Raw genomic sequence first — 64,434 nt, forward strand, 5'->3', positions numbered from 1 at the left:
GAAAATCCGGTTACTGAACCACCCGTCCACCCCGATCGCCTCCTTCCTCAGGCTTTTCTGTTATTTATAGCAATACTTTCAGTGTTGAACTATGGCAGTAAACCCTGTCCGCTGAACTATTACAAAGGGAGGTCAAGTGTGTTGGTACCAGACGCTGAAGCACGTGACAAAGCGTGGCTGTTTGACGCCCTGGGAACATACGATAATAATAATAATTAGCTGTATGTATATTAGCTTGTATTAATGATGATTCAGAATGTAAAGTTCTCCACATGTCTCTATGAGAGGAACTCTTTCTAAAGCTTGAAATGAGATTAAGCTGCAGCAGAGGAACAGTCTGAGGATCACGAGGACGCTGACCTCTCAGAAATGTTTAACCTCAGAGTGCAGCTTTGTTTCCCCTGATAGGGCCTGTGCTTCCTGCAGCAGGAACTTATATGAGCTAACGTAGAGGGAAAAATGTTTTGGAGCGAGTGTCACATGGAAATTCATCTGTATTTTACCTGGCACTCTTCAGCTTTTCCTCTAAATACTGAAGCTCTACGCTCGATCGTTTTAAAGTCAGAGGACTTCTCTGAATTTATAATATGTATTTTAAAGCTTTGACCAAAGGTTCAGCCTGAGAAAAATAAGAAATCATCTGTCATGGTGGGGACAAGAAAGTGGAAGCTGAGCATCAACGTCTGATTTAAATATGAGCAGGTTCCTGTTTCAGTGCCAAGTGCACAATAAATTCTATAGCAGGCCGTTAGTGAAGCAAAGAAGGAAAACATCTGTGTGCGTTTTCTACACACGTTTGTAACTGGACAAATAACGGTGGATGTATGTGAGAATACTTTATGTTCAGTGATGCGCATGGACTGACTGTGTGTAGTAATGAAACAAACCCTGCAGTGTGAACGCGCAGCAGAGCCGACACACACACACAGAGCAGCAGCAAAGTTATGCAATCTGTTGTTGCATCATCATTGTGAGACGAACCATGTGTTTTTCACCCTGCAGCACCCCGACATCAGATGCTGGAGCTGACCAATGGAGAGCCCACACTCACACAGCCCGCGTCACATGATCTCTGTCTGCAGCTGAAACAAATCCCTCACGCAGCAGCAGGACACAATGTCCTGAGAGCCCAGAGGAAGCCCAGCTGCAGACCTCACGCCTCCTCAGTCCGGTTGTTTCTTTAGTTTTAAGTTTACCCAGCGGCAGCTTCAGCCGGTCCTCCTGTGTACAGAGCTGCAGCCAGTGTTCATTTTCACTGTTCCTCGATTAATCGATGAATTATTTGGTCGATAAAATATCTGAAAACAGTAAAGAGTGGCTGTTATAATTCCCTTCAGCTCGCGGTGACGTCTTCAGATGTCTCGTTTTGTCCGACCAACCGTCCAAAACTCAAAGATACTCACTTTAACATAATGTACGTCAAAGAAAGTCTTCCAATCCTCACATATGAGACACAGTAAATGTTTGACAAACAATGACCGAAAACGATCTTTCGATTACAACTTAATTTCCTGTTGATCGATTAACTGACTAATCGATGCAGCTGTAGCAGGTAAACGACATACGTCCGAATCTGGGTCGAAGAATTTACCGGAAACCTGCTGTAAGAAATTCACACATACTTATCACGGTCCAGATCAGAGCCGCAGCCTGTCCTGTTCTCTGACTTTAGACTTTTAACGTTATATATCCAGGTGTTGGGAAGTGAAACTGCGTATGTTTTACAGTAGTCTGACGCCTTTAGTGTCTCAGCTGTGTGACGTGGGATAAATGTCCTGAATCTGCTGGTGTGGAGTCGCTGCTGCTCATCAGGATACATTAGCTGCTACTAGCATAACAAACCACAGTCTCACGCCTAACTGCATTGTAGGGAACGTAGGCGGCAGGTTTGCACCAGGAATAAAAACAGGATGTCTCTGGTTCAGCTGTTGTGGCTGACGCTGATGACAGTCACACGCCGGAGGGGGAAGCTTCTTCAGCCTGTTTTTATCAGCATGTGGGAACATTTCAGATTTAGAGTGAAAGAGTTTCCTGACTGAGGTGTAAAGTAGTTTGTGGATAAATAGAATAAACGCTGCCGAACATGAAGCAGCGGCTGGAAGTGAAGAAAGCGATGAGGAGGCCGTAACCTTCTTCACGTCAACACGTCGTCATATTCTCCACGGGGATTAAGCGTCGACTGCGGCTCTTTTAAAGACCTCGCTGTGTCGTCTTCTTCTTCTGTGGTGGTTTAATCAGCCGATGAGCTCGTGTTCTCACAGCAGAGTTTAGTTTCACCATTTAAAACACTTAAAATTTAAACTGAGTTTGGTTGGAAACTCGACTGACGAGTCTGATCGTTAATCAGACCTGAGAGCTAACAAGCCGCTGCGTCCTCCAGTCCTGGAAAAATAACTCTTTAAGTACAATTTTGCTGTACTTTACTTGAGTATTTCTTTGAGAGTATTTTGTACTTTTTACCCCACTACATTTATCCAACAGCTTGTAGTAGTAGTTGTCATAGATTAACCTACCCAACACTAATAAACTACTAACACATTAACACATCAGTAATAAAGATAAAGTGATATATAATAATACATCAGTCTGCATAATAAGTACTTTGGAAGTAAATTTGTTGAAAGTACTTCTGTATTTTTGCTTTGAATGCAGGATATGCATGTACTGGAGTATTTTCACGTTGCTGTATTACTTAAGCAAAAGCCTATTTTATTTGCTATTTCTTTATATTTATTATTATGTTTTGTTAATTTGCCATCAGCCTTTCTTATTTTTTATATTTTATATTTAAAATATTGTTTATCGATTATGTTGTTTAGTTGATGATAACTGATTGTGTGAAGTCAGGTCTGTGTAACACACGTGTGAGAGTGCATTTTAGTGCTGCTGTCGCTCTACAGGAGCCTGGCGAGGCACTGAGATGATCACTGTTCATTAAAGTATGTTTTTATTCATGCTTTCAGCTCCCAGTTAATCTGACTTACCTTTGGGCAGAGGCACAGGGACGCTGGGCTGCTCCTGCCGACCCCTCTGGATTCGTAACGTGGCCCACTATAAAGAAAGTTATTTTCAGATGACCCCTGACACGATGTCTGCGGCTGCACATTTCATAACTGAACAAACAAATTAAGTAAGGAGTGGAGCGGGCGACAGCAGGCAGGTTCTCCCGAGGACAAACTAAAACCAACAAACTAAACTCCAGCAGGGAGAAGAGTGAAAAAAAGACGCTCGTTACCTGCAGGATTTTGACCAGGATCTGGATGTAGACCCCGGTGACGCCCAGAGAGAGGCCGAACATGGCGGGCAGCATGATGAGGAACACCACCACAAACACCCACACCTGGAACACACCGACAGCCACACACCACAGGTCCTCCATCACCGACAGCTGAGGAAGCCTGAGGTCAAATCATCATCTGCAAACAGAAACACCAGAGTGGCTGTACGGATGTCACGTGTCTGCGCAGCACTTTGGTCCACACTGAAATATCTCAACCACTTCTGGACAGACTGGAATGAAAGTTCGTTCAGATCTTCATTCTCTGAGTTTTTCATCTAGCGCCACCATCAGGTCAAATACCCGCAGAGCTGATGATGTTCCCATCAGCCTCAGCTGCACGCTGTGTTTCGCTGAAGCGACCGTCAGAAAGTTAGAAAAAGTGACTATTTTGTTTCTTCATTTGATTAATTTTCCAAACAAAAATGCTAAAACTTCAGCTGGTTTTCTCTGTTTTATATTAAACATAAACTGAATAAGGACAATAAAGGACAATGAGTTACAAGTACAATACAGAAGTACAATATTTCCCTCTGAGATGTAGTGGAGTTGAAGTATAAAGATGCATAAACTGGAAATACTCAAATAAAGTACCTTTAAACTGGACTCAGTGGTGGAATTTAACAGTTTTAGTGTCCTCTAGTCCAACTTTAAAGTTACTTTATTCTTCTACACTAGATTTTAAGAGGGAAATATTGTACTTTAATTTGTAGATTCGTCTTACAAAACATCCTATTATCTTATAAAATATGCATACATCTTTACAGTATATTATATCTTTGTAAAGAGAATAAAAAGTAGTTAAAAGCACAGCTAAAAACATTAAAATGATGGTTAATACATCAATAATAACAATCCAATCTTATATAAAACAAATAGGCTATAATAATTTAACATTTTACAATGAGTAAATTTACTTGTTTATATATTTTTAGTATAAAGATGCATAAACCGGAAATACTCAAATAAAGTACCTTTAAAGGACACTCAGGGTGGAATTTAACACATACTTTTAATCAAGCCCACTCTTGTCCAATTCTTCTGCACTAGATTTTAAGAGGGAAGTTTAATTTGTAGATTCATCTTACAAAACAAACGATTATCGTATTAACTATTTTAATGCAGTATATTACATCTTTATAAATAAATAAAAAGTAAAGTTTTATCTATAATGCTTCTGTACTTTTACTTTGATGTTGAATGCAGGACTTGTAATAAAGTATCTTTAAAAGTTTTTCTACTATAATTTCAGTAAAGTATCTAAATAGTTACTTAGGTTTTATTTAAGTACACGAATAAGTACTTCATTCCAGTAATAGCGGGTGTTTCCCATAGACTAACTAGCTGAACGATAGGAAGCTGCAGTTAGTCAAAGTATTTAGAGTTATATAAACTAAAGTACACTAAAAAACAAACAACAGATACACAAACAACAGCAACATGTAAACATGTAGCCTATATTTGCGTTTAATAAGTACCTGGGAGGAGTCGGAGAGGGAGTCGCAGCCGCAGACGTCCTGCAGTAACAAAGAAAGTCTCGCACCGTGAAGTCGGAGCTCACTGGGCCGTTTTAGACGCGCCCCCTCCGGGAGCCTCCTGCTGCCGGACTGCGCTGGAAAAACGCACAATTTAACTGCGCCTATGTTGCGCTTCAGTCACGCTCCTGGTTTCATGTTTGTAGTCAACAAGCAGCATGGCGGAGGCGACTGTCCGTATGTCCGGGATTGTTTTAGCTTCTCTGATGTTCCAGCATGTTAACAGCGATTCAGACGTGGTGAGAAATACATTCATTGATATTTCAGTAAAGTCGGTTTGTTTACAGTGGACCGCGGTGGGCGGGAACGTTAGCTTAAATGCTTCCGGTTGAGGAGTTAGCAAACAGAGCAGAAGTGTCCCAGTGTTATTAACACACTTTTAAGTTAATTAGTTCTTGTTTAGTAGTTTAAATGCTAACGTTTTAGCCTGGGGTTTGGAGCATTAAAGAAATGTTTGTCGTTTAAGTGAAGCTAAAACTCCCACCTCGCTATTTCTGCAACTTTTCTTTAAGCTAAGAGTTCCTGTCCAGTCCTGACAAGCCAGACTCCGTTTAAAAATGTTTCTAATTTAACGTGACACCTATTATGGACAAGTATACACACCTTTTGAAATGTGACTGAATGCATTTTAGACGTTTTTCGGGTCTGCTGATTAATTCGGCATATGTATAATCCAACAAACAAGTTTTTATTTAATTAAATATGGGCCTGGATGGATGGATGGATATTTCTCACTGCACATTCATTTTTATTCTCCAGTTTAAATGAATTCAATAAATTTTAAGGGCTGCAACTATCTTATATCCCTGTTATTGATCAATTTGCCAAATATTTATTTGTTAATTTTTTTTAGTCTACATTAGTTTAACCTTAAAATGTCTTCTTTTGTTTAACCAAAAGTCCAAATATACAGTTTACACAACAATTGACAAAGAACAGCTGCAAATTCTGCTGTTTCAGTTTTTACTTGAAAAGTCTAAGAAGCAATTTTCAGAATAGTTGCTGATTGTTTTTCTGTTGTTTGACTCATTTATTAAAACGGTTCATTTTTAGCTTGTGTTTTGTTTTAAAGCCTGTTTGTGTTGTTTAATCCCTTTTTGTTTCTTTCAGATCTTGTTTTATTGTCTTACGTAACACACAGGTGCTTTACATACAAACTTTCCTTGCAGATCGCATGTACAGAAGGTCAACCTGTACATTTACCATTTATTTATTTATTTATTTATTTAGAAGGGACAGTGCAAATTAATGAACATATTTGCTTTTTCAGCAATGTAAATATGCCAGAATAAGCCTATAAAGGATATTTTCCATCTGTAGTCAAATAGCTCCAAGACACAACTATTATTTATTTCTGTCATGTTAAATAAATTAGAGTCAGTCTGACAGCCAAGTTAATATCCCAGTTTTATTTGTGTGTTGTCGCTCTGCAGGAAGGCCTCATCCTCGGAGAGAGCAGGTTTGATGAGCAGGTCACCATCAGCGACTCTCAGGCGGACCACATTCACATTGAGGAGATCTACAGTAGGTTCACGCCGGCCTCGTGCAGCGTTGCGTCCTCCCTGCCACACACGATAACACGTCTCCGTTTCTTTAACAGATGTCCAGAAGCACATCGCCTGCCGCAGACTGAACGAGTGAGTGCAGGAGCTTTTTATATTTTATAGAAGTCTACAGCAGCTGTTAATGGTGCAGATGTTTGTCCTGACCTCTGTGTCTGCAGCTTCTACAACAGCGCAGGAGAGGTGGACATGAACGCCATAAAGAGCATCCTGGCAGACAATAAGCAGGTAAGTCACAAACATCTGGCAGGTAAAACACCTGCAGAGCCAAGCTGTGGCGTTTAAAGACGTTTGTGTTTGACACCTGGAGGAGAGCGTGATTGGCTGGTACCGACAGCGCAGGAACACGGATCAGCAGATGACGTTCAGAGAGAAGGTCATCCACGAGAAGCTGAAGGTGTCTCTGTCCAACCCTCACATGATCTTCCTGCTGCTGACGCCCAGCAAGGTAACGACCGCAGGCTCCACCCACAGGATGGAGTACGCCGCCTTCATCTCCCGCAGCAGGTGAGCGCTCTCAGGTGTTGGCGTTAACGCCGTGTCTGTCTTCAGCCACTCATGTGATGTCTTAACTAAATCGTAGTTAACGTTTTGGAGTGGCCTTTTATTGTGGCCAGCCTAAGGCCTTTTATTGTGGCCAGCCTAAGGCACACCTGTGCAATCCACATGCTGTCGGATCAGCATCTTGATACGCCACACCTGTGAGGTGGATGGATTAACTCTGCAAAGGAGAAGTGCTCACTAACACAGATTTTGACAGATTTGTGAACAATATTTGAGAGAAACAGGCCTTTTGTGTACGTAGAGAAAGTCTTAGGTCTTTGAGTTCAGCTCATGATGAATGGGGGCAAAAACTAAAGTGTTGCGTTTATAATTTTGTTCAGTTTAAAGCTAATTGTTAGTTGCAGCCTTAATGTAAACTAACTTGTAGTTACTGAACCTCTAGTGTCGACTTTACGCCCTGACCTAGGATAGTATGTACAGCTGGTGCAGCCCAGTACAGGACTTTAAGTATTTGTACACTGTGGTATTACTACTTGTACTCAGGTAAAATATCTGAGTCCTCTTCTGTCTGAAAGCTCTTAGTATCTGTGTTTTAGCCTCCAGCAGACGTCGTGTTTGTGTTTTCTGCTCTGATGATGCTGATGATGATGATAACGTGTGTCCTGTTTGGTGAAGGCGGATCATGAACGTCCCTGTACTCGTCAACAACCTGGGTTTACTGGAGCAGCTGGCGTACTGGAAGGTGTCTGCGCCGTGCTCAGCAGAGGGTTATAACTCCACCATGAAGAAACACGGGTACGACGCTGCACGCGGCGACGGGGGTCACGTCAGGTCGCGTCTCTGCTCATGTGACTGAAGCTTTGTGTCTTGTTCCAGGTCCAGGTTCTTCTCCTCCAATGGGCTGCTGAGAGAAGTGAACGACGTGAACACGATGAACGAGTCTCTGCAGGCGGAGCTGCAGGTGAGCAGCAGCAGCAGCCGCAGCAGGTGAAGTGTTTTAACTTCCTGCCGCTTCAAACTCTCAGTCTTTGTGTTTCCTGTCGGACAGAAAGCGTGCAGCGATGTGGAGGAGAGCGAGCGTCTGGTCGAGGCTCTGCAGGCCGACGTGGCGGCGCTCAGGGGGAGGCTGAGCGAGAGGAAGCAGAGCGGCAAGGGAAAAGGTGAGCCGCTGAACACATCCATGATGTCGGGAATTGATCCTGTGACGCGCTCCGACATTATCAGTAGAGCTGAAACCATCAGTCACGTAATCGATTAGTTGATGATCAGCAAATGTTTATGCAATTGTTTCAAAACTCGTTTTAATCTTTTCAATTATTTTCATGCAGAAATAGTTAAAATGTGCCAAATATTCTCACATCACAGCCTCTCAACTGTGACGATTTCCTGCTTTTCTGTCTTTCACATGAAAGTAAACTGAATATTTTTGGTTTTTGAGCTGCTGATTGGACGAAAATGAGACGTCTAAAGGACATTTTACAGACTAATTGTTGTTAATATTTGCGGCAGTATTGCAAAAGTCTTGCCCGCTATTGGGCCTCAGGTGTCTAGTTTGTTTGCTAACCAGTATACACAAACGATACACGTATTTTGTTTTCTCTTTGGAAGGAGCTAGGCTAGCAGTTTCCCCCTGCTTTCAGTCTTTGTGCTAAGCTAAAGGCAGGCAGGTATGTACAAAGTGTTTTCCAACAACAGGCTGTCGCTGTCAGTAAGTGAGATGTCTGTCCAGGTCATACTTATATAAGGAGGGTTAAAATCAAGGAATAGTGTCCAATTAACCTTCCTAGTTTGAAGCTGAATGGAGTTGAACACATCGTAGACCTCCATCTGTAGTGGATGCACCGAGATGAGAGTGGTGATCAGTAGTTAGGGGCTGTGCTGACTGATCAAAGTTCACCAGTGTCACCTTGACCGAACGGGGAGTTGCAGATATCTGGGACAGAAAGTTCTTATCTTAAGTCTTAGATGGGAAGAATCTAAGATTGGTTTTTCCCAGTTTGGTATTACAGAAGTAAACAAACTAACTTTAGTAATCCTATCTTATCTCAGGTTAGGAAATCCTAAATTCTCAATCCAACATCACTTCATCATCAACTTTTATATATACTATGCTTTTTTATTATATTATGTTACCCATCAACAAGATATCAAGATTCTGAAACATGTAATTGAAAAAGGAAAGTAAATTATGATTATTATAATTAAGGCTTCAGGCTAACGTTACCGTGTTTTTCATAGTTTTCTTGTCTTCACTGATCTCCTCCTATCATCAACATGCATTAGCAGACGTTACATATACAGAACATTGTTATTCACAGAGACGTTAGATTGTTTTGTCATCAGCTCATCGTAAAGATCTGCTATAAACCTTTAAATTAATAACTTCCACCTGTTGACATTTAGCTGATTTTATATTTCCATGTGGACTGAAGAAGTAGAAACACCACCTGGTGGAGAGGTGAAAGTTAGGACGGCTCAACAGTTACTCTAAAGTCAGGAGAGTTTATTTAAGATGTTGGGAAGTTGTGTAAAACACTTGTCTTAAGTTAGGACAGGAATCAGGTCCTAACCCTTATCAATATTCTGACCAGCTGAGAGAGGATCTGTAGTCAGGACGTGTCTGTAAAACGACCCCAGATGTGCAGAGTCGGGTCTTTAGAACAGCAGAGTCCAGGTTCAGGTCTGTTTCCTGTCTGTCAGCAGCTGCAGACGAGGATCCACCCGAGCAGAGGAACAACCTGCTGCTGCACGAGGCCGTCAGGGCCCTGTTCGCCCGCTCGCCTCTCTTCCACTCTCAGACTCTGACCCTCGAGGCCTTTCCTGTTCCCGACGACTGCTGCGGCGCCGACGGGCGGGAGGAAGACGTCTCCACAACGACGAACGCTCAGGAAACTCTCTCCCTGCTGCACCCCGGCAGGACGAACTCCCGGAAGAGACCGAGAGAGATGCTGGGGTCGGAGAGGAAACGCAGGAAGAGCAAGTCCTGAAGTGAAAACGAGATGCTGCTCAGGAACTGATCTGCTTCGGATTCTGGGACCAAACTACCCTTTAATCGGTGCTGCTTCTTCTTCTCGTTCACATTCGAGGGTCGTTTCTGTTTTTTTACAGCCGATTCAGCTGCTCACTGAAGCATCTACTGCACAGATTCCTGCAAGTCATTTCAACACCAACACACGTGGGAAAAGGTTTAAAACTACAGAAATTAGCCTTTAAGCTGATTTTAATGTCACTAATCTCAGTTTATCTGCAGTTATGATGACCAACAGTTTCTGTCACAAAGCATGTAACCCTGTTTTCTGACAGTTATTGAAATGTTTAAAGGTGCTGATAAAGAGATTTCTTTATGTTAAAAACTACTTTGCAGTTATTTATGAATAGAAATGCAGTTTTGATTGAACACTCCTGTTGTTATTTCCCTCTCCTGGTTTCCTCCCGGGGTCACAAACACTTCCCTCCATGGTTTATAACAAATGTTCATCTCTCCACGACCCGGCTCTGGTACGTTACAGTGTCTTTAAGCCCCGGTGTGACGTGTCAGCTTTTTAAAGTGAACAGGAGTTTTAGAAGTGAAATATACAGGATGTGTTTTTGTTTCACAGCTGGGATTGTTATTTTCGACACATCCCACTTTATAACCATCAGTGACAGAATATTTAATGTATTTTTCAGAATTAAAATCTCAAATATTTATTTCTTACTACAAATAAGAACAAAACTCAGGCAGCGACCAGCAGACGTGGAACTAAATGAAGAGCAGAGAGCGAGAACGAGGTCTGTTCTGCAGGTGTTTGATCATAAAGCAAAGTGTTGGGACACGTGTTGACCTGACGATGGCGCCGGAGGATCACCACAGTTCATCCTGTAAACAGTTTCACTCGGAGCGAACGTCTACTTTAAAAAATAATCCCTATAATAATGTGAACTGTGTTCTGAGTCATCAGTAACGAGCTGCAACGATTGGCTGATTAGTCAAATACTTTGATAACTGATCAGTTTCGGTTATTTTTAAGCAGAAATGACAGACGGATTCTGAAAAGAGATGAAGCTGCTGTTGGGAATTTTTGCAAGAAAACCAACTTCAATGATTGGTCAGTTATTAAAATTTACTTATTGGTAACTGACTTATAGTTTAAGCTGTTTGTCAGTTTAATTCTTTTTTAGAAGTTCTAGTGAAGAGAAGTATAAAGTGTATATTTTGACATCTGTAGTACCTCATGTTAGTACTCAAGTACATCAGTGTGACTTCATCTGAACAGATCCACAGAACAAACGGACACACGGCTCAGAGCGACTCCAGCCTTTAATAAACAAAACGATTACAGATTCAACACGAGAGAGAACACACAGACTAATCCAGATCTTTGATACCACAGATGTTGGGATCCCTCATGAACTGTGGATGTTTGTGGGTCACAGACATGAAACCTGGAGGGAGAAAGATGTAGATCGATTAGTAACAAACAAACATGAAGGAGTTATCTGCGTTTCCTCAGAGATGAAGATGAACTGAATCTTTGGGTTTTGATCTGTTGGTCGTTTCAAAATGTTTGAAGACGGCTCTGAGACACTGAGGGGTATTTTTTATTGTGCTCGCTGGTGTTTTTATAGGCTGAGAGAACAACTGAAATAATCTGCAGTAGCAGACTGTGGATTTGGATTTAAACATTTTGCAGAAACTTTCAAGTTAAAATGTATCCCTCGTTGACCAAAGTGCTTCCCAAGCTCAGAATACACAAACAAAAATACAAAAACAAAGACAGGATTAAAAGGTCAAAACTCGAATTGAAAGCCAATGAACAGAGATGGGTCTTAAGCAAGGACTCCAACATTTCAGCAGTCTGGAAATATTCCAGAGATCAGGAGCAGCCACTGAACAGCCAACCAGGAACATCGAAGAGCATCTGATTGGATGACCTCAGCGCTTTGACACGAGTGTGTACATGTAAAAGTTCTGATCCGACCATATTTTAATATCTCAGGCAGTTCAAGGCTGAACTGGGGTTTTGTCACTGGATATGTAAAAGGAGACACTGAGGATGAAACATCACTCTAATGGAAACGTACCCATTGAATGAGCTTTCTTTATAGCTTTTGAGACTTCTCTTTGTTTCCTTCCACACAAGCCTGTAAAACAAAGAGAGACGACGTGAAACGACCCGCAAAACAGGAAACGCCGCTGACGCAGCTCTTCGGCGTGCAGCTGCTCACCTGTGATGTGTCGGCCGTAGATTCTGCCCGTGTGCGGTGAGATGAACTGAGACAGCAGCTGAGAGGCAGAAAACACATTAGTGATGCTACATGTGAACTCTTTGGGCTCGAGGTGACGTTTGAAGCTTCAGGATGTGTTCGACAGATCCACACTGCTCCTGTTCTCATGGAAAACTGAATCACGGTCTTAGAAAACACTGAAATCTCACCTGAACTGGTTTCTTGTGTCCATGTAAACACGCTGATCAGGTGTGAACAGGTAAATCTGCAGCAGTGAGCTTCAGCTTAAAGTTTAATTTACCTTTTCACCACATCTTCTACACTCAGCCTTTTAAATCCAAAATGAAAGATGCCTTAATATTTAAATGTTTAGATTGTAAAAGTGACTCAAAATGATTTTACTACTTATCTTACTAGTTTTCTCTGTTATTTGTCCGTACCCATGTGTTTGTATTTTTATATGCGGCTGCCTGTCTTGGCCAGGTCACCGTTGCAAAAGAGGTTCTTAACATGTTCCTCTCTGCAGAAGCCTGATTATAAAAAGTATCTATGAAATCATCTTTTACATGTGCAGGAATTATAACAAGTTGATTTTACCTTGATTTAATGATGTGTTTTAATATTGTTTTTATTTTTCTTGTAGTATTTCCATTGTATTGCTTGACAGGTGTTAAATTTTAACCACTGGTACCAGATAAAACATAAAAACTTTGCCTGCAGACAAAATAATCTTCCAGGACAACACAAGATTATCCAGGATATTTGACTTTTTCCTCACATTTTCCAGGTGTTTTCCATGACTGGAAATTTGGTCAACCGTTTTCCAGGTTTTCCAGGAGGCCGTGCAGGTGTGTCTGACTCACCTGGATGTTCTTGTAGTCCACGGTGACCTTGCACAGAGTGCATCCTTTCTGCGGTTCTTTGAACGGGTTCTCCATTTTAACAAGCTGAAAGATGAAGATTAACATCACACCACAGTTACATGTTTATCTTTTTAATACCGAAACATCATCACTATGTTTGCTGACAGAAAACCCACCGTGTCTTCTTTCTGCAGGACTACATTTGAAGCCGCAGTCAGACTCCTCAAACCTGCAGGAGCAGATCACATTTTAATAAAGTTAGATTATTAAATATGACCAGACGTTAACGCGGGTCTGCAGCCTTACTTGTGTTTCCATGAGGTGATAAAACAGGTTTTAGTCTCTGAAAGCCTCTCAATGCGAGCATTTTGACCTGACACACGACCGGATGTTGTCAAGCGGGAACCCTCCGGGGCGTCGCTTGGTTTTCTAACTACTCGTTCCGACCACTTTTAAAGCTGTTTGTTAATTTGAGGTAAATTACATGTATTATTTATTTATTTATTTATTGGATCATTTGAAATTAATGTACAATGTGTGATTTGTTTGTCGTCGTAGATTTTAGGTTTCCGGCACGAATGCATTTAATAGTTCCGATCTAAAATGTTTGGTCGGAAGAGATTAAACGTTACCCTCTTCAAAGATCTAACAACACAAGATAGAAAGCACCCCGACATATGTGAAGAAGAAGCGTTAGCTCATCTCACATTAACAACTGATTATGTTTGTAGCATCAGATTTGGTCTCATCCCGTTTGTTAACAGAACCAGGTTCTGTGTAAATATTCACCGTTTTAACACATAGTAACGCGGCACAACGAAGATAAATTATAAGTTGGCAGAAAAGTACGCCGATTAAGCAAAGTGTGGTATCTGGTAATTATCGGCGTTATTTGGGGGTAACTCACAACAAGTTTCCTTACCGAAAATAATAAAAGTAAAGAATGAATTCAGATTTTGAACCGCTTAGCTCCGCTAGCTAGTTAGCCGGTAAACCGACGGCAGAAATGCTGGCGGGATTTCTCTCTTGCTCTGAATGCTGTGGAAGCATTTTTAAATGTGCTGCTCGCTGAGCTGTTGAACCTTCCTGCGAACAGAAGCTGCTTTTGTTAAACTATTTAAATTGCGACATAATTGTGTAGTTTTTTTTAACGGGAAATTGTAATTTAGATGTAACGTTATTATTCGTAGTGGTTGATTAACTTCAGCTCGCGCGGGGAACACATAAGGAGTCCAACTGACAGCAGTAAGCTAGCTTCACTTTACCAGGTTTAACGCTTATGAGGCGTTTTATCTCAACGCTAACTCGTTCAGTGATGTTGTAACGTGTCTGCAGCTGCACCTGTGCGTGCAGGTGTTTGTTTGTTAGTGTTTGTTTACCGGCTGCTGCTCCTCTGTGTGACCTGCAGCATCAGGGAGGAGGAGGAGGAGGAGGAGCAGCTGATCCTGGACAGGGATGTTCGCCGGAAACCAAGAGATCAGTGTGAAAAGAGTTTACTCGAGGAAGAGGTCGAGGGACGTCCTGAAGACTCACCTGACACCTGCCCGGAAGAGAGGAGAGGTTACCTGTTCACAGCAATGTCCCCAGACCTGGAGGCTCAACAGCATCATGGCTGATGGACAAGCTGTGGAGGTGAGTGACTTTACAAACTCTTACAAACTCGACTGACTCAAACTCTGATTAATCGTGTTTATTTAAGCAGAAGTCAGAAACATTATCTGGTTCCAGCCTCTTAATTGTGAATATTTGCTAGTTTTATTTTGCATTTTGGATTGTTGGTTCAGATAAAACACATTTTTTACAAGAGAAATAAGATATTTAAAATTAAAATAATTGGTTAATTTAAATAATTATGGTAATCATTCACAGCAGCTGATCACTTTCTATTAGGATGTAAAACAAAGAAACACTTTGATTTGAGAATCCAGAACCATCATGTTTTATTTGAAATATGAATTTCTTGTCCCACAAATTAATTTAAATGTCTAATAATATTTTAATATAATATACTGATATTTATTTATTTTAACACACTGTGTAAAATCGTTTTCAAGCTTTCAGGTTACTTTTAGGTAGGTGGGTTTATTGTCACAAGAGTGAAATTGAGTTTGTAACTCCCTTCAGCTACGTAGCAGACAATATACAGTAATACATAAAAATGTTAAACAGGAGTAAACTATCATCACTGGAGCAGTGCTGAGGATGAATAACAGTTTAAGAGTCTGATAGTTTAGGGGAAAAAGCTGCTCTGCAGTCTGGAGGTACGGCAGCAGAAACTTCTACATCTCTTCCCAGCATGCAGCAGGGTGAGCAGGCTGTGGCTGGGTGGGTCCTTTAGGATCCTTTGGGCTCTGCAGGCACCTCACCGACATCACTGATGCTCAGGAGATTGGTACTGATGATCTTCTGAGCAGTTTTAATCTCATGTTAGTGATGTTTCCAGTCAGGATGCTTTCTAGTGCTTCTCTGTAAAAGCTGACAAGAACTTGGCGTGGGAATTTGACCTTCTTTTAAAACATCATCAGGAGCAGTTTGGTGTCAGCTGATTGATCAGATTATGTCAATATAATATGTCAGTGTTTCTAACAGAATATCAGGCAATAACTAGCTTATTTCTTAGTTAACTGCTTTATTCTCCACCTTATGTTAGTGTTTACTCACTGACTGAATCTGCTCCCTTCACTTCTGTTTTCCCCACACACCCCTACACCGCTACTGTAAACGCACCTGCTGGCTCCGCCTCTTCCTGTCTCTCCCTGTATGTATCCGCCCTGCTGGCTTCCTCCATCAGCTGTACGTTTTATAAAGTCACCGAAAAGACTTCTGGATTTTTCCGGCCGCGCTTCCGCTTAGAGCAGCAGGTGGAGGAGGCTTGTTAACGACGTAGCCTTTGAAAATGAAACCAACTAACGAGTGATATCTGCACAGGTGTGTTGACAGTCGCTTTACCTCGTCCGTGCTTGTAAAATATCCACCGTGTCCTCGGTAGATTTATTTTGTCACAATACAACATCTTACAGAGTGAGATTGAGTTTTTAACTCCCTTCTGCTGAGTAGCCGACAGTATACATGAATTTAGAAGCGATTCTAAAAATGGTAAACGGAAAAAAACTGTATTTAGCGAAGCAGTAATAAAAAAACAACTCTGCAAAATATGTCACCAAATATACCTGGGCGACCCGGCCAAGGAAGGACTATGTGGGAAACTCTGTATGTCAATAGAAATAATTGACCCAAGTCAATATTTGGACATCCTGCTTCTTAAAGAAACCTCTAAAAGCTTTTAATAAACTGAAGTTGTTTATTTAATGTTGCAGCTTTGTGTCCCAACAGTGTAGGTCTGTGATGTCATCTGCCTAATTGATACTAACGTCAATAAGCTGCATCCTGATGATGATTTAAAGGAAACCTGAAAGTACCTCTGCTTTCCTATTAATGTCATTGATCATCTAATCACCTCAGCTCGTAACGTGTTGCCTGTGGATGAACCCTCCTGTGTTGTGTTCGCAGTTCTACAGCGACAGCGAGGATTTATTCGGGGACTACGACAGCCTCCTGCAGGACAGCTCTCTCCTGGCGAAGCTGGACGATGCGGAACACAATGAACGACAGCGAGACGTCCGGCGTTCGGCTGCCGATCAGCCGGACTTCACCGCTCTGCGGACGTCGAAAGACGCCGTCTGGAAACCGTCCCGTGAAGACGTTCTCACGGACTCCATCTTAGACGCCCTCGGAGACGAACCCTTCGAGGACTTGCCTCCCAGCCAGCGTCAGTTTCAGGAACAAGTTTGTGAGAACGTGAAGAGGAGCAGACTGCAGGACGGAGGCAAAACCTCGACGCCTCTTAGAAACACAGACGGGCCCTCGGAGCCTGGAACAGAAAGGAACTTGGAGGATAAGAGACAACCGAAGGCGAGGAGGAGCGTGGCGGATCAGCTGAAGAGGACGATGCTCTGTAACGCCGCAGCTCCCGCTAACGTTTCACGCACTGTAGCGTTAAAAGAAGCTGTAGTTTCTGAGGAGATCAGCGTCGCCATGCAGGCCATGGAGACGGTCTCTGCTGAGACGACCGACCTCGGGCCCTTCTTTGGGCTCCCCACCAAAGTGAAGGACCTGATGTACAAGCTGAGAGGAATCGAGAGTTTATACGGTGATGGGCTGTTTAGCGATCAGTAGATCATCAGAAGTCATGTTTAAAGCAAATATTTACATGTTCCATGTTTGTTTTGCTGGTTTTCTGATTTTATGGCCATTTTTTTAGAACAATTTTCTGATATTTTTTACACAAATTGATTAATTCTGAAAATAATCTGCAGACTAGGGCTGCAGTGTAGAGTTGGTTTTCATTATTGATTAATCTTCACATTAGTTTTCCATGAATCCAGTAATGGTTTGTCTCATTGTGTTCAAAACTACAGTCTACCTCAAAAAGATTCAGGTTGCTCGGGTAGAAAACATAGAAAAGCCTAAAAAATTCACATTTGAGAGAATTTCTGGTGTTTTTTTGCTCAGAAACTAATTAAGAAAACAGGTGCTGATTGATTTTCTGTCAATTGGCTTATGGTGGATCATGAAAAGAATTGTTAGTTGCTAGATTTTGTTTTAGTGGAATAGTTCAACATTTGGGGAAAAACACTTCTGTCTCCTACTGAGAGTCAGATTGATAACAATAAATATGGAGCTGCAGACAGTTAGCCTAGCTTAGCATAAAGACTAGAATCCCAGGGGGACCGTACATACATTTCCTTTTTCACTTTTTGTACATATTAAACAAGTCAGATTAACATGTTAATCAGAGAATTACCTTTGGACAGAGCCAGTCCAGCTGTTTCTGGTCTTTTTCCAATTTGAGCTAACCAGCTGTAGCTTCAAATTTAGCATACAGACGTATAAAGAGCCTTTCCTTTAAGCCAGTGTGACTTGAAATAGAGATCCGGAGCTTTTGTTTCTTTTTCAGATTGGCAGGAGACGTGTCTGAACCTGGACTGTGTTCAGCAGAGGAAGAACCTGATCTACTCTCTTCCCACCAGCGGGGGGAAAACTCTCGTTGCAGAGATCCTTATCCTCAGAGAGCTGCTGTGCAGGAAGAAAGACTGTCTGTTCATCTTACCGTACATATCGCTGGTGCAGGAGAAGGTAAAAGTAGGAAAAACGAAGCCACGTACTAGTAGTGCAAGTGTTTAGTAACCAAAAAATAGTTACAAGCTACTAATAAATAAGTACTAGTTGTATTTCAATAGCGAGTAGTAAGTTTCATGGAATAAATGTTAAAATGACTTGAACTAGTACCAGTGACAGACCCCTCGGCCGATTAATCAGGCCAATAGCTACAGTCACGAGGCCGATATATCTTCCTAAATGACCACAGCTCTAATCTAACAGCATTACTGGCTAGTGTTAAATATATAGCCTATAGCCCCATCGGTCGAGGCAGATGGCCGCCCACCCTGAGCCATGGTTCTGCTCGAGGTTTCTGCCTCTTAAAAGGAAGTTTTTCCTTGCCTCTGTCGCCTAGTGCTTGCTCTTGGTGGGAACTGTTGGGCTTCTGTAAATATCATCACAGAGTACGGTCTAGACCTGCTCTTTTATGAAAAGCGCTGTGAGATAACTGTTGTTGTGATTTGGTGCTATATAAATAAAATTGAATTGAATATAGTGAAACTGTAGAGATTAATGCAGCTGACTGACATCATTTCAGAACGTGGCTGGTGTTTAAGGGAGAGCAGGGTTCAGTTTGTCAGAAGTGATGTCTTTCAGCTGCCCTATTCTCTACAGTATTACAAAATATATTTAACACTAGACAGTAATGCTGTTAGATTAGATCTGCTGTCATTTAGGATGATATATCGGCATCGTGAGTGCAGGGATCGGTCGAAGCCGATTGTCTCAAAAAGCCCTATATCACTACTTTAATGCTCTTCATTTTGAGCTGATGGAAACTCCATCTTGGTTATTTTGCAGGTGCGTGGGTTAGCGAGCTTTGGCCTGGAGCTGGACTTCATGGTGGAGGAGTACGCTGGCAGTAAGGGCAAGTTTCCTCCCGTGAAGAGAAGAAACAGCAGATCTCTTTACATCGCTACGATAGAGAAAGCCCACAGCCTCGTCAACTCTCTGATAGAGACCAGCAGGATCGAGGACCTCGGCCTGGTGGTGGTCGATGAGGTACGAGCTCCATTTTAATAAAATGTGTTTTAGATCTGACAATAAAGGTCGCGATGGGAGGCTTCATGCCAACTTTTGTCGTCCATATGCAGCTTCACATGTTGGGCGATGGCAGCAGAGGGGCTGTTATTGAAATGACTCTGTCCAAAGTCCTCTACATGAGCAGTAAGTGTCCTCCTCTCACTTTGATCGCAGTTGTCTTGTTAAAACCGTTTGAGTAAATGATCCTTCTCTGCTCTTTTCCAGAAGCTACTCAGATTATTGGGATGAGCGCCACTCTGGGAAACATCGAAGACCTGCAGACATTTTTAAGGGCTGAAAATTACACCAACGATTTCAGACCTGTGGGTATTTTTCAAAGCATGCTGTAGTGTTGTAAACTGTTGGACTGACATGTTCCTTCATTCTATAACTATAAACTGTACCTGCCACCGTGACTCTCAGTAAAACGGTTCTCTGATCAGGTCCAGCTGAAGGAGTACGTTAAACTGCAGGACACGATCTATGAAGTGGACCAAAAGGAAGAGGAATGTTTTAGATTCTCACGTCCTCTCAACTTTAAGGTAAGTTCAATGTTAACATAGTGTATTTTTACAATAATAATAACATTTTATAGTCATTTTATATGTCAGGTCAAGTATACAACGGAGGACAGAGGGTGTCGTAGGTTTTATCGATTTTAAAGCCCCCTGTGATTGATGACCACATCTGGTGACCAGCCAGCTTTGTCCTGCGTTCTCCTGACTTCATACTTCAGAGTCAAAGGTTTTGTATCTCTGTATATTCTCACACAGAGAGTGAGCCGACAGATTTCTCCATCAGGAACAAGCACTGAGAAAATTGTTAGCAAAAACTGAACTCGGGCAAAAGTTTCTTTATGAAATATTAAAATTCTGTTTTACATTTTGAGTTTATTTTAAAGCATGACATAATGTGTAAAACCTGGACTGCAGGTAAAGATGGTGCTGATAAAGTTCAAACAGGAATGATCTCCTAGATCCATATCAGTCTAGTTTAAAGAGTGGCCTCTCCACTGAATCTGCTCTGTTGTCTGTGATAGAAGTCCTAAGGTCAGCTAAAGCTGCAGCCCAGTCCTCTGATCTTATCCTGCTTGACCAATCCGCCGTCTTTGACACAGTCAATCACAGGATCCTGCTATTCGCACTCGCAGCAATGGGCATCTCGGGCAAATCACTCTAGTGGTTTGAATCCTACCTCTCCGAGCATTCCTACAATGTGTCGTGGCAAGGACAATTGTCCTCCTCATTGCCTCTACTGGGGGGGTGCCCCAAGGCTCAGTTCTAGGGCCCATTCTGTTCTCATCAGAGCAGGGGTGTCCCTCTCTAACGTCAACAAGCTGTAATGTAATGTAAATGTAAAGTAGATTACTACAAATGATTCTAACAACATGTGTGATCTTTGTTATGTCCCTCAGTACTCAAGTGCGATGCAGAAGATCGACCCGGACCACATCATCGCTCTGGTGACTGAAGTCATTCCAACACATTCATGTCTGGTTTTCTGCCCCACCAAGAAGAACTGTGAGAACGTGGCAGGGATGATCTGCAAATATCTGAAAGAGTAAGTGAAGCAGCCGACTGAGGTATGCTGCTCCTCTGCAGCCAGTTCTCAGTGATTCAGTGTGGTTTTTGTTGACGTCTCAACTCTTTCAGGGAGTTCCTCCGACTCAGGGAGGCAGAGAAGGCCGTCCTCCTCAGAGAACTGAGGGACAGCGGGAATGGCTCGGTGTGTCCGGTGCTCAGGAAGACGGTGCCGTATGGTTTGGCCTATCACCACAGCGGACTGACCTCCGAGGAGAGGAAACTGGTGGAGGAGGCCTATTCCAACGGGGTCCTCTGTCTCCTCACCTGCACCTCCACACTGGCTGCAGGCATCAACCTTCCTGCTCGCAGGTTAGCCCCTGACTGGGCTTCTGAAAAGGGCAGGGGAGACTCTACTTTAGCCAATAGTTAGCCGTGTTTGACACTTAAATAAGCCCATTTTACACCCCAGAAATTGAGCTTTTAGAATAGAGACATTCCTTTTCCCCGATGCTGTCACTACATGATTCAGGACCATTAAACTGTGGTTCCCAACCTTTTTGCCCTGTGGTAACTTGTGTGTTTGAGTTAAGGAGTGGACTGATTGTCCAAATTGTTTAATTTGAATTCATTTAAAAGGTAACCTTTGCACTAAAGAAAAAGTCAAAAAATAAATAAGTCTGTTTCTGCTTTACTTTCCAATTCACCATCTTGTGACCTTGGATATATTTGGATCCACCAGAAGGTTGAAAACCGCTGCCTTAAAGGATCAGCCTAGAGTTATTCTTTTTTCCTTCCATCTGTCCATCCATTCATCCTCAACCGCTTATGAAGGGTCAGGGTCGCGGGGGCAGCAGCTCCAGCAGAGGACCCCAAACCTCCCTTTCCCGAGCGACCGGTTCCGACTAGGGTATCTCAAGGCGTACCAGGCCAATGTGGAGATAATCTCTCCACCTAGTCCTGGCTCTTCCCCAAGGCCCCCTCCCAGTTGGACGTGCCTGGAACCAAGGGGTCATCCTTACCAGATGCCTGAACCACCTCAACTGGCTCCTTTTGAGAAGCAGCGGCTCTAGTCCGAGTTTTAGATTGAGAGCTTTGCCTTCGGGCTCGGCTCTTTTGTCGCAACAGTGCGGAGGAGCAATGGCAATACCACCGTTGCTGCTCGGATTCTCCGGCCAATCTACCGCTCCATTGTCCCCTCACTCATGAACAAGACAAGGTACAAGGTACAAAGTTGTTTATTTGTCATTATACAGCTCAAGGCTGCATAACGAAACAAAATTTGTAGTTCCTTCATGCTACACACACACACCGAAGTACTTGAACTCCTTCACTTGGGGTATTGACTCATCCCCTACCTGGAGTGAGCAGTCCATCGGTTTCCTGCTGAGAACCATGGCCTCAGATTTAGAGGTGCTAATCCCCACCCCGCCGCTTCACACTCTGCTACGAACCGATCCAGTAAGTGCTGAAGGTCACAGACCGATGATGCCATCAGGACCACATCATCTGTATAAACTAGCGACGAGATCCCAGCTCACCCCTTCCCATTCCGACTACGCATTGATATCCTGTCCATGAATATCACAAACAGGATTGGTGACAAAGCGCAGCTCTGCCGGTCATCAACCCCCACTTGGAACAGGTCTAACTTACTGCTGAGTATCTATTCACAGTTCTAGCTTTAGACCTACAGGGATTGGATAGCCCTTAAAAGGGACCCCCTCACCACATACAGCACCTCCCACAATATCCCTGGGGGACCCTTCAGGATCCTTGCAAGAGTGAAGAGCTGGTCCGTCATTCCACAACCAGGACGGAATCTGCGTTTTTCCTCTTCAACCCAAGGTTCAACTATCGGCAGAACCCTCCTCTCCAGCACTTTGGAGTGGACTTTACCAGGGAGGCTGAGAAGTGTGATTCCCCTGTAATTAGCACACACTCTCTCTTCCCCCTTTTTGAACAGGGGAACCACCACCCCAGTTTGCCACTCTCTAACGAAGTCCCCGACTTCATAACATATCCTGGAATGCCTCCTTTAGTTGGGCAGCTTACCTGACCACATTTCCACCATGGTGCTTGAAGGATATCACCCTTTTAAGGCACTTAAGACCTTTAGACCACAGTTCTCCACTGCAGCTTCAGCAATGGAAACTTTGAACATTACCCACTGAGGTTCAATGCCCCCCACTTCCACAGGGGTGCTAGAAAACATCTGCCTGAGGTGTGAATTGAAGATCTCTCGGACAGGGGCCTCTTCAAATGTCCCCAGTTCACCCACACTACCCGTTTGGGCTTACCAGGTCTGTCTAGAGTCTCTCCCATCCCCTGACCCAACTCGCCACCAAATGGCGATCAGTTGACCATCATTGCCCCTGTGCGCGTTGAAGTCTCCCAGCAGAACAACGGAGTCCCCTACTGAAGCCCCGTACATGACTTCATTTAGGGTCTCCAAGAAGGCCAAATACTCCTAACTGCTGTTTGTCTCTACCATAGAAGGCGTGCTACTGGGATTTAGGAGTTCCTCAAAGTGTTTCTTCAATCTCCCAATTACCTCCACAGTAGAGGGTACAGTGCACAGTGCCCCACGCTGTACACAGCTTGGATGTAGGGCTGGAACGATTACTCGATAAATTTGAATCATTCGATTACTAAAAAGCATCGACACAAATTCTTTGCATCAGTGCTTCGTTTAATTCATATAACTATAGAGCGCACTGTTTCGCACGGACAGTTATTACTGTCGCTGTCAGGGACTAAACAGGCAATGAGGAGAACAGGAGTTTTTGTTGAAAATATATATATATATTTTTATAATACCCCAAAATACCAAACAATAGAAACCAAAAACTATAAAAGAGGTCAACAAAATATAACTATACTCAAAACAGCACACCACAAACAGAATATGAACCGAACAAACTGACCTAACTGAATGAGACCCAAAGGGACATATATAGTGGCTTGCCCAAACCAGTTTATAAAAATAAAATGGACGGGAACTACTACTACTACAAAGAAGTAGGAGTAGTAGTAGGAGTAGTAGGGGTAGTAGGGGTAGTGGTAGGACAGACCTCTCCTCAACATGATAACACAAGAAGGAACATGTCACCCAGTGCAGCAGTGAGGCTCACTGATGGTTTCTGGACAACTGAGCTTTATGGCGCCGAGGAATTAGAGACATCACACACAGGACTCTTTAGGAGATACATTCGCTGCTGGTTTGAGTCTGAACATGAGATTTATTGACAAGAAGGAAAATGTAGAATAACTCCAGAAAGCTCCATTAAAGGACCATACTGGTGTTACTGCAAGTGGTAAAGTACTGCTTTAATACTTTATTTAATATAAAAAAAGTGTAATGAGTCTGTGTGTCGTGAGGTGATAAACTGAGTCTTTGACCTTGGTGTCCTCCAATCAGAGTGATTCTGCGCTCACCGTACGTGGCCACGGACTTCCTGAAGAGGAGCCAGTACAAGCAGATGGTGGGTCGGGCGGGTCGAGCAGGGATCGACACTGTTGGGGAGAGCATCCTCATCCTGCAGGACAAGGACCGAGACATGGTGACTACACTCGCAGCAGCTCACTAAATACAGGACAGGCACCACTGAACAGCTGGTTCAGGTTTTATAAAGGCGAGGACATGATTAGGACTGATGGGACCATGATGGACTGGGAAATATTCACATTTGAGAGGCCAGAACCAGATTATTTTTGGCATTCTTGCTTAAAACAAAAAGGCGATTGACAATGAATTTGCTAACTAATCGTTTCAGCTCTGGAGGAGATCAGTAAAAGAAGTCCCTCACACTTCACAACCCTAAAGATGATTTTATACGTTCGTTCTGTTCTTTCACATCTTTCTGTATTTTGTGTGTTTCAGGCTAAAACACTTGTGTGTGCCCCGATGGAAAACTGCTTCAGCAACCTGATGCACGACGATGGGAAGGGCATCCTGAGTCTGATCCTGTCCCTCATCGGATTAAATGTAAATCCCTCTGTGGTTTTTATTTCCAAACATAAGCACATTACCACAAGGCAGATACAGTATCTCACAAAAGGCAATACACCTCTCACATATTAGTAAATATTTGATTATACCTTTTCATGTGACAACACTGAAGAAATGACTCTTTGCTGCAGTGTAAAGTAGTGAGTGTTCAGCTTGTATAACAGTGTAAATTTGCTGTCCCCTCAAAATAACACATCACACAGCCATTAATGTCTAAACCGCTGGCAACAAAAGTGATGACACCCCTAAGTGAAAATGTCCAAATTAGGCCCAATTAGTTATTTTCCCCTCCCCGGTCTCATGTGACTCATCAGTGTTACAAGGTCTCAGGAGTGAATGGGGAGCAGGAGTGTTAAATTTGGTGTTCTCGCTCTCACACTCCCTCATACTGGTCACTGGAAGTTCAACATGGCACCTCATGGCAAAGAACTCTGAGGATCTGAAAAAAAGAATGGTTGCTCTACATAAAGATGGCCGAGGCTATAAGAAGACTGCCACAACCCTGCAACTGAGCTGCAGCACGGTGGCCAAGACCAAACAGCGGTTGTACAGGACAGGATCCACTCAGAACAGGCCTCGCCATGGTTGACCAAAGAAGTTGAATGTACGTTCTCAGCGTCATATCCAGAGGTTGTCTTTGGGAAATAGACGTATGAGTGCTGCCAGCATTGCTGCACAGTTGAAGGGGTGGGGGGTCAGCCTGTCAGGGCTCAGACCATACGCCGCACACTGCATCAAATTGGTCTGCATGGCTGTCGTCCCAGAAGGAAGTCTCTTCTAAAGATGATGCACAAAAAAACCCGCAAACAGTTTGCTGAAGACCAGCAGGCTGAGGACATGGATTGCTGGAACCATGTCCTGTGGTCTGATGAGACCAAGATAAACTTATCTGGTTCAGATGGTGTCAAGCGTGTGTGGCGACAACCAGGTGAGGAGCACAAAGACAAGTGTGTCCTGCCTACAGTCCAGCATGGTGGTGGGAGAGTCCTGATCTGGGGCTGCATAGGTGCTGCATGAATGTCAACATGTACTGTAACATACTGAAGCAGAGCAGGATCCCCTCCCTTCAGAGACTGGGCCACAGGACAGTATTCCAACATGATAATGATCCCAAACACCTCCAAGACGACCGCTGCCTCGCTAAAGAAGCTGAGGGTAAAGGTGACGGACTGGCCGAGCATGTCTCCAGACCTGAACCCTACTGAGCATCTGTGGGGCTCCTCAAATGGAAGGTGGAGGAGAGCAAGGTCTCTAACATCCACCAGCTCCGTGATGTCGTCATGGAGGAGTGGAAGAGGACTCCAGTGGCAACCGGTGAAGCTCTGCTGAACTCCAGGCCAAGAGGGTTCAGGCAGAGCTGGAAAATAATGGTGGCCACACAAAATCTTGACACTTTGGGCCCAATTTGGACATTTTCACTTAGGTGTAATCACTGTTGTTGCCAGCGGTTTAGACATTAATGGCTGTGTGATGTATTTTTTTGAGGGGACAGCCAATTTACACTGTTATACAAGCTGCACACTCACTGCTTTACATTGTAGCAAAGTGTCATTTCTTTAGTTTTGTTACTTTTGTGAGATACTGTACACAAATCAGTGCTGCTGTGCTGCAGATCACCACGTCAGAGGATCAGCTGAGAGAGTTCCTGGGTGGGACGCTGCTGTACGTCCAACAGAAGCGGATGTGTGTGGAGAAGAGTCTGTGGGAGGTGGTGCAGCAGTGCGTCCACCTCCTGAAGGAGAAGGGCCTCATCACTGTGGCTCCAGACGCTAATGGTCAGACTCTACAGGTCACCAAGCTGGGAAAGGCTACGTACAAAGGTGAATAACTGTCACGTCTGTAAGGGTTTAAATTCAGAGACGCACTTTAGAGATAAATATTTAGTCCAGATGGAAATATACTGTAGTTGTTGGATGAATTGTCATGACATTTTGTTCAGACATTCATGTTCCCCTCAGGAAGAATCCTACTGACTTTTCATGTAGAATCACCATCACAGTTACTGAGCCCAGAAACCTGCAAAAGGCAGAAACGTCAAAAATCTAACTGAATCGTCAGGTCCAACACTTTGCTTTACGACCAAATACCTGCAGTACTGATGACATTCCCATCAGCCAGCTGTACGCTACTGCTAATCGGCTAATGTTGGCATAGAGTTTTTCCTCCGGCATCAGTGTAGTTAGTTAAACAGTTGATGTTTGAGTGCAGCTCTGACTTGTGTCCGTCCGGCGTCCTCAGGCTCCGTGGATCTGACCTACAGTGACGTGCTGTACAAAGACCTCTCTAAAGGTCTGGAGGGTCTGCTGCTCAACAGCTGCCTCCACCTGGTCTACCTGGTCACACCGTACGACATGGTTTCACAGTGTAAGCCCGACTGGATGACGTTCTTCAGACAGGTAGGAAGTCACTGTCAGACATCACGAAGTCACTTTGTCACAGCTCGCTGGAAACACGTCAGTTGTGTTTGTTGCAGTTCACCCTGCTGTCGGCTGCAGAGCAGAAGATGTCTGCAGCCGTCGGAGTGCCGGAGAGTTTTGTTGCTAGAAAAGCTGCAGGACAGACGGTGAAGAAGGTAAGAAGATTCTCCCACAGCAGGTTCAGCACTTCCCTCGATCAGCAGCTGAACCTTTGTGTTGTTTCCACCCGGTTACTGAGCTCTTGTGGGGGGGAAGCAGCTGGTGTCCTGGTGGCGCTAACCCACACGGTGTCTTGTTGTTGTGTCTCAGAGCGTGAACATGGAGGTGGCGAGGAGGATGTACCTGGCCCTGGTGCTGCTCTCCTTACTGAAGGAGACCAACCTGTGGAGCGTGGCCGACAAGTTCCAGCTGAGCCGAGGCTTCGTTCAGACTCTGCTCAGCTCCTCCTCGGCCTTCTGCTCCTGCGTGCTGCACTTCACAGAGGTTTCACCGCCACTAACGTCTGGTATAAACTGCCTCCTCTGTGTGTGTGCGCACATTATCACTGATCCCAGGTCTGTTAAATCTGTCTGTGATCAGGAGCTGGAGGAGTTCTGGCCGTTCAAAGCTCTGCTGACGGAGCTGACGCGAAGGCTGAGCTACTGTGTGAAGGCTGAGCTCATCCCTCTGATGGAGGTGGCTGGAGTCATGGAGGTCAGTGTGGAGGTTCATGTATTCATCACAAGTCTGAGAGGAGGGAATCGTCTGAACGTTCTGCTGCTAATTTTAGATTGAGGAGTAAAACATTTTATTATTACATCAACAGAAAATCGGTCATGTATTTTGATAATCAGATAATCGTTAACATTTACATTTTGACATTTATTCATTTAGCTGACGCTTTTATTCAAAGCGACTTACAATTGCTATACATGTCAGAGGTCGCACGCCTCTGGAGCAACGAGGGGTTAAGAGTCTTGCTCAGGGACACAATGGTGGATGTCTCACAGTGGGGGATTGAACCCGGGTCGCAAAACTGGGTCTCTCACACCACAGGCAGGCGTCTTATCCATTGCGCCATCGCCACCCCCTAAAGTTAAAGTTAAAGTTAAAGTTAAAGTTAATTATCAAATGCACACATGGTCAGACATTGCTGGTTCCAGCTTCTCACATGAGAAGTTTCTGCTTTTCTCTGTTTTAGACTGTTCGGTCCGATAAAACAAGACGTTTGATGAGGTCAGCAAAGGTTTCTGTTTTCTGACAAATTTCTAATTAAATGATGGTGCGCAGATGAATCCTTTTATAAACATAATTGTTATTTTGCAGCCCTGAAATCAGCTTTTGAAAATACATTTTTCAGGAGTGAAGGACTGTTTTACCTGCAACTAAATAGTTACTAGTTAATTTGTCTGTCTGTCACATTATATTTAACTTTTTATCTTATTGTTCACACTGAAGGTAGATTATGTTTTAGTTTACAAAGGTGTTTTGCTTGTAGTTATAGATGACAGAAATAACCGGTTCAGATGTTTGGCCTTGAAATAGATCAGGTCATTAGATAAGTTAAGAGAATATTGACTTTTTTGCATAATAAATGCTCATATAAAATAAACAGCCCAGTATCACTATTTTTTCCGTGGTAATACTGGAAATACTTTATTCTCTAAAGTGCACATGGGAAACAGCACCATCTAGTGGACTGAAAAAGTGAGATGAACAAGCAAGAAATTTATCATTTTAGATTACATTTATTCATTTAGCTGACGCTGGTCACAGTGGGGGATTGAACACAGGTCTCTCGCACCGCCATCAAGGTGATTAATTGCAATATATCGTAATATGTGTAAAATCCCAATAATATCGCATCCCGACTTAATTATTGTGACAATATCGTATCGTGGCGCCTCTGGTGATTCCCATTCCTAATAAAATTGTTACTGACATAAAAATATATTTATATAATTTAATGTGATTTCCATTTCCAGAGGATCTCATTTTCTCTGATGTCCATCCAGAACAAATGTCCATAAATCCACTTAGAAGAAAGACTCTGCAGAACCTGCCTGAGAAGTTTTCTTCAGTTTCACAGTAATCCAGTGATGTCTGTCTGCACATCCATGCTAACTGCTAACAGGAGCTGCTAACAGCTGATTCAACTACTTTTGATGGAGAAACTTTGACTAAATGTGAACAAATGAAGACTAAAAATCACAACAGCACATCTGATCAGCTGTTGTTGTTCCTTCCCTCCAGGCGAGAGCGAAGCAGCTGTATAACGCTGGCTATAAAACGCCGACTCACCTGGCGAACGCTGACCCTGCTGTTCTGTCCAAGACGATAGAAAACCTCTACAAGAAACAAGCCGAGCAGATAGTGGCCTCTGCTAAAGTGAGTCCTGTTCACATGTCCTCAATGCTGCGTGGGTTTGAAGATGACACAATGATTAACGTGTGGACTGTTTGTGTCTATCAGATGATGTCTCTCTGTGTTCCAGATGCTTGTGAATGAAAAAGCTGCAGCTCTGCAGGAGGAAGTGGACGACCTGCTGATGATGCCTTCAGATCTGCCCACAGTTTCAAACACAGAACTCCTTTGAGTTCATTTATTACAGAGAAGTTTTATTCTCTTTGGAAACTTTGCTTTTTATTGTTTCATTTGTTTGAAATATACATCTTATTAAAATAATGTAGGAGAAGGACTCAGCTATATTTTTGTGTCAGCCAGTGATGTGAAGGCTGTAATACTGGAGCTGAAAGGTCTCTGGAGTATTAAGGTGACCTTCAAATGTGTTTTCACTAACAAGTCTCTCCCACACACACACAGAAGATGTGTAAATGCCTCTGTAGCTCAAATTAAATTCTCAGGTTCACTATTTACATGTTTGCCCACATGTAGCAGAGAGCTTGTCTGGGTTATTGTTGGTGGGATGTGGCGTCTGCACTCTCTAGTTGTAGCTGAACCAGCTACCCTTCATTGGAATCAGGTGTACTGATGCAGTCGCAGCAAAGTGTTGCTGACTTTAACAACAAAGATAAACTCTGTTCACCATTGAACTTGTAATATGAGTTAAATGTTCAGGTGTGCAGCATTTTGCTACGGTTTCCAGGTTAAACATGTTTCTTTGAAACGGTGTTTTGAGGTAGTTTCCTCTCGTTTGGTGGGCGTGTCAGAGGTGTTACCCAATCAGCAGTCACGTGTATATAGTCATTTTAAAAAGACAGTGCAGTGAGCTGGCGTTTACAACAGGGTGTTCACTAAAGCATTGTTTCTGTTTAAATGAATGTTCTGCTACGTTTTGTCAGGACTGAACTAGGGCTGAAACGATTTATCGATTAAATCGATTCATAAAATGCTTCGTTTAATCCATGTAACTATACAGCACAGTGTTTCGCACCTACATTTATTACTGTCGCTCATCGCTGTGAAAAGGACTTGATTATAATGGAGCTGTTTGCAAAGTGACAAAGAGACAGAAAATAGCGAGGGACAAAGAAGAAAGTGTCCAAAGTATGGGATTATTTCAAGATAAAGAAAACAACAACTCTGTGAAGTCACAGTCCGTCCACCGTAAAACGAAACTTATGTTTCCTTGTCAACAGCACGACGGCAGCTGAACAAAAAGCCGGACCACAGACAAGGTCACAGTAACAGCAACTTTAGCATTGAACTGAAACCAGGATTGATTGTTGAGTTGAAGCCAAAGTAAGCCGCAGTCCTCAGCTGAAAATGTGCACACGTGCGTTTGTTCTCCTTTTTGGGCCGTGAGTTGTGACCTCACAGTCAGGAGTTAATGTCGGGAGCTGCACCTTTTAACTCACCTCCAGCTCTCTGTAGCTCAGACAATCCCTGCTGCCTGCGTGTGCTGATCCATCCTTAACCCAGATTCTTTGTCTTTATAACTGTTATCTTTATAATAACTAACAACAGCTGTTTTGTGTGCAGGATCGCTCATTTCCCGTTTCACATTTCACGTGTACTTTCTTTGTACATTGACAATACTGTAATCTATCCTTCTTCACAGGTTAAAAGTTTGGGTGTCATCATGGATAGCACACAATCCTTTGAAGCTCAAATTAATAATATCACGCGGATCGCATACTTGCGTAATATTAACCGTCTCCGCCCCTTTCTTTCAAATAATAATACTGCAGTTCTTATTCGTGCACTGGTCACTTCACGTACTGTAATCCTCTTTTCACAGGTGTTCCCTCCAAATTGCTACATAAGCTTCAGTTAGTTCAGAATTCTGCAGCTCGTGTTCTTTCTAGAACTCCTTATACTGAGCACATTTCTCCAGTTTTTCAGCGATTGCACCGGCTTCCAGTAAAGTATAGAGTTGAATTTAAGATCCTGCTACTTACTTATAAGGCACTTCATAATCTTGCATCCCAATACCTTACACAACTTCTCCATGTTTACACCCCTTCACATGCTCTCAGATCTTCATCTTCAATTTCTCTTGTGGTAGCTTGGATTCGACTAAATACCATGGCTGCCAGATCTTTTAGTTATGCTGCCCCCCGCCTATGGAACTCTCTTTCCCTTGATGTTCGCAATAGCGACTGCTTGTTGACTTTTAAAACGCATCTTAAGACACGTGTTTTTATACAAGCTTTTTTATAACATGTACTGAGTTTCTAATGCATTTTATCTGTATGCGGCTTGTTTGTTGTGTGTATTGTTTTATGTAGTGATCTGTATATTGTTTGTGAGGTGACCTTGGGTGTTATGAAAGGCGCCATTAAATAAAATGCATTATTATTATTTTCTTGACAAAACATGGTTTGGAGACCAGCGCCGCCGCCAAGCAAAAGTACTTCTTAAACGACGCATCGATGAATCGTTGAAATAATCTATCGAAGCTTCGAATACTCAAATCATCGTTAGCTGCAGTCCTAGACTGAACGTAGAGGTCTATGGAAGTGTTTGGACATCACACAGATCAGGGGCACGTTAAATCTGAAAACTGTGTGCAACGTTTTTCTGAAGTTTCTGGGTTCAACAAAATTACATTAGAAGACATGTTTGTTGACTTTTATTTAGTTTTTCATATACACTGTATAGTTTTCCATAACCCCTCTTTATCTTGTGTTTTTTGAAAGCATGTCAACATTATACAGTAGTTATATAATTAGCTTAATTGGTAACAGATGTGCTCCCTTTCTGTCTCAGTCTTCTGAACAGGTTAATTCACTGAATCCTCGAGCTCCACTAGCTCCACATTCCTGTGGCACCACTGAATGTGTCTCTTGCTGGACAATCACCTGCCTCTGCTCCAAAGTCGGCACCAGTCAACAACAAATTCATAACAGTACATTTTCAGTTTATTCCTCTTTCCTGACAACAGTTTAAGCACCGATTTATTTTCACTGATTCGTCCTTTTATATGTGTGATGTATATACAAAGCAGCCTTGCTTGCATCAGCTTTTGTGTAATGAAGCAAATGGCAAGACATCTGATTGACATGAAGTCCAGGTCCAGGTGGAGGAGGTGGCTGAGTGTGGAGCAGAAGGAGTGGAGGAGTCTCAGTGTGTCTGCAGAGACTGTGTAGAAGGACAGAGCAGCAGCAGAGCAGTCCAGATCCACTGATGATAATCTGTCACATCCAGAGGAACACACAGGGATGATGGTGGACTTGACTTTGTGTCTGACAGTGGAGCTGATCTCAGAGCAGTTCAGACTGCAGCACTGTTGGGATTCCTCTGTCAGTCACTGCTGGATGAAGCTCTCCTCTCCACTCTACCTCCCAGTAACATGGCCCAGTCAGAGCCTCTCCACACACAAGCTGATGCTGCTGCTTCAACCTCTCTGGATCATCAGGACACAGCTGATCCTCTCTCAACACCTCCACCTTTCTGATCACTCACTCTCACTTCTTCCATCTGATGAGAGAAGACAGACAGCAGACGTCATGATTCAGAGTTTACAGAGACTCCCTTCATCAGCTGTCAGTCAGTGATGCAGCACATCCAGTATAAAGACCAGCAGAGACTTCAGTCCTGTTCAGACCAGAAGTGGAGCGGCTGTGTAGCGTAGCCAGCTTCCTTTCAGCTCTCATGTTATCGTATTGGACTGAACACACTGAGACCTGCAGAGACTTTGGCCATCAGCTCTGTTTACTCTGCAGGTTTCACTCAAGTCCACAGTGGAAATAAAGTGCTGAGAGTCCCTGAACGCATCATGACTGCAGAGACAGAGAGATATTCACTGCTCACTGTAATGATGGATTTACTGCTGAAAAACCAGCCGCTCAGTCACATTTGAAGATTTCATCTACTTCTGAAATATTACAGGACAAATCTGTAAATATGGAGTCTGTCCTAAAAATATTTGGACCAAACTAAAGACACATGGACAGATATATATATGATGTTAAAGGTCCTACATGTTCATACAAAGACTGAACAGCTAAACATCAGCTGTGCTTACTGGACTTCAGCAGAGGTTCTAGTCTGTAGAAAGACCACATGGTTACTAAATGTAATGATGGTTCTCTGAAATAAGATTCAGTGATTTGCAGGCTTCAGTCAGACTGATCTCAGAGCTGTGACAAAGATGAACTGATCAGTAGTTTAGTGTTGAAATGAGAGAACAAACACTTTGAGATCAGATTTGATGGTACGACAGTTTGATGAATGAGGACCACTGTCTCTATACATGTCTATGAAGATTCTCAGTCATCCAGGTCATAGTTATCCAATGAAGGTTAAAATCAAGGGCAACAGGACTTGGTTGATCTGATTGGCTGCCTGTTACAGGGGCGATTTTAGACCATTTTCTTCCAAGCACCCCTAAAAAAATAATACAATAACTTATTAATATTTTCTGAAAATTATTTTTTGTCTTCTAACGTTAGATTTTGGAGAAGCAAGAGAAGGGACAACCAATTAGCCCACAGTTTCATAAGGCTTTTCTTACATTATTATTATTACTTATGATTTAATGTCCCTAAATACTGACATTTTTCAGTTTCTAATTTTAGTTTTACTGAATGATCCGCGACTGCGCTGGCAGACCTGTCTGCTTCAGCGGAACGCTGTCAGTCTGAGCCAAACTAATACTTTCAATATTGAAGGCGGATACGAGCGGCCCCTCCCAAATTGGACTGATCCTCGTTTTTGCTGAATTCTGAATGGCTGTGTGCTGAACTCAGCCTAGGGTTGTGTGACAAGTGCATCAAAGACGGTAACTATTGCGAAAAGAAAGAAAGAGAAAAAAGAAATGTGTGGTGCTAGAATAAGAAAGAATTAAGAAGAAAAAGATGTCGGCACAAGAGGCAGAAGTATTGAACTAATGTAGTAATGCATGCAATAAGCAAGGAATCTTTGTGTGTCTGTATGTATATTAGCTATTAAGGTCAGTGGTGGTGATGCAGAGGGACAGGCTGATGATGACCCCAGTCATGTTGATGAGGAGGGAGAGAAGAAAGAGGAGGAGCAGCAGGAGCCACAGGATGAGGACAATGGAACCAGAAAAAACAGTGACAGGTACTGGGGCAGTGCAGGGCTAACTAGGCAAAATGATTTACGAGCACAGTGTGCGAGTAAAAACTACAACCTACCGTAATTGTTCCCCAAAAGTATTTGAATGGGAAGGCAAATTCCTTTGTTTTTGTTGTTCACTGAAGACATTTGGGTTTAAGATCAAAAGATGAGTCTGAGAGTTCAGAATTTCAGCTTTTGTTTCCTGGTATTCACATCTAGATGTGTGAAACAACTCAGGACAAACATTGAGCAGAGCAAGCACAATAATTTGGAATGTCCTGAAAAAGAAATAAACTACTGGTGTACTGAGCAACAGACGTCCAACAGGTCATAACAAGGAAAACAGTAGCTGAGAAAAATATGGTGAGAGCTGTGAAGAAAACCCCCAAAACATCAGGAATCACCAATCACGAATGACCTCCACAGTGCAGGGTGAAGGTATCACAATCCACTCAGACTCAGAGAGCAGAAATCTAGAGGCCACACCACAAGATGCAAACCACTCAACAGCAGGAAAAATTGGAAGGCCAGATTGAAATTTACAAAGAAGTACAAAAGTTCTGGAATACAATCCTATGGACTGATGAGACCAAGATTAATCTCTAGCAAAGTGTGGAGAAAGAAAGGAACTGCTTATGATCCGAAGCATACAAGCTCATCTGTGAAGCATGGTGGAGTAATGTCATGGCTTGGGCCTGCATGGCTGCTTCTGGAACAGGCTCATTAATATTTATTGATGATGTAACTGATGATGGTCGCAGCAGAATGAATTCAGAAGTGGACAGAAACATTTTGTCTGCCAGTTTACAGAGAAATGCATTGAAATTAATGGGGGGGGAGTTTATCATGCAGCAGGACAATGAGCCAAAGCACACTGCCAACAAAACAAAGGACTGGATTCAGTAACTCAGTACCGCAGGGTTACTTGGATTAGTAACTTTAATAACATTACTGTTTTGGAAATAGTAATCCATTACTAGTCGTTACTAGGAAAATGAGTAAATGTAAAATGAGAAAAGTAATATTATTACAGTTCCTGCCCAACACTGCTAACTAGAAATTAGTTTTAATTTAATGTTGGAATATTATACTAATAGAAATAATTTATACTTCACAGATTCTGTACAACCAAAATAATTAACAAATTAAACTCAATCAGCAACAGAAACTACTTCCTAAAAAGAGAAAGCAAGCATTTAACAACATTTAAATGAAAACACAAAACTGAACACTTAAATTAGGGAAACACTTTTAACACCCTCCCTCCTCCTCTGAGGGAGTAAACACGAGCCTACAGCTCCACACTGCTGTCTGACCCTAACTGGTCCACTGACCCCACAGGTGTCATTTACACTGGACGCTGGGTACATGTCACCACTACATTTTGAAATAGCTGATTTTGTCCACATCACTTTTTGAAAGCATTTGTTTAAAAATGTTCTAAAAAACAGCTTGCACCAAGAAATGTTAACTAACAAATGAAAATGCTTTGAGAAAAGCTATGCTAATGCTATGCAATATAGTTTTCTCTCATATAAATTGAAAATTGTGTAAAGTGGAGCAGAAAATGTCTCTAAAATGCAGGAAATTACCAGTTTAATGCTCAAAATCAGACCCCCTGCACATATATTTCAGCATCAAATATTTAATCTTATATTTAAGCTCTTACTAGTATTTATTGCTGCTCTTACTAGTATGTATTGTCAGTTGTAGATCTCGTGCTGTATTTGATGCTTTGTCGATGATTGTATGTTGTTTCATCTCAAATGTAAGTCGCTTTGGATAAAAACATCAATGCCAAATGAGTAAATGTAAATGTAATCTAAATAGTGATACAAAATCTTCTTGTCTTGTTCTCGTGCATCGTCACGTCTCATGACCCAAATGTATCATCACACCCCTGATCTAAACCCTTATGTCCCCACCACTTTTCAACACAAAGCCCTTGACTGACCCGCTCCGCTCTGCACCAGCTCCTCTTTAGTAGGCCTACTTATTCTCTCCACCAATTAGTGAACACTTTTGCAAGGTATTATATGCATGCTCCATTCTCATCAGGGGCTGAGCACCCCTAAAGGTCTGATCCTAGAATTGCCCCTGGCCTGTTTTCTCTCTCTCTGTGTCTTTCTGTCCAATCCTGAAGCCTGTCACCATTCTCTTCTCACAGTTTCACTGATGAAAAGCAGCCACTGAGAAGGTTTGAGGTTTACAGGAAATACTGTATCTCTGCTTTGATACTAACAGTGTTTAGTACAATACTGCTGAAACCAGCATGGACTGACTCCAACCCTCTACTGACCTCAGAGTCTCTAGTCTGCATTGTGGACTCTCCACAAGATCAGACAGCAGCTTCACTCCTGAATCCTGCAGCTTGTTGTTACTCAGGTCCAGCTCTCTCAGATGGGAGGGGTTGGACTTCAGAGCGGAGGCTAGAGAAGCACAGCTGATCTCTGACAAACTGCAGTGCCTCAATCTGAATAAAGAATAAATTATGGAGATAAAAATTATTACTTATTACTGGGTTGGACTGTGACTTTACCTTCACAGGTCTATCTGTTTGATTCATAATTTCAACTTCAAATATTGCCACATGCATTTTGTCCCCACCAGGTTACAGCTAAATAAATCCAATGCAACATACAAGAGGATTTCAGCACTTTATTAATGAAATGCAGTCTATTAAACAATGAATGTGCTACACAATGTAATAGTGTTAAATCATTAATCTTTCCCCCACTACAGTTTTTTAAGATAAATGAAATGGTCTGTGTTAGCATGAATTCATATTTCTAGCGCCACTGGATTAAAATGAAGACTTTACTCTTCTTTTCAAAGAACCCCTTAGACCCATCTGTGATAAGCAACTGCAGACCAATCTTCCTTTTCCCTATCCCTTTTCCTAGTAAAATATTTGAAAAGGTTGTCTACAAACAACTGCATAATTACCCGTCCCTCCACAATTTATATGATGTGTATCAATCTGGCTTCAGGACTAAACGCAGCACTGAAACAGCTTTGAAGTAGTCAGTGATCAAAAGATCAACAATGCTGCAAACAAACCTCCTAAATAAAACTGACTGCAGCCTTTGACACTGTCGACCACAGCTTTTTAATCAGTTAACTAGAAAATTAAGTTGGCCCATATGGCCGTGTCTTAAAGATGCTCTCTTCCTATCTAACTGGCAGGACATTCTCTGTGTCCCTTTTAAACTGGCAGAAACCCCGCAAAGCAGCGGGGTCCACCCTGAAGCACTGTGCTGATCAGCTGTCTCCGGTGTTCACAGACATTTTTAACACCTCACTGGAGACATGCCATGCCTGCTTCAAAGCCTCCACCATCATCCCTGTCCCCAAAAAACCAAGGACCACAGGACTAAATGACTTCAGACCCGTCGCCCTGACCTCTGTGGTTATGAAGTCCTTTGAGCGCCTTGTGTTGTCCCACCTAAAATCAATCACAGACCCACTCCTGGACCCCCTGCAGTTCGCCTACAGAGCCAACAGGTCTGTAGGCGATGCAGTAAACATGGCCCTTCACAACATCCTCCAGCACCTGGACTCCCCAGGAACCTACGCCAGGATCCTGTTTGTGGATTTCAGCTCTGCTTTTAACACCATCATCCCGGCCCTGCTGCAGGACAAGCTCTCCCAGCTGAACATGCCAGACTCCACCTGACTTCCTGACGGACAGGAAGCAGCACGTGAAGCTGGGAAAACATGTCTCTGATTCCAGAACTATCAGCACAGGTTCCCCTCAAGGCTGCGTTCTTTCCCCCCTTCTCTTCTCCCTGAACACCAACAGCTGCACCTCCAGTCACCAGTCTGTCAAGCTACTGAAGTTTGCGGATGACACCACCCTCATTGGGCTCAGGTGGGGATGAGTCTGCCTACAGGTGGGAGATCGACCATCTGGTGACCTGGTGCAGCCAGAACAATCTGGAGCACAACGCTTTGAAGACAGTGGAGATGGTTGTGGACTTCAGAAAGAGCCCCGCCCTACCCCATCATCCTGTGTGACTCCCCCGTTGCCACTGTGGACTCCATCTGTTTCCTGGGCACCATCATCTCCCAGGACCTCAAGTGGGAGCTGAAAATCACCTCTCTCACCAAGAAGGCCCAGCAGAGGATGTACTTCCTGTGGCAGCTGAACGTCAGCCTGCCAAAGACAATGATGGTGCACTTCTACACCGCCATCATTGAGTCCATCCTCACCTCCTCCATCACTACCTGGTACGCTGCTGCCACTGCCAGGGTCAAGGGCAGGCTGCAGCGTATCATTCGCTCTGCGGAGAGGGTGATTGGCTGCAGTCTTCCTTCTCTTCAGGACCTGTACGCCTCCAGGACTCTGAGGCGAGAAGGAAAGATTGCAGCTGACTCTCCCCACCCCGGACACAAACTGTTTCAGACTCCCCTCTGGCAGGAGGCTGCGGTCCATCAGGACCAAAACTTCTCGCCACAAAAGTAGCTTCTTCCCATCAGCAGCTAGCCTCATCAACAAGACCCGGGTCCCTCACTGACACTCCCCTCCTTTTAAAATAATACAACTGTCTCTGCACATGTAAATATTATTGCATTTCATATCACGCACAAACCTGGCACACTGCACATATTTGTTGTTAATTGTTTAATCTTTGTTGTTATATCTTTTTATATTGCAAATTTTTTTTTAGGCTATGTACACAATACTCTCTTCTGCTGATATTTCTGTCTGATCACGAGTGTTTTCAGTTTCGGTTTTCTTCCTCTGATGAAGAGCAGTGCACTCGTCTCATTGAGTAGTCTACAGTCCCAGACTGGCTCTGTGTCTGTCAGATGGTCTAAAGGGGGTAGTCTCAGGGGTAAAATTAGGGGCAAATAAGCTACTGATTACTGCATTACATTCTATTATATTTTATATTCTGAATTGTCACCTGCCACCTAAATTGCGTGATTCCCTTTATGAAAATAAGACATTTCCACCATAAATCGGTGCACAGAAAATGTCTCCAGAATTTGTGTGTGTTTAATGCTCAAAATCTATCTATCCAGAATCTATTACTTTTTAGTAAATAGTTATCAGGACATCAACAGGAGGAAATTTGCATTGCAGAGCATCCCCGCAAAACTAGATGAAGGCCTATCAGGTAAAGTTATGTAGACTATAATTTTCACTTAAGTTAATACGCCACAGCTGTATAGCGCACAGAAGCCATTGCCATGGTTACTATCCATAGAGCGCCTGCTGTTTACTCGTGGAGAGCTTGTCTCCCTGTCTGGAGCACAGAGCAACCCTCCAAGCGGGGCCAAGCGACTACGTTACAATTTTAAGGACGGTCCCAAGACCGACATCTTGCCCAATACTAATGAGCATGCAGTGTGTAGCTATCCACTTTTCTACTTCTCCCACACGCTGCATCCAGCGTAGTCTGCCAAAGCCTCCCTCCACTGCTGTTTGGGAGGGTGATTTGCAGGCTGATCAACATCCCACTCCTCCTGTGACCCATGGTTTGACTCTCACGAGCCAGTGAGAAACGGACTGTCAAAATAATAATAAAACCTGCATTAACGTGACATAAAATAATTGTTGGCGTTAATTAATCACTGCATTAACGCGATAATAACGCGTTAACTTGCCCAGCCCTAGTATAAACACAAATTAGGTTTAATTGTTAATTAAACATATCAGATCTACAATAGTAACAGAGAGTCAGTGAACTGACCTCAGAGTCTCCAGTCTGCAGTGTGGACTCTCCAGAAAACCACACAGCAGCTTCACTCCTGAATCCTGCAGCTTGTTGTTACTCAGGTCCAGCTCTCTCAGATGGGAGGGGTTGGACTTCAGAGCTGAGGCCAGAGAAGCACAGCTGATCTCTGACAAACTGCAGCCCAACAATCTGAACAAAGAATAAATGATGTAACTTTAGAAGACAATGTTCCTGCTTGAAATCATTCAGTTTTTAATAATCTGTTCAGAGCTGAAGAAGGTTTGGAATGTAGAAGTTTAGAAAATGGAAAATCCAAACACTTGAACCCAACAGTATGCAAGTTCAAACTGTAAAATGCAGAAAGGTAAAAAGAGCTCTCATTAATATTAATGACAACGTGCTGCTACTTCAATAAAGACGTAGTGACTTCACCTCTTAAACTCTGCAGCTCCACCAGTGGCTCCATCTATACAAACTCATGTTGTGCAGCCAAACACAAAGAAAAACCCACAGAAACTGATTTAAGATTCCACTCAAGATCCCAAAGTTTCCAAAGATGCCAAATATGTCAGGATGAACTTTGGGGAAATGTGAACAAAAGACATCTACAATATTTCTTTTAGCAATAGTGGAGTCATAAAATCAAAACTTCTTCACTTTAAACTATTCAGTCAGCATGAGCATCATATAGCTTCATAACAATGTTGGAAAAAAACATACTGAATATATTTGTTATTGTCTGATAGCTGAAATAGAGATTATTTATTTATTGTATTTATTATTATAATTTATTTAAAACATGGAGAACAGAAGCTAAAAATCAGGAGTTTAAGAGCTGCAGAGTGAATTATCCAGTGGAGATGTTTCTTGCTATTTTAAGGTTTTAAATGTGGAGCTCAACATTGCTCTGCCACAGTCAATGGACTAAACCACTAAAGAAGAAAATAGCATTAAGATCCTCAGTGTGGATCAGTATGATATCAGCTTTATGTCTGCAGTTTATTGTTACCACAACTTTCACATCATATTAATCCCAGCACAGAAGGAAAAAATGGTGTCTGACCTCAGAGTCTCCAGTCTGCAGTGTGGACCCTCCAGAAAACCACACAGCAGCGTCACTCCTGAATCCTGCAGCTTGTTGTTGAAACTCAGCTCTAGTTCTCTCAGATGGGAGGGGTTGGACTTCAGAGCTGAGGCCAGAGAAGCACAGCTGATCTCTGACAAACTGCAGCCCAACAATCTGAACAAAGAATAAACGTTTGAAATCATTCAGTGTTTAATAATCTGTTCAGAGTTGAAGAACCTTTAGAATGTATAAGTTTAGGAAATTGACCAAAAGAAGGTTAAAGTCAAGGGCAACTGACTTGGTTGACTGACTTGGTTGACGGTACTAGAACGTGTTTCATCCCTCATCCGAGAGACTTCTTCAGTTCTGACTGACTGGTCGGGAAACTCAGCTTTTTAACCTCTGTGGAGTCGTTTGCCAGGATCGTTGATACCGCTGGTTCGTTAGTGCTCCTGGCTGTTGTAACGACAGTCGTTATGGTCGTTAGAACTACCCGAGGCAGAGCCTCAACGACCTTCGTTGGCATCTTCACCTGAGGCCAAAAGGTTACGTTTGTTAAGTTTCCTGGGAAGTGATGAAAGGACAGCATTGTAAGTGGGGGATAAGTGGTGGCGTAGACCCCCTCCTCTTTTCAGCGACGGCTTCAAAACTATTTCAAACCATCCATCTTCTCTGTATAAAATGTGCACCTGGTGGTCCTCATACGAGTGTCCTCTGTCCTTCAGATGTAAGTAGACTGCAGAGTCTTGACCTGAGGAGTTGGCCCTTCTGTGTTGAGCCATGCGTTTGTGTAGTGGTTGTTTAGTCTCCCCAATATACAGGTCTGTGCGTTCCTCACTGCATTGGACTGCATCCACTAGATTGCTTTTCTTGTGTTTGGGTGTGCGGTCTTTGGGGTGGACAACCATCTGTCTTAGTGTGTTCTTGGGTTTAAAAAAACACAGGGATGTTGTGTTTGTTGAAAATCCTCCTGAGTTTCTCTTTGTCATCTTCACCCTCAGAATGGTACCGGAGTATGAAAGGATAGCCAGGAAAATTGCAGACAGAAACCACCTACGGTTTAACCTGAGATGCCGACAACACGATCTTATTCCCAACAGCCTACACCTAGGCTCCCCGGTGAAAGGACACAGAGCTGGAATAATCCTGGAGGATTAAACTTTGCCATCACACCACAGCAGCTACTTTTAGTGGACCTCATTAAAGCTACAGAATCGGTCATTAGGAAAAACAAATCATGAGAAACAGAAGCAGAACAACTCAGACTAAAGGTATCTGCAACCCTTTCCAAGGCGAAGGCAGCCCTTTCCAACCTCACCATCCAAGAAAGGAAGATTGTGACATTACTGAGCAAGGATCAAAACATCACTATCTTACCTGCAGACAAAGGAAGATGCACGGTAATTCTTAACACAGCGGACTACCAGTTCGAGGTCAACACACTACTAATGGACACAAACACATATGAGACACTGAGGCGAGACCCAACCAGCGAATAAAAGAAAAAGACCGTAGAATGTCTAGAACAGCAACAAGACGAAAATACCATCACCCGTGAACAATATTACCGTTTGTATCCTGGAGAAGCCATTCCTTGCATATATGGACTACCCAAGATACACAAAGAAGGAGCCCCAATCAGGCCTTTCTCAGCAGCATTAACTCGGTCACCTACAACATTGCCAAACACATATCTACCATCTTAGCCCCCTTGGTGGGAAACACGCCTCACCACATCCCAAACTCCATTGACTTTGTAAACAAAGCTCGAGGACTGAAACTGGACCCAGATGAAACCATGGTGTCCTATGATGTGACTTCTTTGTTCACCTGCATCCCCACCATGGAGGCAGTAGAAACCGTAAGGAAATGGCTACTACAACACCCTGGACAACAGAACTAGCCTCTGCCCTGACCAGATCTGTAAATTACTCAACCTCTGTCTAAACACCACCTATTTCCAGTACAATGGAGGATTCTACAGACAGAAGCATGGCTGTGCCATGGGCTCACCGGTATCCCCGATTGTGGCTAAAAACTACATGGTAGAAATGGAGAGCAAAGCCCTCAACTCCTTCAGAGGAACAGCACCGAGCCACTGGGACAGGTATGTGGACGACACAGTAACATCAAGTCCACAACAACAGTTTGGACTTCCTGGACTGAGCTGTACACATTGAAGAGGACAGGAGTATCTAGAACACCCCCCCCCCCACACACACACACACACACACACAGACCAATACCTACTTTTCCATTCCCACCACCCACCCTGGACCATAAGCTAGGGGTCATAAGAATCCTGAAGCACAGAGCAGACAACATACCAACAAGCGTCCAAGCCAGAGAGAAGGAACAGAAAGACCTGAAGTGGGCACTTACAGTCTGTGGATACCCTAAATGGACCTTTGTGAAAACAGCCACAAGATCCAGGAAGAACAACACTATGGGGAATGAGGAAAAGAAGGTCAAACGCAACAGAATTGTGATTCCATACGTATCTGGAGTATCAGAGAAACTCAGGAGGATTTTCAACAAACACCACACACTAAGACAGATGCTGGTACACCCCAAAAACCACACACCCAAACACAAGAAAAGCAATCTAGTGTATGCGGTCCAATGCACTGAGGAATGCACAGACCTGTATATTGGGGAGACTAAACAACCACTACACAAACGCATGGCTCAACACAGAAGGGCCAACTCCTCAGGTCAAGACTCTGCAGTCTACTTACATCTGAAGGACAGAGGACACTCGTTTGAGGACCACCAGGTGCACATTTTAGACAGAGAAGATGGATGGTTTGAAAGAGGTGTCAAGGAAGCATCTACACCAGGGTGGAGAAGCCGTCATTGAACAGGGGAGGGGGAGTATCTTCAACCAAGTCCAGTTGGCCTTGACTTTAACCATCTTTGGATAACTATGACCTGGATGACTGAGAACCTTCACAGACATTTTAGAAAATGGAAACTCCAAAAACCTGAACCCAACAGGATGCAAGTTCAAACTTTACACAAAAAGGTAAAAAGAGCTCTCATTAATACTGTCATTAATAATGACAATATGCTGCTACTTCAATAAAGAAATAGACTTTAGTATTAAGATCCTCAGTGTGGATCAGTATAATATTCGCCTTATGTCTGCAGTATATTGTCACCCCAACTTTCACATCATATTAATCTCAGCACAGAAGTAAAAAATGGTGTCTGACCTCAGAGTCTCCAGTCTACAGTGTGGACCCTCCAGAAAACCACACAGCAGCTTCACTCCTGAATCCTGCAAGTTGTTTCCACTCAGCTGCAGCTCTCTCAGATGAGAGGGGTTGGACTTCAAAGCTGAGGCCAGAGAAGCACAGCTGATCTCGGACAAACTGCAGCGCCTCAATCTGAACAAAGAGTTAAATTCAATTAAATTTTATTTATATAGCGCCAAATCACAACAACAGTTATCTCACAGCGCTTTTCATAAAAGAGCAGGTCTAGACTGTACTCTGTGATGATATTTACAGAATCCCAACAATTCCCACCAAGAGCAGCACTAGGCGACAGAGGCAAGGAAAAACTTCATTTTAAGAGGCAGAAACCTCGAGCAGAACCATGGCTCAGGGTGGGCGGCCATCTGCCTCGACCGGTTGGGGGTGAGAGAGAGGAACAGAGAGAAAGAGAGAGAGGGATGTAAGGAGAGAGAGAGGGGAGGGAGGCAGCCTACACAATATACAAACAGAGGTACAGACAGTAAAGGTGATGTTGCTATAGACTAAATGAAAAATGGTACAGATATATACAGTAATGTTTATGATAATAATCGTAATGTTAATGATTATAATAACAATAATAACAATAGGACTAGTAATAATTGTAGCAGAGGGTGTCAAGCAGGAACACAGAGGCAACAGGTGACCCGCAACTACAGATCCAGACTCCACAGCTCCAGAGCCAGAAACACCTGCAGGAAGTGATAGGAGGGGAGAGGGGAGGGACGAGAAAGCACAACACTACGGGACAGGGGAGAAGTCGAGTTAGTAACATGCATTAATGGGATGAGGTTGCATACAGAGGGAGAGAAAGTAGAGGAGAGAGGAGCTCACTGCATCATGGGAAGTCCCCCAGCAGTCTAGGCCTATAGCAGCATAACTAAGGGATGGTTCAGGACTCACCTGAGCCAGGCCTAACTATAAGCTTTATCAAAGAGGAAAGTCTTATGCCTACTCTTAAATGTGGAGATGGTGGCTGCCTCCTGAACCCAAACTGGAACCTGGTTCCACAGTAGAGGAGCTTGATAGCTGAACGCTCTGGCTCCTAGTCTACTTTTGGAGACTCTAGGAACCACAAGTAACCCTGCATTCTGGGAGTGCAGTGCTCTGGTGGGGTAGTAAGGTGCTATGAGCTCTTTAAGATAAGATGGTGCCTGACCATTAAGAGCTTTGTAGGTAAGAAGAATGATTTTAAATTCTATTCTGGATTTTACAGGAAGCCAATGCAAAGAAGCTAAAACAGGAGAAATATGATCTCTTTTCCTGGTTCCTGTCAGAACACGTGCTGCAGCATTCTGAATCAGCTGAAGAGTCTTAATGGACTTTTTCGAGCAGCCTGATAATAAGGAATTGCAGTAATCCTGCCTAGAAGTAACAAATGCATGGACTAGTTTTTCTGCATCATGTTTGGACAGGATGTTCCTAATTTTTGCAATATTACGTAGGTGAAAAAAGGCGGTCTTTGAAATTTGCTTAATGTGAGACTTAAACGACATGTCCTGATCAAAGATAACTCCAAGATTCCTCACAGTGGTGCTGGAGGCCAGGGCGATGCCATCAAGGGAAACTATATCTTTAGATAATGCGTCACGGAGGTGCTTAGGCCCCAGAACAATAACTTCAGTTTTATCTGAGTTTAACATTAGAAAATTACAGGTCATCCAGGTTTTAACATCCTGAAGGCACATCTGAAGTTTAGCTAACTGAATGAGTTTCATCTGGCTTGATCGATAGATAAAACTGAGTATCATCTGCATAGCAATGAAAGTTTATGGAATATTTCCTGATAATATTGCCTACAGGAAGCATATATAAAATGAACAGGATTGGTCCGAGGACAGATCCTTGAGGTACTCCATGAGTAACTTTGGCGTGCATGGAGGACTCATCGTTAACATGTACAAACTGAAATCGATCTGATAAATAGGACTTAAACCAGCTTAGAGCGGTTCCATTAATGCCAATGAAATGTTCCAGTCTCTGTAATAGGATCAGATGGTCAATGGTATCAAATGCAGCACTAAGATCTAGTAAAACCAGTACAGAGACAAGTCCTTTGTCTGATGCAATTAGGAGGTCATTAGTAATTTTCACCAGCGCTGTCTCTGTGCTATGATGAACTCTAAATCCTGACTGAAAATCCTCAAATAAACTATGCTATGTAGAAAGTCACACAGCTGTTTAGCAACTGCTTTCAGAATAAATGATGGAGATAAAAATCCATTTGTAATCCAATCAGATGTGTTCAGGTTTTAAATGTGGAGCTCAATATTACTGTGTCCTAATCAATGAACTTTTCCCTAAAATGAGTAGAGGGACCTTGTCATTGTGTTATTGTGGGTCATCATAATGTCAGCCTTCTACAGACATCATACAACTGTTCATGTCAACACAGATCAATAATATGCTGCTGATCTCAGGTCAGTCTGGAATAATCATCCAATCTGACATGTTGTTTCTTTAGTTACTTAATTTTCTCCAGTTTCTTCTAATTCATAACAACCATTAGTCATTTAATGAAAAATACTCAGACAGATGTTTTCTATTCCAAAATGGCCAAAATGTTTAAGTCAATACAAACCTTACAAAGCTCTTTCACACCTGTCCCAGCACTTCTGATGCTCATTTCAAAGCACAGATTTAGCTTCTCCTCATCACCACTGTCATCTTCATCAATACACAGCTGACTGACTATGAGCTTCATCCTCATTCGTCTTTATAACTAGATCAAATATGCACTGAGCAAAGTGAGAGGCTCGTTCTCTTCCCCTCAATTTGGGTACCTTCCTGTACAAATATAGTGTATTATTTATGCTTCTGATAAGTGACATCATTTCCTGACAGGAAGCATCATCACATGTTGAAATGTCACCTGTCGTTGATGACAGATCAGACACGATACTTCAAACAGCTGAATTTAGACATATGCTTCACCCTCTCTGTCTCAGTGCTGCTGTATGTGAGTTTCAGACTAAATTCAGAGCCAAACTCTTCAAAATGACAAACTTTAAAAAGAGCTGCTGTCAGAATCAGAAAAAGAATCACGTTTATTGCCCGGTACATTTTCACATAAGAGTTTGCCTTGGTATAAATTGGTGCACATGAACATAAATAGAAATATATAAAAAGTAAGGAGATCAAAAAATGTACAAGTATTCAAAAATTACAATAATACTATAATACAATTCTGACAAGTATGGGAAAAAGTTCACAACATGAGCATAAAGCACAGTTGAGTGTTGTTGTAAAGTGTGGGGTCAGGAGTGTGTATGTGTGTGTGTTTGTGTGTGTGTGTGGCGTACAGGTCCTGAAGAGATGGAAGGTGACAACCAATCACCTTCCCTGCAGACCAAATGATAGGCTGCAGCCTGCCCTTGTCCCTGGCAGTGGCAGCAGCGTACCAGATGTTTATGGAGGAGGTGAGGATGGACTCAATGATGGCGGTGTAGAAGTGCACTATTATCGTCTTTGGCAGGCTTAACTTCTTCAGCTGCCACAGGAAGTACAGATGATGTTCAGTTGAGGCCCTGGGAGAGGATGTTGCCCATGAAGTCCACAGTAGCGACTGTGGAGTCACCCAGGATGATGGGGTAGGGTAGGGCTGGGCCCTTTCTAAAACCTACGATCATCTCCACTGTATTCAGAGAATTGAGCTCCAGACTGTTCTGGCTGCACCAGGTTACCAGATGGTCAATCTTCCACCTGTAGGCAGACTCATCCCCTTCAGACATAAGCCCCATGAGGGTGGTGTCGTCCGCAAACTTCAGTAGCTTGACAGACTGGTGACTGGAGGTGCAGCTGTTGGTGTACAGAGAGAAGAGCAGAGGGGAAGAATGCAGCCTTGAGGGGATACGGTGGTGATGTTCCTGGAGTCAGAGACATGTCTTCCCAGCTCATGAGAATAGTGTTGCTGAATTACTGTCATGTCGGTACACCAGCCATTGTTGATTTAAAAACATACACCACCACCTTTTGTTTTGCTGGAGAGTTCCGTGTCGCGGTCTGCTCTGTAGACCTGGAATCCAGCCAGCTGCAGTGTGGAGTCTGGTATTTATTCACACAGCCACGTCTCCGTGAAGCACAGAACAGAAGATGAATAAAAGTCTCTGTTTTTCCGCACCAGTGGATGAAGTTCATCCAGTTTATTGCACAGTGAGCACACGTTGGAGAGAAATATCCCCAGTAGGGGTGTGCGGTGTCCTCTTCAGCTTACCGGACCTCCTCACCTCACCGGATAACCAGCGAAGAGTGAAGTCTTGACCAGAATGTCCAATAATTCTACTGATGACACGAGAAAATACGCAACTAAATCCGCTGGTGTTGTTCCCCTGATGTTTATGAGCTCTTCTCCGGTGAAAGGGCTTCAGGTATCACAGCAGAATGCAAAGTTAACAAACGTAAACAAAACAAACAGAGAGCACCAAAATACCATGGCTGCCATGAGCGGCGCAATCTTGCTCATATTGTGATTTGTGCTCAGACAAACCCACAAAACAAGAAAGCTGAAGGAAATTTAAAACTTCTGCTATGGATTTAAATTCGGTAGAAAAACACTGAGCGAGAGCAGAATACATGAACTGACCTCAGAGTCTCCAGTCTACATTGTGGACTCTCCAGTCCAGCAGACAGCAGCTTCACTGCTGAATCCTGCAGGTCATTGTTACTTAGCTGCAGCTCTCTCAGATGGGAGGGGTTGGACTTCAGAGCGGAGGCCACAACTTCACAGTGAGTCTTTGAGAGTCCACAGTCAGAAAATCTGTGATGACAGAGAATTTAAAACTTAAAGCAAAATAAAATCTGACACTTCACATCATCACAAAGCACATTTACATGAGCGGAAGCAGCTCAGCTGGTCAGCTGGCCAGCCATTGATTACAATGTTTGTGGTTTGAAACTTGAGCTCTTGTCCACATGTCCAAGTGTCCTTGAGCAAAATAATGAACCACAAATTACTGCTTTAAACAAAAGTGTCCGCCAAATGACTGTAACATGTCATTTTGTGACTAACAGGGTGCTGTTCGTGTTTGTTAAACTTTAATTTAACATGATGTCCACTAAGCTGTAAAATCACTTCAGGTTGTAACTGCACTAGTATGTATTTACCTCAGTCATATGGTTGTGTGTGTCACTCCATCTTATTATGTCACTCCACCTGCTTTTCATCTCCCATGAAATTAATTTAATTATTCCGATTCTCTGTATTGGGAATCTCGGGCAAATCACTTCTGTGGTTCAAATGCTACCTTTCGGCGTGTTCCTACAATGTTTTGTGGCAAGTACAGTTATCTTCCTCCCACTGCCTCTCCACAGTGGTGCCCCAAGGCTCGATGCTAGGGCCCCTTCTCTTCTCAGTTTACACCACCTCACCAGGGCCGATCATTCGCTCGCATTGCTTGTCTTACCACTGATACGCAGACGATAAGCAGCTCTACCTCTCCTTCCCACCCGATGACACCAGTGTCGCAGTGTGGATCTCGGACTGTCTCTCGGACATATCCACATGGAAGAAGGCTTGCCACCTTCAACTAAACCTCTCTAAGACTGAACTCTTGGTCATTCCAGCCAAGCAATCTATCCTCCACAACATCAAACTACAAAATGACTCCTTAACCATCACTCCAACCAGGGTGGTGAGAAACTTGGGTGTCATGATTGATGACCAGCTGTTCTTTTCAGACCATGTTGCTGCTGTCTCTCGGTGGTGCCGCTTTGCTCTATGCAACATAAGAAAAATCAGGCCCTACCTCACTCAGTACACCACCCAGCTTCTGGTACAAGCCATGGTTATCTCTTGCCTCAACTATTGCAATGCCCTCCATATCCACATGGATGAAGGCTGCAAATTCAATGAAAACCACAGTGGAAATGTGTGTGTTATAGGTACCAGGCTGCAGCACCATAAATAGCTGGATTTATCCTGAAATACAGGAAAGAATGATGAGACGTGGTCTGTTGTTGCTGAAATCATCTCATTTATGAGGAAAACCAGCAGAGCATGCTCTCTTGATTACAGTCCCTGGGTAAACTACAAAGATAGAAGATGATAGAAGATACTTGTGTCACTAACTTGATGGACAGAAACACAGAAATGGTGTTTGTAGACATTTGGTGTTTAACACATGTAGAATTATTTCAATAAGCAGCTCTTACAGTGTGGAAGGTTTTATATTGTGTGCGTGTAAAATGTGTATCTTTACTGTAATACTGATGCTTCAGCTTTATGTTGCTTTACAGTGCTGATAATCTCATCTGGACTTACCGAGCCTTTCTGCAGTTCCTCACAGCTGGAATCAGTCTCAGTCGTCCCTCCTCTGATGTGTTGTACTTCTTCAGGTCCAACTCATCCAGAACTTTCTCTGACATCTGCAGCATGTAGGCCAGAGCTGAGCAGTGGAACACAGAGAGTTTCTTCTTTGATCTGTTCTCTGACTTCAGGAACTCTTGGATCTCCTGATTTACTGAGTGGTCGTTCATCTCCATCAGACAGTGGAAGATGTTGATGCTTCTGCCAGGAGAGATCTTTGTATTCCTCTGTTTCAGGTTGTTGATGGCTCTCTGGATGATTTCTGGACTTTTGTCTGTCTGACCCAGCAGGCCTCTTAAGAGTCTCTGGTTGGACTCCAGAGAGAGGCCATGAAGGAAGCGAACAAACAGGTCCAGGTGGCCATTTTTACTCTCAAGGGATTTCTCCATGGATCCCCTCAGGAAGACATCGAGGGTTGAATCAACATGTTTTTTCCCCAGGAAGTCCTTCAGTACCTCTGTGTTCCTGCTGGTGTAACAGTAGAACATGTAGACTGCAGCCAGAAACTCCTGAACGCTCAGATGAACAAAGCAGTAGACTGTTTTCTGGAAGATCACACTCTCTCTTTTGAAGATCTCTGTACAAACTCCTGAGTACACCGAGGCCTCTGTGACATCAAGACCACACTGCTCCAGGTCTTCTTGGTAGAACATGATGTTTCCTTTCTCCAGCTGTTCAAACGCCAGCCTCCCCAGCTTCAGAAGATCCTTCCTGTCAGCCTCCGTCAGCTCCTGTGGACTCGTCTCATGTCCCTCATCATACTTCTGCTTCTTCCTCTTTGTCTGAACCAGCAGGAAGTGTGAGTACAGGTCAGTCAGGGTCTTGGGCAGCTCTCCTCTCTGCTCTGTAGTCAACATGTGCTCCAGAACTGTAGCAGTGATCCAGCAGAAGACTGGGATTAGACACATGATGTGGAGGCTCCTGGAGGTCTTGATGTGTGAGATGATTCTGCTGGACAGCTCTTCATCACTGACTCTCCTCCTGAAGTACTCCTCCTTCTGGGCGTCAGTGAAGCCTCGTACTTCCGTTACCCTGTCAACACATGAAGGAGGGATCTGATTGGCCGCCGCAGGTCGGGAAGTTATCCAGACGAGAGCCGAGGGAAGCAGATTCCCCTCGATGAGGTTTGTCAGCAGCAGGTTGACTGATGACTTCTGTGTGACATCAGACACAACCTTCTTGTTGTTGAAGTTTAATGAAAGTCTGCTTTCATCCAGGCCGTCAAAGATGAACAACGGTTTCCAGACAGCGAGCTTCTCTGCTGGGACCTTCTGTAATGTTGGATGGAAAACATGGAGCAGCGTGAGGAGACTGTACTGCTCATCTTTGATCAAGTTCAGCTCCCTGAACGAGAGCAGAACCAGCAGACTGACATCTTGGTTTTCCGAGCCCTCTGCCCAGTCCAGACTGAACTTCTGCACTGAGAAGGTTTTTCCAACACCAGCGACGCCGTTGGTCAGAACCACTCTGATGGCTCTCTGTTGGCCAGGTAAGGCTTTAAAGATGTCCTGGCACCTGATTGGAGTGTCATGGAGGGTCTCCATCTTGGAAGCTGTCTCAAGCTGCCTCACCTCATGCTGGGTATTAACCTCTTCACTCTGTCCCTCTGTGATGTAGAGCTCAGTGTAGATCCTGTTGAGGAGGGTTCCACTTCCTGTTTCATCACTTCCTTCAGTCACACGTTCACATCTCCTCCTCAGACTGATCTTATGTTCATCTAAAACCTCCTGCAGACCACTATCTGCTGAAAGAGAAGAACAAATAACCTGAGACTAAACAGAGAGCAAGAATCCAGATAAATCAAATGTTTTGGATGGATGATATTCATGATAATATTAAAAACCAAATGTTCCTGTAATTAAACAGAAAGTCCTGTTTTCAGACATGACGACATCAGCAGACAGATGAACAGTCTTACTTTGTACAGAGCTGCTCTGACTGGCTGTCTGCAGTCCAGCTCTGGTTCTGGATTTTACCTCCACACTGGGGACAGGAGGAGTCTCCTGATGAAGCAGACTGGTCCCAGTATGAGGTGATGCACTGTCTGCAGAACCAGTGTCCACAGCTGGTAGAGACTGGATCCTTCAGGACGTCCTGACACAAAGCACAGCAGGACGGCTGCTCCTCCACAGGAACAGGACTCCTCTTCCTCTCTCTGTGAAGACATTTCTTTAGAACTAAAATAGTAGTTAGTTATTAATACAAACTCAACACTTCCTGCAGCTCCTCCACAGTAAAAGCCTTCATTACAGAGAGCTGATTATGTCCTTCACTGTTTTACAGTCACTCTGGGCAGCTTAGCTTGAGTTAGTTAGTTTGAATTGAGGTTAGAGGTGGTCTAATTAATTGTAGTAGACCAGTAGTCTGAGACGAGTCATTTTAGATTTTGAATCATTCTATATCTTTACAGTGACGTCAACATGAGGGCAAAAATATATGAATATTTTCTTGAAGTGTAAATTCTGAAATGGAGGTTCTCAGGTGTTTTGCTACAGAAATAAAGTCAGATCCATCTTAGTTTGAAACAGTATCTGCACTAATAGTTCTGCATCAGGAATTTAAATCTTTTAGCAGAACATTTTGTCTTCATCCTCAATGCATCATCTTCCATCAGGTCTTACAGTAAAAACAGTCTCTTACTTTGTGTCTGAGGGTCCAGGTTCAGGACTGAAGGATGGAGGAATAAAATCTTTGGACCAGTCACTCTTCATAGACAGACAGCTGGATCCTGCAGACTCTGCTCTCCATCTGTTGGACTCAATTCTGCAAACCGTGAGATATTTTAGTCATTTCACATGAATCATTGACAAATTCTCTGATGAAAGCCATTCAGGAAGCTCTAAACACACAAACTGCTGCTGCTGTTGATAATTACGAGGTTTAAAAGTTTGTCTGAGTCCTCTTAGATCAGATTACAGCTTTAATCAGATTCCAGCTTCTCTATGTGACTGACAGCTGTCACAGATACTAAGAGGAAGACGGCACCAATGATTTCTCTTTGTCTGTGGCACACATTTTAGTTAGCAGTTACATTAAGAAGGTTTGACTCCTCTGGGTGTGGGATCTCTTACTAACAGAAGCCTCATCTAAACCACTTTTGGGTGACAGGAGATTCATTAATCTTTTCAGACCATCTTCATGCCCACTGTGGCTGCATCATGTGTAGCTTAGTTATTAAATAGCTCCAGCACCATTCGTCCATCCTTCACCACCAGGCTGTCTTGGCCTTTTCCTCTTATGCATTTAGCTTTCTTATTTATTGGTGTGTTTTGTTTTTTGGTGTGACTGCAATACATATAATTTAATATGAAGGTATTTTTGTGTCTTTTTAAATTAAAGCAAAATAAATGTTTTGAGAGCATATGTATCGCATTGCAATCAAAAATCAAGTTTGTAATTGAAAATAAACAGGCCTTTTTTTATCACCAAAAGTTTTAATTGCTAATATGTCGTCTTTGAGGTCCGGCACTAGGACCCTAAGGGTGGCTGCCTTTCACCGCTGCTCTGCTGAGCTGCTAAGCAACATTACTACACACCGAGAGACAGGAAAACACTATGGAAACGCTATGGAAAACACTAGAGTTGATAATGTCCATCCATCCATTGTCAACCGCTTATCCTGCGTACAGGGTAGCGGCGGGCTGAAGCCAATCCCAGCTGACATCGGGCAAAGGGCGGGGTACACCCTGGACAGGTCGCCAATTCATCATAGGGCCACACATAGACAAACAACCACTCACGCTCACACTCACACCTAAGGACAATTTAGGGTCACCAATTAACCTAGTCCGCGTGACTTTAGATGGTGGGAGGAAGCCGGAGCACCCGGAGAGAACCCACGCAGACAAGGGGAGAACATGCAAACTCCACACAGAAAGGCCGGGGTAACCAGGGTTGAACCCACGACCTTCTTGCTGTGAGGCAACAGTGAACAGCTAACCACTGTACCACCGTGCTGCCCTAGTGTTGATAATGTGAACAACATTAATATTACCTATATCTAGTAGCCTATTTCAAAATAATTTCAGCCAGTGAAAACTGAATGTCATAGTGTCCCTGTTAAAACTGTTATATATCCTTCTATTCATTAACCAGATGGATATTGAAGATATTTTGGGAGAGAGAGAAGCGGGAGATTGGCAGGGCAGCTGATTCTGGAGTCAGTAGTGGTCTACAGGTCTTAGGACATGTGGGCTGTTTTGTTTTCTTCTAACAATAGGCATTTGTTGGCAGATCTAGGCACCAAGGCAAAGCCTAAATTTTTTCATGATATTTATTATTATGACATATAGTAACACTTTATTTTAAGGTGTTTGTAATAAGCAGTAATTAACAGATAATAAGACACTTATAAGACCTTATAGGCTGCTTATAAACATGAATTAGTCAATATAAGTGTTAATTAAAGCATAATTAACACATTTATTATTGTTTGTAAGAAATTTGAGCACTTATTAGAAACTGCTTAACAGTTTATAGACCACTTATCAATGTTACTGGGATGTTTATTGACAGTTATCAGACTGTAAGAGGTTTTTATTACTAATCTAGTAAAGCCTCATAAATCCTTTATTATGCATGTTAACCATTATCAATGCACCTTTGCAGCTACCTGTACTAAAGTGGGAACAGTTTCTTATTTAAATTAATAAATCCTTAATTATTCCCCGTGTCTGCGTGGGTTCTCTCCGGGTGCTCCGGCTTCCTCCCACCATCCAAAGACATGCAGTCTAGGTTAATTGTTGACTCTAAATTGTCCTATTGTCTATGCATGGCCCTGCAATGGACAGGGTGTACCCCGCCTTTCGCCCGATGTCAGCTGGCTCCAGCCCCCGCGACCCTGTACGCAGGATAAGCGGTTGACAACGGATGGATGGATGGAATCCTTTATTATGCACTTATTAATCATTAAAAATCCTCCTTGTCAGCTACCTGAACTAAAATGGGAACAGTGATCTTATTAAGATGAGTAAATGCTAATAAAAATAACTAATAATAGAAGAAAAGTATAATAAATAAAAAAGAAAATATAACAGAATATTTTAAATAGTGTAGTTGTGAAACAAAATCATACTCTAAGACATCTGTTGTGGAAATGTTATTTTTTTTACATTTCATAACTTTCATGTTTCATAACTTTCATCTAAACGCAGCAACAAAAATTACATTATATTAAACCCAGGCCAAACACAAGTTTGAAAAAAAAAGTGCAATTACAAGTATGTTTTCTTTAACATTAACTGAAAACATTTTGTATAATAGATTTTTTCAATAAAAAAAAAATTACATTGTACAGAATTGTTTTTCAATCCTCCACCTTCAACAATGTCCGTATGGCTTTCAGGCCAGCAAGCTGACCTTGACATCGTGGACTTTGGGGAACATTTTTGGTTCCCATCCTGCAGCTCCAGGAAGATCTTCTGAAAAACCTTAAAAGGTGTATTTCAGTTTCTTTGGATAGTTTAGTTCTAAAGCCATAAGGTAGCCCATTAGGTAGGTGCAAGCCTGTGCTACAATGGGAATCCCAAAAAGGGCCGCTGCTGCCACGATGGGCTATTCCAGCTTGCTCCTTAAGACCCCGTCCCTGATTTTTCTTGTCCACAAAGATGTTGAGTATAAATGAAGGGAGGACTTCTTGGATGGCTGAAGCATCGTTGTCATCACATATCTGTGAAATATACCAGAGAGATTTAAACTTACTTTTTTTTTTGCTAATGTTAAGAACGCATATAGCTATTTGCTCTACCTCTGAACAGAAATCTGGGTGGGTAGTTGCTTTGGTATTTTTAAGTGGTGTTGTGATTTAAGTCAAGAAATGTGTGTGCGCGCATCAGAAATACATTTATGTACCTTAATTTTTTTTTTCGCACGTGGATTTGCCTACATTTTAAAACAATAACTATCTTCTGTGAATTGAAACTTATTTACGTGAAGAGAGTCACGTGTATATATAAATCAAGAAATAAATTTGTGATTCCTTCAGTGTGCATTAATAAAAGGTGAGAGTTCAGATAAAAAACTTTTCTTTACATGGTAGTCCTTGATTAACTCTGTAGAGAATGAGGCCTCTGATCACAGCTTCTTTTCAGGACTCAATGCTGCTATCCTAAAAATATGTGAAATACGAGATTATCTTACAAGTACAGATGTCTCGTTTATGATGTCCAGGGTCAAATTTCTTCCCAGCAGCTCCTCCCTTCCAAACTACCTGTGTTTGTCCAACTTCCCAGGGAATGTGGACTGAAGTGGCTTCAGTCTGATCCTCCGGAATTCTTCATTGATCTGAGAAAGAGACTGAGAGTGAAAGAGAAACATCATGAGATACTGAGAGAAAAGAACTAGAGACACAGGGAAAGAGAAACAGAATACCAAGAAAAAGTAACCCTAGAAACTACCACCATGGGATCAACAAAAATACATTTCCAAGGTAATGGGAACTAATGTAATGGCACACAACAGCCAGCAACATTTGGTGCATACACATTAGAAATTAAGTCTTGCTGCTCTTAGTAAAAAAAAAAAGACTGAATAATAATAATTTTAAAAATTTATAAAATTTTTACTTCTACCAATTTGCTCTGTGAAATGCAAAAAACAAACAGGACAAGTAGAACTCTGCCAACCCGAAATGAAAACAACTTTTTGTCTGGCCAAGTAAGTTAATACAACTTTACCAGCACTTGCTCTATATAATAAACCAATTTATTGAAAGTTCCATGCCTTTGTCCAGTGTACTTGTCATTGTATAAATGTAATGTAAATGCTCTGCGACCACTCAAAGCGCTTTACACTACATCGTATTCACCATTCACACACATTCATACACTGAGCCTAAGCTCAAACAGAAACTAACACTCACACACATTCATACACTGGTGGAATAGCCACCAGGGGCAATTTGGGGTTCAGTATCTTGCCCATAAACACTTCGTCATGCAGCCTAGAGAAGCTGGGGCTTGAACCACCGATCTTCGGATTAACAGGCAACTCGCTATAGCTCCTGAGCCACAGCTGCCCCATATACTTCTATACATTTCTTATTTAATTTATTTTTATACAGTAGCTGGTTATTATTTTTGAAACATCTCCAAAATCCCCATTAAGAAACACACCAGACTTCATTTGATAATCAAGACTTTTAGCATGTATAGAGCCAGCATACTGTCGCATGTAAATGGGTGAATTTAGGGTTTATTTCAACCAACCCAGAGTGGTGGTTGTTGGAACAATGGAAAACAAGATGGCTTTTGATAGGTTTAGTTTATATTGCTTCTGTGGACTTTAAATTAAGTGTGTTTTATGATGATTTTACTGAAATTACAGTTAAATGGAGTCTGGTGGGTTTGGCATTTCAGGGATGTTTCATGTTAAACAAAAAGGATCTTACTCTTTAACAAAAGGTCAACCTCTGCAGGGATCTTTTCCATAACGGACAATTATCTGAGCATGTCAGTGGCAAAACAAGCAAATGTTGTGGATGTAAATTGAAGGTGTGCAGCTGCCCATTAACGTTACATTGTAGCTTGTTTCACGCAGCCACTGCAGCAGTCTCATTGACCAATTTCAAATGTCCAGGTTGAAAGAAAACGAAGTTAAGATACCATAAGACATTATTCAAGCTGCTATAAAATTCAAGTACTACCGTTAGCTTACACTGCATGCATTAATAGCTACATGCTAACGTTACCTTCAAATAGAACCAACTATTTTATCGGCACTAGCAAAGTTTCAATTACACCTGAAGCACCTATAGCCACCTACCAGCTTAAGCTTCACACAGAAGTAACTTTTAGCCACATGGTAATAGAATAAATCCACGTATAATGTTATCTTCAAATTACACATAAAGCCTTGTTTTTGTGCAATCTGAAAACTTTTGAAGACTGTATAAATATAGCTAACTGTGCTTACCTTAAACCTGATCCGCATGTTCCTCCTTTGAACTGCAATGGGTTTCCTGACCAACAGAACTGGAAGGGAAGTTGGACTCATTGAGGCTCCTCCGGGGCTCCTCCCGCTACTGAGTATATAGGTGTGTGTGTGTGTGTGTGTGTGTGTGTGTGTGTGTGTGTGTGTGTGTGTGTGTGTGTGTGTGTGTGTGTGTGTGTGTGTGTGTGTGTGTGTGAAGATTGGCTGTACTTCATGCATTTTGTAAAGAAAAAAAAATGCACAAGTGCACAATGTCATATGTTTAACAAAGGCATATTAATTCTAAACTAGATATATTCTAAACATATTCTGTATTAACATTTTAACATTTCAACATATTAACATTTTATTGTTAATATCACAGATTTAATTACATAACATTTACTCCTACTTGGAATTTGGTGCAGTCTTAACAAAGTTTTAATAAAGAGGGATCCCTACTCTGACTCAACTCTAGGCCAAATTTCTGTTTGGGTGGAGCTCATAAATATCTTACAAGCCAATAATAAATGTGTTTTGGGATATTATTAACAGTCATTAATTTTAATAAACAACTTTCACTTACTTACTTTTACTTTCTAGTAAGTGCTCATAAGTGTGCTAAATAATAAATGTGTTCATTCATACATCAATCTTAATAAAAATGCATTTTATAAGCTGCCTTTAAACAATAAGATTTTTTTTAAGTTAACAAAAAGTGTCTTTCAAGGAAATAACAAATCTCTTAATTTCTTATTAAACAACCCTTATAAAGTCATTAATGTTAATAAACATCTTATTAATGTTTATTAACAGGTATATAAACCATCGACACGTTTCTAATAGCAGTCTATAAGTGTCTTATAAGAAAATTATGAAAGAGTTAATTGTGCTTTACTTAACACATATATGGACTTATTTGTGTTTATAAGCATTTTAAGTGTTTTATTTTATTTTATTTTTAATTACTGCTTATTAACTGTTTATTACTACTTACAAGCACCTTAAATTAAAGTGTCCAAACACTCTCCTTATCATTAACGGAGATTTTAACCACGCCAAAATCTCAAGGACACTGAGCAACTTCAAACAGTACGTTACCTGTAACACCAGAGGAGACAAGACCCTGAATAATATGACAATGTTAACAAGCATTTCCATCTCTACTTTAGAAACCACAGATCTACTCTTAGCAATGAGATGGAAAAAACAGGAACGAACCACAGATTTAACATGACTTTTAAAACACATAGATTTGTCAAAATGACTTTAACAAGAGAGTATTAATATACTCCTTTGTCTGTTTTATTATTTAATTATGTATTGATTTGTCACCGGGCCGGACAGGGGGGCAGCCACGGGGATGGGGGGGCACAAACGGACAGCACATAGAAAGGACAACACCTGCAAGAGAAGGGGGATTGAAAGTGGGGACAACAGGGAAAAGCTGTGGGAAACACCAATTGCAGAAAGCAACGAAACCTGCAATAGAACAGAGAGGGGGCTTGGGGAGGAGAAAAACAACAACAACAAACAAACAAAAACAAACAATAAAAATAATAATAATAGTAAAAGACAACCAGCCGAACAGCAGCAATGAACAGCTGACATATTAAGACAACTAAGAGAACAATGAAAACAAGAAACAGTCACACACACTAAATAAGCAACACAGCACAGCCACGAGAGCTGGAATAATAATTAATTTAAATAAGTAACTGAAAGAAAAGCATCAGGAATAATTCTACCAGGGACAAACTAAGTTTGTTTGTGTCTGTGTGTGTGTCTGTGTGCGCGTGGGTGAATGTGTCTGTATGTGTGTGTGTGTACATGTGTGTGTGCATAAGCCTGTTAAAGAATGTAGTTGTTAGTGAGAGTGGGACGCCACGACTGTAACAGGCAGGCAAGAACCCCAGTAGCCAATAGGGGTGGGAGAAAGAAAAAGAATAAATCAAATAAAAAACAAAGACTCCCAGATGCACTGCGATGCAAACGCAGAAGACCCCGACCCAAATGCCAGTTGACAACGTAATGCCGACGGAACGCAAAAAGCGTATCCATCCATTTGTTAACGGAGGCCAAGCAATTGTGCAACAAGGACAGTTTGTCTAGCCTATGAGGACTAAAAGATAAATATAATTGGATGTCATCAGCATAGCATTTTAACTAAATTTTAAAACTACCAATAATCTTTCCGAGAGGAAGCATATACACACTGAACAGCAGGGGGCTGAGCACAGAACCTTGGGGCACACCACAGGACAAAGGAGTCTGACATATATGGTCCATATGGACACAGAGAAGCTCAGAAAGATGAGGAAAACCAGTCCAGAGCTGATCCAGTAATGCCCACAGTTGTTTTCAGTCTACAGAGTGCAGTGATCAACAGTATCAAACGCTGCACTGAGATCTAATAGGACCAGCACAGAACATTTACCCCCATCAGCAGCCATCAAAATATCATTTGAGACTCTAAGGAGGGCAGTCTCAGTTGAATGCTTTTTACAAAAACCAGACTGAAACTTATCAAAGATATTATGAGAATCCAAAACATTATTTAGCTGGTTCGCAACAACTTTTTTCTAGAATTTTAGAAAGAACAGGCAATTTAGAAATAGTCCTATAGTTTCTAAATGAAGCTGCATCAAGATTGTTCTTTTTCAAGATAGGCTGAATAACACCATGCTTAAAACAGCCAGGGAAATGGGGCAGAAGGAGTCCTGTATTGAAAGTCTGATGTTTAACTATATGGGGGTTTGCTGATGGAACAATGCCTGCCCTGACAGCTCCAACCTTGTCCATAAAGTGAGACAAAAAGTGGTTGCAGTAAACACTTGAAAACACAGGGACATTACATACAGCAGGAGAAACAGTGTTGTTAGTATACTCAAACAGAGTTTTAGGAATTTTTTTTAATTTATTTATTTTTTTTAAACAGGCAGATATCAGATTAGTAAAATAAGAGGCTCTAGCATCCTTGATAATTTTGTTTAAGTCTATTAAAAGCTCTGTAAGATGCAGGCGGAGTCACTTTCCATAAACGCTCAGTTCTCTGACAGACATGCCTTCAGCTGCGAATGGCGTCATTCATCCACGGGGATGTAATAACAGAGGGAATTTCTCTAGTTTTAAGAGGAGCCACTTTGTCCAACAGCAGGGTGCAGTGATCATTAAACGCCTGTGCACAAACGTCCACGCCATTCGAAATAAGAACAGAGCTCGAGTGAAATGCGGCTGAAAAATTTATTCATAATTATAAATTAAATTAGTAAGCTGGTTAATGAAACATGAGCAGGATCCAGCTGGGATTGGCTCCAGCACCCCGCGACCCTGTACGCAGGATAAGCGGTTGACGATGGATGGGATGGATGGATGGATGGATGAACGAACGACCAACCTTAGTCATCTGAAGTTCAAAAGAGTACGTGCCAGTGCTCATTGACTGGCAGATAAAACATTTTTTTAAAAACACAGCAAGGCCTCCACCACGTCCTGTGTGTCTTGGCATGCTGATAAAATTACAGTCCACAGGACAGAGCTCATTCAAGTGATAGTATTCCATATCCCGTTGCCAAGTCTCCGTGAGCAAAATGAAGTCCATGTTTTTGGAAGTAAATAAATCACTGAGCAAAAGAGACTTGTTTGCAATTGAACGGGCATTGATCAGACCCATCCTGAGTGGTGCACCTGAAGCAGAGAAAGAGGCTCGCAGCAGCGACCTCAGATGCACAGAACACACACCGCGACCAGTGGTAGGGTTTCTCCAGGGCACGGGGACCGGAGTCCTGGGGACGTCAGGGAAGACAGAACGAAGACTGGAAGGTCTGGGGTCACAGTCAAAGACCCCCACGTTGAAGAGTATTTTCAGATGAACCTGCCTTCCAGCCCTTTTTCCAGATGGACGTATGAACAGGGCTGCAAACTCACCTGTACCACTCCAGGTACATCTGTCACCACACTCCACCATGGAGGATCGGATCAACAGCATTGTTTGGCGATCGTACACCCATGCAGTACACACAACATCTGTTGACAAACTTAATAGCAATATAGTGCGGGAAACAAACAAAACGAGTCGGGACAAACAACCAGCCGCAGCGGCGAAGCCAAACACAGGCGCCATGTCGGAATCGGAAGTGGTGCAGCCAGACAGCGGACTGGGAAATGTTCCAACAGGATCACGGTGAGGATATTGAGGGTTTGGCCCGATGTGTCACTGACTACATCAGGTTCTGTGAGGACAGTATCTTCCCCACCAAAAGGATATGCTGCTTCCCCAACAATAAGCCCTGGATCAACAGAGATTGGATGTCTCTGTTGATCCAACAAGAAAAAGATTGCAGAGGGATCCGAAGAGAGAGCTGAGGAGGGCTAAGAACTCTTACAAGAATCGGATCGAAGGGAAGCTGCAGCAGAACAACAGCTGTTGGGGTGTGTGAAGACAGGCCAGCAGGAGCATCAGAGGGGACAAAGGACAGAACCAATGAGTTAAACCAGTTTTTCAACAGGTTTGACTCAACAACACTGGCTGGACCCCCCTCCGCCACGTAGCCTCACCTTTGAGAAGCCACACAACAACCTGAGGATCATGTTCTTCGACTTATCTAGTGCTTTTGACATCATCCAGCCTCTCTGGCTGGCTGAGAAGCTCTCTGTAATGCAGGTGGATCAGGACCTGGTGGCCTGGATCATAGACTACCTCACTGACAGGCCGCAGTATGTCAGGCTGCATGGCTGCCTGTCAGACATCGTGGTGAACACTGGCACGCCCCAAGGAACTGTACTGTCACCGTTTCTCTTCACACTCTACACTTCTCCCTTTTGCTTGACTCTGGAACGAGCCACCTCCAGAAGCTCTCAGATTACTCCTCTATCGTAGGCTGTATCACAGACGACAGCGAGGAGGAGTTCAGAGACCTGATTGAGAGCTTCATTGGATGGTGTGACAGCAACACAGTTCAACACAGGAAAAACCAAAGCTGGTGGTGGATTTCAGAAGCAGCAAGAGGCCCCACACCCCTGTTGGTGAGGGGGTACAGATGGTGGACACCTACAAGTTCCTGGGGGTGCACCTCAACTACAAACTGGACTGGACAGACAGCACTGAGGCCGTCTACAGGGAAGGACAGACCAGGCTGTTCTTCCTGAGGAGGCTCAGGTCCTTCAATGTGAGCACCAGGCTGCTGCGGATGTTCTACCAGTCTGTAGTGTCCAGTGTCATCTTCTCTGCTGTGGTGTGCTGGGGAGGGGGCATCGGGACTTGTGGCAGCAACAAACTGGGCCAGCTCGGTGGTGGGGATGGAACTGGACAGTGTGGATCCAGTGACTGAGAGGAGGATGAGAGGGAGGCTGAAAACCATCATGGTCAACCCCTCTCATCCTCTCTATGCTGCGGAACTCAGGAGCAACTTTAGCCACAGACTCATCCAGCCAAGAGCCTCAAAGCGCCATCAGGCTCCACAGCACCGAACTGAGAGACTATTTCTGATTTCACTTAATTTCAGACACTTATCTGGTTATAAGTAATTATTATTGATTGTATAGTGTAAATAGTGTGTTGATACTTGATAATACTGCATCTTTTCTTTTATATTCCTTTGAGCTGCTATGTTGACTGAAATTTCCCCTACGGGGGATTAATAAAGTTATATCTTATCTTATGTATCTTGT

General features: G+C 42.8%; 5 protein-coding genes and 1 long non-coding RNA gene across 8 annotated transcripts in view; 2 read left to right on the forward strand and 4 right to left on the reverse strand.

Annotated features, from left to right (window-relative positions):
* The window catches only part of gpat3 (glycerol-3-phosphate acyltransferase 3), a 17,569-nt gene extending 12,679 nt beyond the window's left edge, over window positions 1-4,890 (reverse strand). The window contains exons 1-3 of the mRNA XM_038733141.1: window positions 4,756-4,890; window positions 3,236-3,416; window positions 2,985-3,051 (exon numbers count right to left, since the gene is read on the reverse strand). Of these exons, the coding sequence (XP_038589069.1) occupies window positions 2,985-3,051; window positions 3,236-3,379 (211 nt within the window). The 5' untranslated portion in view covers window positions 3,380-3,416; window positions 4,756-4,890. The remainder of the gene's footprint in view (window positions 1-2,984; window positions 3,052-3,235; window positions 3,417-4,755) is intronic.
* Window positions 4,891-4,914: 24 nt separating this feature from the next.
* abraxas1 (abraxas 1, BRCA1 A complex subunit) lies at window positions 4,915-10,273 on the forward strand. 2 transcript variants are annotated; one of them, XM_038733142.1, is made up of 9 exons: window positions 4,915-5,051; window positions 6,246-6,336; window positions 6,413-6,449; window positions 6,536-6,602; window positions 6,685-6,881; window positions 7,554-7,673; window positions 7,755-7,839; window positions 7,927-8,038; window positions 9,579-10,273. In XM_038733142.1, the coding sequence occupies exons 1-9, from the start codon at window positions 4,971-4,973 to the stop codon at window positions 9,863-9,865; spliced, it is 1,077 nt and encodes a 358-aa protein (XP_038589070.1). In that variant the 5' UTR covers window positions 4,915-4,970; the 3' UTR covers window positions 9,866-10,273. The 2 variants fall into 2 exon arrangements, with proteins under 2 accessions (XP_038589070.1, XP_038589071.1); XM_038733143.1 differs by having other exon boundaries at window positions 9,582-10,273.
* An 887-nt stretch (window positions 10,274-11,160) lies between these two features.
* mrps18c (mitochondrial ribosomal protein S18C) lies at window positions 11,161-13,379 on the reverse strand. The gene is made up of 6 exons (XM_038733144.1): window positions 13,256-13,379; window positions 13,126-13,178; window positions 12,950-13,033; window positions 12,087-12,144; window positions 11,943-12,002; window positions 11,161-11,303 (listed from the first exon to the last, which is right to left on the reverse strand). The coding sequence occupies exons 1-6, from the start codon at window positions 13,314-13,316 to the stop codon at window positions 11,227-11,229; spliced, it is 393 nt and encodes a 130-aa protein (XP_038589072.1). The 5' UTR covers window positions 13,317-13,379; the 3' UTR covers window positions 11,161-11,226.
* Window positions 13,380-13,892: 513 nt separating this feature from the next.
* On the forward strand, window positions 13,893-29,934 carry helq (helicase, POLQ like). 2 transcript variants are annotated; one of them, XM_038733139.1, is made up of 19 exons: window positions 13,893-14,194; window positions 14,358-14,581; window positions 16,460-17,099; window positions 17,907-18,085; window positions 18,911-19,111; window positions 19,204-19,276; window positions 19,358-19,455; window positions 19,576-19,674; window positions 20,547-20,692; window positions 20,785-21,024; window positions 24,074-24,215; window positions 24,536-24,640; window positions 26,277-26,484; window positions 26,903-27,060; window positions 27,138-27,236; window positions 27,391-27,564; window positions 27,661-27,774; window positions 29,314-29,448; window positions 29,533-29,934. In XM_038733139.1, the coding sequence occupies exons 2-19, from the start codon at window positions 14,405-14,407 to the stop codon at window positions 29,566-29,568; spliced, it is 3,024 nt and encodes a 1,007-aa protein (XP_038589067.1). In that variant the 5' UTR covers window positions 13,893-14,194; window positions 14,358-14,404; the 3' UTR covers window positions 29,569-29,934. The 2 variants fall into 2 exon arrangements, with proteins under 2 accessions (XP_038589067.1, XP_038589066.1); XM_038733138.1 differs by having other exon boundaries at window positions 13,894-14,194; window positions 29,555-29,934.
* Window positions 29,935-32,883: 2,949 nt separating this feature from the next.
* LOC119914964 (NACHT, LRR and PYD domains-containing protein 12-like) lies at window positions 32,884-56,241 on the reverse strand. Its single transcript, XM_038734509.1, has 8 exons — window positions 56,215-56,241; window positions 50,812-52,628; window positions 49,135-49,308; window positions 44,511-44,684; window positions 41,293-41,469; window positions 40,245-40,418; window positions 36,845-37,018; window positions 32,884-32,943 (listed from the first exon to the last, which is right to left on the reverse strand). Exons 1-8 carry the CDS (start codon window positions 56,239-56,241, stop codon window positions 32,931-32,933), a joined length of 2,730 nt encoding a protein of 909 aa, XP_038590437.1. The 3' UTR covers window positions 32,884-32,930.
* On the reverse strand, window positions 55,727-60,157 carry LOC119914598. Its single transcript, XR_005446795.1, has 3 exons — window positions 58,768-60,157; window positions 56,995-57,150; window positions 55,727-56,524 (listed from the first exon to the last, which is right to left on the reverse strand). It is a non-coding gene; the product is annotated as an uncharacterized LOC119914598 (long non-coding RNA).
* Between the last annotated feature and the right edge of the window lie 4,277 nt (window positions 60,158-64,434).

The sequence above is a fragment of the Micropterus salmoides genome, unplaced genomic scaffold (genome assembly GCF_014851395.1).
Source record: "Micropterus salmoides isolate LMB-PRFRI ecotype aquatic unplaced genomic scaffold, ASM1485139v1 Ms_hic_scaffold_20, whole genome shotgun sequence".
NCBI lineage: Eukaryota > Metazoa > Chordata > Actinopteri > Centrarchiformes > Centrarchidae > Micropterus > Micropterus salmoides.

Coding starts and splice junctions, on each gene's coding strand:
- abraxas1 (XM_038733142.1), top strand. CDS start 4,971: ATGGCGGAGGCGACTGTCCGTATGTCCGGGATTGTTTTAGCTTCTCTG. Junction 6,450..6,535: donor GCCTGCCGCAGACTGAACGA/GTGAGTGCAGGA, acceptor CTGTGTCTGCAG/CTTCTACAACAGCGCAGGAG. Junction 7,840..7,926: donor CTCTGCAGGCGGAGCTGCAG/GTGAGCAGCAGC, acceptor CCTGTCGGACAG/AAAGCGTGCAGCGATGTGGA.
- mrps18c (XM_038733144.1), bottom strand. CDS start 13,316: ATGCTCGCATTGAGAGGCTTTCAGAGACTAAAACCTGTTTTATCACCT. Junction 13,179..13,255: donor ATCACCTCATGGAAACACAA/GTAAGGCTGCAG, acceptor CTGCTCCTGCAG/GTTTGAGGAGTCTGACTGCG. Junction 13,034..13,125: donor TCCTGCAGAAAGAAGACACG/GTGGGTTTTCTG, acceptor TTCATCTTTCAG/CTTGTTAAAATGGAGAACCC.
- helq (XM_038733138.1), top strand. CDS start 14,405: ATGTTCGCCGGAAACCAAGAGATCAGTGTGAAAAGAGTTTACTCGAGG. Junction 19,112..19,203: donor GCCTGGTGGTGGTCGATGAG/GTACGAGCTCCA, acceptor GTCCATATGCAG/CTTCACATGTTGGGCGATGG. Junction 29,449..29,554: donor AGATAGTGGCCTCTGCTAAA/GTGAGTCCTGTT, acceptor TCTGTGTTCCAG/ATGCTTGTGAATGAAAAAGC.
- LOC119914964 (XM_038734509.1), bottom strand. CDS start 56,241: ATGTTCCCCAAAGTCCACGATGTCAAG. Junction 41,470..44,510: donor TGTAGACTGGAGACTCTGAG/GTCAGACACCAT, acceptor TTCTTTGTTCAG/ATTGTTGGGCTGCAGTTTGT. Junction 37,019..40,244: donor TGCAGACTGGAGACTCTGAG/GTCAGTTCACTG, acceptor TTCTTTATTCAG/ATTGAGGCACTGCAGTTTGT.